Source organism: Anolis sagrei, chromosome 3 (genome assembly GCF_037176765.1).
Source record: "Anolis sagrei isolate rAnoSag1 chromosome 3, rAnoSag1.mat, whole genome shotgun sequence".
NCBI classification, from domain to species: Eukaryota; Metazoa; Chordata; class Lepidosauria; order Squamata; family Dactyloidae; genus Anolis; species Anolis sagrei.
Genome location: NC_090023.1, coordinates 215065303 through 215137391, shown reverse-complemented (window position 1 = coordinate 215137391; position 72089 = coordinate 215065303). Strand labels below are relative to the sequence as shown.

The window sequence follows — 72089 nt, the reverse complement described above, 5'->3', positions numbered from 1 at the left end:
ATAGTTAGCATAAGGGTTGTACAGAGGAAATGGGCTCATCTGAGGAAAGTGCCAAAAGGGATAAGAGTAAAAGTTGGGATTTGCACCATAGATGTGATGGTACTCTATTTGGTGTGCTGAGTTGTCACTGTAAGTGTTGTTATGGTCCATTATTACAGTGAAAGGCCTAGTGTAGAAGTTGGTCATCTGGACAGGAGGGAATACGCTGGCCTGAGGTGTTTCAGACACATGGCTTACTCCTAGGGGCAGATACAGAGGAGGAAAGGTCTGCATTGTGCCTGGGTAGTATTGAGCCATAGCGGTTGACAGGCACACATGCAGTTTCTTCTCAAGCTAGTGTCACTTTCTCTTGTAGCATGTCATTTTGGCGTCTTCTGAGCTGTGGAGACAAAACAAGAGCTCTGAACAACACCAAAGATAAACACGCAAATGTTTATTTATACAGCAGAAACATTCACATCACTAGTCTTAAAAGTCAAGGGCTATATCTCACATATACTGTAAACAGAAGGAACTGGTCTTAGATTTATCCACAAGATATCTATTTCTATATGTGAGCTTAATCTCTGAAAGACTGGGAAGTGCTCACACAGGGTGATATATATTTTCTACAGCAAATTATCCTTGACTTCAGATTCTGTTCATGCCATTCCACCTTGGCTGTTAGGAATTTTCAGCCATGAGTAGACACATAAGGCAATAATGAAAGGTACAGAATATACTGTATTGTTTATATATCATTCTCACAGGGACCAGGTCACGATCATACTAGCCCCCAAGACTTCCAGGCCAAAACCTGAAACCTCAGCAATGGTTCTTTTTGATGTGCTGGGACAGATCCTGCTGGTGTTGGCTGTAATTCTGTATAAGCTATTTAGTTAAGTATACATAATTATACTGGTGGCTAAGGAGGTTAAACTGCTGAGCTGCTGAATTTGCTGACTAAAAGGTTGGCGGTTCGAATCCAGGAAGTGATGTGAGCTCCTGCTGTTAGACCCAGCTTCTGCCAACCTAGCAGTTTGAAAACATGCAAATGTGAGTAGATCAATAGGTACTGCTTTTGCAGGAAGGTAACAGCACTCCATGCAGTCATGCTGGCCATGTGATCTTGGAGGCATCTATGGACAATGCTGGCTCTTCGGCTTAGAAATGGAGATGAGCACCACTCCCCAGAGTCGGACACAACTAGACTTAATGTCAGGGGAAACCTTTACCTTTTAATTATGAACAATTGTCTCTGTTTTCAATTATTCAACTATTCACAGCTTGAAACCCTCCACCCTGATAAAAATTCAAAAAGCAAACTTTGATTTTGCAATTTTATCCCAGCAACACTACATTGTTATTATGCTACTGGATATAATGGGACTTGAACATCGACTCGTTTTTGGTATCTTGGGATGAATGGGTGGGTAAGAAGTGTTCCTGGAGCCAAACTATGGCAGATACCAAGGGCCCTCTCTAACATCTCCTGGTTTGACCCAATGGAAACATTCAACTCTGCTCCAGTTGCCAAAGGAATAGACCTTCCTTTCGTTATGCAGCTGAAGCTCAGTACAGTAATAGCAGGGAAGGGCTATGATAGTGCCAATAATGTTACAATCATGACTTAGGCGGAATCCATAGGAGGGCTGTATCCCAGCTCCAGTGAGCATTGGTTTGAACCTGCTAACAACACACTTATCTGCTGAAAACCAAACTCAAAGTGGTCTTGAAAGCCACACAGCCCCCCCCCCCCTTTAAGCCACCTCAACAGAAAAGGCGTTTAAGGCACTGTATTGGATTACTGTAGATCAAATGATCGTATTAGAGTAATTTTTTTCATCCTGTTTTGCATATCAACCAATAGCATTTCCAGTTTTCCTGTCAATCTTACCACCCATCTGCACTCCTGCTGGGTGATTCTCCTGTCTGATCCCCTTCCTCTTCCACCTGTGTGAGCAAACATGGGAACCTTAAATGTTGTGCCCTAAACTGAATGAAGACCTTTTAATTCTCCTGAGAGACATAGACCCATGGGATCAAGGGTGGGTGGTACATGGATTGACAGTGAAAGGGCAATGGGAAGAGACTTCACAGGCCATTCCCTGTCTTCTCTCTCCATCCCCTCCCTCCATTGGCCCTGGAGAATCACACACCACCCTCCTCCCCCTTCATCCAATCCCCTTTGCATCTGGGGGCGGGGGTGTTAATTTAATTTTGATGATGTTGCTTGTTGTTTATATTTTAGTCTTATTTTGCTGTAATGTGTTGTCCAGGCTTGGCCCCATGTAAGCCGTTCTGAGTCCCCATTGGGGAGATGGTAGCGGGGTATAAATAAAGATGATGATGATGATGATGATGATGATGATGATCCACCACAATGAGTCAGTGAGCAAGCTAGTGGCTGATTTATTTATTTATTTACCTTATTTCTATCCCGCCTTTCTCTACCCTGAGGGGGACTCAAGCCAGCTTACAGATCGCACCTCCACAGTGCCTTAAAATATACAATGACAACTAAAAACAACCAAAAGTAGAATAATGTATAATAAACATAATTAAAATACATTCCAATGTTATTACGCCATCCAGAGTAGGGAAGCACAATTGCCCATTCGATCCCTTTTACCCTGCCTGCTTATCCCAGTGAGTGAGTGATTGAGTAAGTGGGACAGTGAAATTTCTGCTTCTGATATCCTTTCCTTCACCCATCTACCTCAAAGTCAGTGATTACTTGGGAGAGTATTATTCCCTTTTCCACACTTGCCTGCCCCAGTGAGTAAATGATGAGTCAGGGAAGCATGATCTCTCAATCTGATCCCCTTTCTTCCTGCTTGCCCACCCACCAGAGTGAGTAAGTGACTGAATGATTGTAGGAGCATGCACATGTTCTCCTTCTTCCCAACCCCATCATCTAATCCTTATTACCCCTTCTACACATCCACCCTATTGAATGAGCTGGGCACCCCTCACCCTCACAGATACGGAGAAATGTCTGGATATAATAAAATGTAAAAATTAATATGCAATCAAATGTAAAACACACACAATTCTCCTTGCAATCAGAATAGAACTGAATGGCACTTGAATCCCTGTCTGTTTCCCAGGGGTGATTCATGAGAAATAAGAATTGCTCTGAGTTCTGGCAACCCTTCAGTACGCAATCAGTATGCAATGGAGAAGGCCACTCCTCCTTGGCTCAAAAAATGCAGGAAATTTTCTGCATTTCTGCCTGGAAATGCAGTGTGTGGTCTAGCATAAGGGCAAATCTGGAATTTATCACAGTTGGTCAAAGACAAATGCATGTCACAAATCTGTATTATTTATTTGCAGTATTTATATTCCATCCCTCTCACCCCACAGGGGACTCGCATATACATGGCAAACATTCAATGCCATTAGACATACAACATATATAGATAGATACAGAGGCAATTTGACATTCAAGCTTTCTGGCTTCATGAGGCTATGCTCAATTCTGGCCACAGGGGGAGCTGCCACTTCAACATCCACTTTGTGACACCGAGTTCTTGATGGAGTACTTTCTCATTCTTACGTATGCTGCTGGATGGTTTTATGGTATTGTAAATTAGTTAAATTAGCCTCCCTGCATAAAGTGGTACTTCCTCATGCTTACACACGCTGTCGTAAATTAGTTAAATTAGCCTCCCTGCATAAAGTGGTACTTCCTCATTCTTAGGCACACTGCTGGAAGGTTTTATGGTGTCATAAAATAGTTAAATTAGCCTCCCTGCATAAAGCCGTAACTAAATTTCCTACTTGACAGATGCAACTGTCTTTCAGGCTGCATAGGTCAACAGCAAGCTAGATTATTAATGGTTGGGAGCTCACTCTGACACGGGCTGGCTTCGAACTCATGACCTCTCGGTCAGCAGTGATTTAATGCAGCTGGCTACTAACTAGCTGCTCCACAGCTCGTATTAGCACAAAGTGCTGAATTAGTCACAGTTGTATGATGTGAACCTTGGGTTTTAAAAAAAATTATTAGTAAAATCATACTGACTATATGACCTTAGAGGTGTCTATGGACAACGCCGGCTCTTCAGCTTAGAAATGTAGATGAGCACCATCCCCCAAAATCGGACATGACTAGATTTAATGTTAGGGGAAACGTTTACCTTTTTTACTATGAATAAAATAAATAAAATAATCATCATCAACATCTTTATCTCTATCCCACTCTCTCCCCGTAGGGACTCAAGCTAGCAGATAATCATATAATGCAACCTACTAGAAATATAAAATAAGACCAATACATTTTTTTTAAAAAAATTCAATATTTGTAAGTGGATATAAAGTTAATATATAGTCAAAGTATAATAAATAGATTTATAATTATATTTAACACTCACAACCCCGCCCCCCATCTCACCCACAACCTCCCCAGCAGTGTGCCCCTCATCCTCCTCTAAATGCCTGCTGACACAGAAAGGTCTTGACCTGCTTGTGGAAGGCAAAAGGAGATGGGGCCATCGTGGTCTCTCTGGAGTGGGTGAGGGGACAGAGGAAAGGCCCTCCCCAGATGACTGTAAATTTCTAACAGGTTTGTAGAGAGATATATGGTCCTTCAAATAATTTGGACCTAAGCCATGTAGGACATTATAAGGTCAAAACGAGATGTCTCTCTCTCTCACACACACCATCTTTTCCTGCTAATAAAGATGTCTTATAATAGCTAGTTAATCTATTTATGTGGTGCTCACAATGTATCTCATAAGTAAAGGTAAAGGTTTCCCCTTGACATTAAGTCTAGTAGTTTCCGACTCTGGAGGGCGGTGCTCATCTCCATTTCTAAGCTGAAGAGCCAGCATTGTCCATAGACGTCTCCAAGGTGATGTGGTCAGCATGACTGCATGGAGCGTCGTTACCTTCCTGCTGGAGCGGTACCTATTGATCTACTCACATTTGTATGTTTTCAAACTGCTAGGTTGGCAGAAGCTGGGCCTAATAGCCGGAGCTCACCCCGCTTCCTGGATTCGAACCATCAACCTTTTGGTCAGCAAATTCAGCAGCTCAGTGGTTTAACCTACTTGAAATAATTCCACAGTATGGAATGTTGCAAAATCAACAATTGAAAAAGGTCAATGCACACATTTAGTGTTATAATAAAATTGCGCAGTCCATTAGCCAATTTATAGCTTCCTAGTCCATGTAGACCACACTGCTAGTCAAACAGCAACATTTTGTTGTTCTTTTCTAAACAAACTTATCTCTTGCATGTTTAAGCAAATCCCACTGAATTCAATGGAACTTGTGAGTGCAATACTCATGCTGCAAATCAGGCTAAGCATTTCCTTGTTCTAGTCTCAAAAGTTAGCAAGTCAAACTGAGAAAGGAAGGCTTGCTATTTTGCTAAAAGAACGTGATGAATACCAGAGTGTATCACATGCTTAACCACAAAAGACTATGGAAGACTTTCGACAAACAAAGCTTTCACAATGACATGTCCCAAACAATATATTACAGTATTCAAGTGACCGTGGAACCCGTTGGGGCCTGTCTTGCTCATTCATGTTGGCTTTGACTGATAAGCAGAAACCAGAAAGCATTCATAAAACATGTTTTATACATCAGTCTATTTACATTCACCTGCTTTGCCAGGATACAGGGATTGCAGCAAGACAATGCAGTGATAACTCATTTAAATGTCAGAATACACAGGCCCAGAGCCAAACTAAATACAGCTTTGATTATATGGTCTGACATAGTGTAGCTGTGTTGTCCTTAAGATCACAGTAGGGAGAGCTGGCTTGCAATCTTTTGCCCTTCCCAGCAATTTTCAGTGGCAGATATTCATTTGAAATAGTAAGTGCAAAGGAGTCTGATTCTGGCCAGGTTGCAGGATACAGACTAAAGCGTAAAGCCCTCTGCCTTCACTCTGGCCCCTTCTACACTACATTACATCCAGATTATCTGCTTTGAACTGGATTACATGGCAGTGTACACCCATATAATCCAGTTCAAAGCAGATAATGTGGACTACCTGCTTTGATAATCTGGATTATATGACAGTGTAGAAAGGGCATCTGTCTCCCTCCACTGGCAGCTTTTTACTAGTTAAAACCACCTGTGCCATGCCAAACTATCTTAACGAAAGTCATACCTATCTCAATTGAATAACATGCCTTTTGAAGACTTCTAAAGACTTCGGAAATTCAGCAAGCATGTGGTAAGTAGTTATGTAGGCTCATGCTTATTATTGCATCTGTACCATTTAAAACATTTACTGTATATACTTGAGTATATACACCCTTTTTTAGGCTGAAAAAGCCCCCCTTGGCTTAAACCAGAGTCATGGTTATTTATTATTTCACTCTATTATTATTATTATTATTATCATCATCATCATCATCATCATCATTACATTTATCTTTTCACACTTATTATTATTACTATTAATATTATTATTACATTTATCATTTTCCTCTATTAGTATTACATTTATTAGTATACTTTATTATTGTTGTTATTATTACATTTATTATTTTACTTTAATTATTATTATTATCACATCTATTATTTTACTCTGTTATTACTGTTATTATTACATTTTACTCTATTGTTATTATATTTATTATTTTAGTCTCATTATTGATTGCTGCATAACGTTACCATGTACTGAACTGCTTTTTCTGCTGATTTGTTGTAAAACATGATGTTTTGGTGCTTAATTTATAAAATTATAACATAATTTTACCGAATTCCTCCTTTTCCTTAATCCCTCCTTATTATCCAACATTTTTGCTTATCCGACGTTCTGTCAGCCCGTTTATGTTGGATAAGCAAGACTCTGCTGTATAACAAAAATTAAAACCTGAAAACTCTAAGCATCAAACATAACAGCATAAAACATTCGACATTGTACCGATCCTGAAGTTATCTTGACTGCTTCATCTCAATCCCCAAATGCTTGTTCAAAAGGTTCTAAGTAGTTTCCTGAACGTCAGGCGGGAGGGGGCTGGTCTGATCCCGCTGGGGAGGGATTTCCACTAGGATTGCATCCAAGGCTCTGGCTGACAAAAACCCTTCAAAACACCATCCCACAAGAGACCTTTGGGCAATACAGTTGGACCTTCATATCCAGAGATTCAACCATACATGACTGGAAAATATATTTTTTAATCCAAAAAAGCAAGCTTTCATTTTGTCATTTTATATAAGGACCATAATTTTATCATACCATTTTATATTTATATAATGGGATTTTAGTATTCACAGATTTGGCATCCACAGATTTCAATTAAACAACCAAACCCCAGCAGATATATTTTCTATTATGCTAGTCCATGATCCTGTCCATACTCTATATAGGACCCACATGCTGAATACTAACTTTACCCTTTCTTCTCATCTCAGTTTGTCTCCCTCCCTTTTGTCAAACATTCCATCCACTTTCCCCCACAAAATGATTAGTCTCTTGGTCACAAGGCTTCACAGTTCCAATTGTGTTATAATACTAAAGGTCTGTATCCTTAAGCTTTCTGGCAAAATGTAATGGTCACACGGGGCTGAATTCCAACACTGTGTTATAATACTAAATACTAAATATAATACTAAAGGTCTGTATCCTTAAGCTTTCTGGCAAAATGTAATGGTCACACGGGGCTGAATTCCAACACTGAAAAGTTAACCCGACATCATCCAAGTAGTGTTTGCAACTTTAATGGAGACTCACCATGAAGAAGGAGTGGTAAAGAAATGTGATTACAGGTATGTGTCTTTTTGGGTCCAAATGCAACTCAAACTCAAATGTTAAGTTTTGTTGTCAATAGAATGGGATACAAAAATGGTTAGAAATAAGGGAGAGGACTGTTCCAGCTAGGAGGATTTTGTAATACTTACATTGCCTTTTAAAGGTAGTAGCTTACCTCTTGTTGAAGGACTTCTAAAGAATGGTGCTTGAATGAGAGACTGGTTGTACTGGAGTAACTTACTTAGCTCCTCCCAACCAGGCCATGTTCCAACCAGGGTTTCTAGGCAAAGAGGAACACAAATCTGATAAGGCAGCAGTAGCAAGAATAGGTCTAGCTTCTCCTCACTCCATCCAGGAGCCCCGGTGGCGCAATGGGTTTAACCCTTGTGCCAGCAAGACTGAAGACAAAGACTGATAGGTCGGAGGTTCGAATCCGAGGAGAGCGCGGATGAGATCCCTCTGTCAGCTCCAGTTCCCCATGCGGGAATATGAGAGAAGCCTCCCACAAGGATGGTAAAACATCAAAAACATCCAGGCGTCCCCTGGGCATCGTCCTTGAAGTCGGCCAATTCTCTCACACTAGAAGTGACTTGCAGTTTCTCAAGTCACTCCTGACACACACACACACAAAACTCCATCCATGACTGCTGAAAATAAATATGCCCTTTCGCTAGACAAGTGCTTTCCTAGAAAGGTAAAGACAAACAGAATCTAGAGTATTCAATTGTTAATATTTTTCTCTATTTGCACTGGACTATTGGAGCTCCCGGTGGTGTAGTGGCTTAAACTGCTGAGCTGCTGAACTTGCTAACTGAAAGGTCGCAGCTTACAATCGGAAGCGGTATGAGCTCCCACTGTTAGGCCAGTTTGAAAACATGCAAATGTTAGTAGATCAATAGGTACTGCTCCGGTGGGATGGTAACGGTGCTCCATGCAGTCATGCCGGCCACATGACCTTGGAGGCATCTATGGACAACACCGGCTCTTCAGCTTAGAAATTGAGATGAGCACCACCCCTCCGAGTCAGACACAACTAGACTTAATGACAGGGGAAAACCTTTACTATTTTAAATAAGATGGGTCTTCTAATGTCTTCCTTTTGTGTCTTACTCTATGAATCACTGTCAGAGTCAGACATGACTGAACTTAATGTCAGGGGAAAACCTTTACTATTTTAAATAAGTTGGACCTTCTAATGTCTTCCTTTTGTGTTTTACTTTATGCCATCACTATCAAATTAAAACTATCAGAAGCTGGATGTATAAACATCGTTTGGAACTTTCCAAATATTATTTATTACTAACCCATATACAGTAATTTATATTTAACAAATTATTGATTACAAACATCTTGATGACCTTCTAAAAATGTATAACGTTACCGTGTATTTTAGAAGGAGAATGGTGTGGATAATAGCAACAGGTGCAAAATTAGAGTGCTAAATCTCTGGTAGCTTCTCACTGGAAGATACATTTTCCTCTTCTTTTATCAAGAGAGGTGGATAGTTAGCACACCATAGAAGGGTCAGTTAGGGAAAATGTACACTTCTTATTTATCATGATATAAGTACTCATTTCCATGTTATATATGTGTGCAGGTCATCTATTTATATTAAATGTTGTTTTACATTCATAAACCAGAGATCAAGGGGAGCTATCCTGCACTTTCAGCACTGCTGTAGAAGCACATTTTGGGCACAAGGTGGACCTCTTGAGAAGGTAAAGGTAATTACCGGCAGTCTCCAAATTACAAGCAAGATAGGTCCTGTAGGTTTGTTCTTAAGTTGAATCTATATATAAGTAGGAACAGGTACATTTTTTCAGTGTAACTCCAGCTATATATTAAAATGTTTTAGCTTTGGACAGCGTAGGGAAAAGGTGAATAATAATAATAATGACATCACGATCATATTAAAAAACCAAGTACGGATCATTAGTGTTGCAATCCCAGGCGACAGCAGGATTGAAGAAAAACAACTGGAAAAGCTGACACAATACGAGGATTTAAAGATTGAACTTCAAAGACTCTGGCACATGCCAGTAAAGGTGGTCCCAGTGGTGATCGGCACACTGGGTGCAGTGCCTAAAGACCTTGGCCTGCACTTAAACACAATCAGTGCTGACAAAATTACCATCTGTCTGCTGCAAAAGGCCACCCCACTGGGATCTGCACGCATTATTCGCCGATACACCACATAGTCCAAGACACTTGCTAAGTGTCCGACGTGTGATCCAATACAACAACCAGAAAAGTGATTTTGTTTGCTATGTACTAATCTTGTTGTGTTTCAAATCATCATCATCATCATCATCATCATCATCATTATTATTTTATTTCTAGACTGCCCTATCTCCACAGAGGGACTCAGGGCAGATTACATGTAAAAAAAGACCAACATTCAATGCCTCAAAATAGGTGGAAACACATCAAATAATACAAAATAATGAAGAGTAACAACAGAAAATTTACAACAAGGAATCAAGCATCAAAACAAAACAAAAACAAGCCATTAAGATATAAAAACTGAAACATAAATAAGCATTACAATGTACACCCTAGAAACAAATTTTGAGACATTACATCAAAAATGGCTGACAATGCTGTTACATTCAAGACGTTTCATTACAGCCATCGAATACACGTAGATTAGCCAGCAGTCCTGATCCTCCTCCTCTCCATATGCTAAAGTACATAGGTATGTTTTTAGAAGTTTCTTAAAGGAGAAGAAGGTGAGGGCTGTTTTTATTTCTTGAGGGAGGGGGGGAGTTCCAGAGATGGGAAGTGATCACAGAGAAGGCCTTCTCTCTCATTCTCACCAACTGAGCTTGTTGTGTTTGTTTTGCTGCCTGTGCCCTTGTTCAGAAGATTTCCTCTCCCTTTCTGTCCCTGTGATAATTGGATTTTGAAAAAATTGGATTGTTGAGGGAACCAGAATTGGTGATAAAGCTTCAGTGGAGACACCTTTTCCCCAGGATAACACTTTTAGGAGTGGATAGATTCTTCTCACTTCCTGTTGTCTCACCTCCGTTCTTAACTATGAGTCAGATGTTTGTAACTTGGGGACACGCATACAGTATAGAGTCTTCCTATAGTCTCAAGACACGTAACTGAAACTATAAAAGGTCTTAATATTTATTTATTTATTTATTTATTTATTTATTTAAGATATTTGTACCCCGCCTTTCTCACAAGCAGATCCAAGGCGACTTACAACATGTAAACACACAGTCCAAACGCTGAGAAGTGGCCGTCTGCAAGGATGTTGCCCAGGGGACGCCCGGGTATTTTACGATCTTGTGGGAGGCTTCTCTCATGTCCCTGCATGGGAAGCTAAAACTCACACCGCTCCCCGGATTTGAACCACCGACCTTTTGGTCAGCAGTCCTGCCAGCACAAGGGAATAGCCCATTGCATCACCCGTGGCTCCTAGATTTTGTTGTTGTTGTTCATTCATTCAGTCGTTTCCGACTCTTTGTGACCTCATGGACCAGCCCACGCCAGAGCTCCCTGTCGGCCGTCACCACCCCCAGCTCCTTCAAGGTCAAGCCAGTCACTTCAAGGATGCTATCCATCCATCTTGCCCTTGGTCGGCCCCTCTTCCTTTTTCCTCCCACTTCCCCCAGCATAATTGTCTTCTCTAAGCTTTCCTGTCTCCTCATGATGTGGCCAAAGTACTTAAACTTTGTCTCAAAGGTAGAAACATGGTATTTATTATTTATTATTTATTTGGGGTTCTTGTACCCCGCCCTTCTCACCCCGAAGGGGACCCAGGGCGGCTTACAGCTGCAAGGCGCACTTAGACGCCTGCTACACAAACAATCATCACAAAAATATAACAGTACAAATTCCCACAATTCAACATTATCCAATAAAATCAGTAAAATGATAAAATCAGTAAAACAATACAAACCTGGATCTTCCTCCCACCCATCAGTGTACATTAACTCAAAGATCTGTTTTTGGTTCCATTTCGACAATCCTGCCGATCTTACATATCTGATTGTCTTATTTGGTTGTCATTGTCTAATTGCCTGGTTGCCCAAAGGCCTGGTTCCACAGCCATGTCTTCACCCTCCTCCTGAAGGAGAGGAGGGTTGGTGCTGTTCTGATTTCCCCCGGGAGTGAATTCCACAGGTGGGGGGCCACCACTGAGAAGGCTCTGCTTCTCGTCCCCACCAGCCTCACTTGTGAGAGTGGTGGGGTCGAGAGCAGGGCCTCCCCAGATGATCTCAAACTCCGAGGTGGGACGTAGAGGGAGATACGTTCGGACAGATACACTGGACCAGAACCGTATAGGGTTTTGTAGGTTAAGACCAGCACCTTGAATTGTGCTCAGAATTGAACTGGCAGCCAGTGGAGCTGGCACAACAGCGGGGGTGGTATGCTCCCTGTATGTCGCTCCGGTGAGCAATCTGGCTGCCGCACGCTGGACTAGTTGGAGTTTCCGAACAGTCTTCAAGGGCAACCCCACGTAGAGCGTGTTGCAGTAGTCTATCCGGGATGTAACAAGAGCGTGGACCACCGTGGCCAGATCAGACTTCCCACCGTGGCCAGATCAGACTTCACCGTGGCCAGATCAGACTTTTATATGGTAAAAGCATATATTCAATAAAATCAATTACCGCCTCCTCCGAACGAGCTCCCCCCTATATACAGACCTTGAACCTTAAAACTAAAATAATAACCAAGACAATACAAGAAACCGTTACTTATCCCAGACCTGATGGCATATAAAAGAAACAGAACATCACTGACACCTGGATGAGCCAAGGATGTGGTTCCACAGTTGAATGATTTCCAGAAACAAGCTTAACAATGAAAAATTGTCAAGGGAATAACTGAATGAACACATTACAGTGAAAGCAGTATTAAAAAAACATAGTCTGTTGAACAAAAAAAAATGCAATTCAGCATAAACAAGAAAAACTAGGAGGCTTGGTTTTGGCTAACTACCTACACATTCCTCTGTCCCACAAGTAAAATCACGGGGAAGAGGCACCCTTCTCATCTCAGCAACTCATATTTCTGCCCCACAGGATCTCAGTTCTTTCCCATCAACTTCTTCCTATTTTCTTTCCTCCAAAGATCTATTCTGCCGTTTCTAACTTTCTCTGCTACAGCAACTCCTTCACCCCAGTACACCACTAATTTATCCCTTTTGCTCATATTCCAGTCATTGGCAGCAAGACTGAAAAGGCACAGTGTAGGACAATGAAAGATCTCTCTCACAGCAGTCATGAAAGAGTGTATTGTTTGGACAGTGATTTCAAAGCATTTTAAAAGAAAAAAGATGAGTGCTGATTTTTCTAATGAGAACCAGTTAAAAACACAGGAGAGGTAACAGGGGACATGTTTAAATTGTCTTGTATTTGCAAAAGGGTAGCCTTGGCATTAACCTACTACATCAAAGAGGAGGAGGAACAAGAAGCCTCTGGCATCTTCACAACTTAACATTATTATGGCATAATGACATTTCCATGAACTAGAGTCTACTTTGTCAGATGAAATTTGACAACTGTATCTAATTTATCAAGACGGGAAGACGGGAGGAAAATTAAGAAAATGATGAATGTATTATTCAAGTTCATTTTGACTCAGAAAACTCTTAAATGTTTTACTTTGACACATATTATCTGATTACAACTGTGGCTAGCTAATCTGAGTAGCAAACACCTTGTGCCAAATAATCCATTTTAATCTATAAACCCAGTGAAAGTAGTGTGAGATATATATATTTTTATCATGTCAGAAGCAACTTGAGAACGCACTATTTGCTTCTGGTGTGAGAGAATCGGCCGTCTACAAAGACATTTACAATCGGCCATCTACAAAGACATTCAGGGGACACCTGAATGTGTTACCATCCTGTGGGAGGTTTTTCTCATGTCCCCACATAGGAAGCTGGGGCTGACTGACCAGAGCTCACTCCATCCCGCGGATTCGAATTGCTGACCTTCAGATCAGCAGTTCAGCTGGCACAAGGGTTTAACCCATTGCACCACCGCAACTCCTAGCATGAGATCAGATTCTGTCTTGCCACATCAGAGAGTATTTTCTCCCCAATTGTTCTTTCTCATCTTTTTAACATTTCAAGGCTTCACACACAAGTAGGAGTTGAAGCGCCAGTGAATTCTATTAAGATCATAATGTTTATCCCAAATACTTTGGGAATTTGCTATAGTCCCTGGTAGTGACAAGTTGGGTAAGTATGTTTTGAAGAAGAGAAGACTAAGGCTGTGTCTACACTACCATATAATCCAGATTATAAATGCAGATACTACACATTATCTGCTTTGAACTGGATCATATGAGTTTACCCTGTCATATAATGGATTTTATATTGCAATGTAGAAGGGACCTTATTTAAAAGGCAAACTGATACTCTCGGAAACTTGAAGCTTTTCCACATCCAGGGAAAGCGTGGGTGAGCTCCCTCCGTCATCTCCAGCTTCCCATGTGGGGACATGAGAGAAGCCTCCAACAAGGATGGTAAAAGCATCAAACATCCGGGCATCCCCTGGGCAACGTCCTTGCAGACGGCCAATTCTCTCACACCAGAAGCAACTTCAGTTTCTCAAGTCGCTCTTGACACACATAAAAATATGACTTTGTATCCTGGGTCTATTTTTTAATGTCATAACAACACACAGCTTTTATGCTGCTGTAATTTTACAATACAGCTAGTGTTTGTCACAGCCTTTGTAATCCAGTCAAGAGAGAGAATGATGTCTTGAGAAACACAAAGCTGAAATGTGTTCAAATACACAATTTATTAACACCAACCATCAAAGACATAGGCTACTAAATTACAAAGTAGCAGACCTCTTATGACTTCTGATGTGTTGTTTTGAGTTATGTGATATAGCCTCTCCATGACTATATTTAAACAACTGTCACAAAACAGACGTTTGACACTCCAGCTTAGGGAAATGGAATAAGTGAGTCACTAATAACAGCTGATAATAAAAACATACCAAAACAATATTCACGGGCCTACGCGAAACTTCCTCTGACTCATGCATGATGCCAAGTTCTCAGGAAAAGCTAATAAACATTCAAAAGGGTTGTTATTTCCTTTACCATTGTCTCCCATCCTTTTTAGGCTGTTTCCAAACAATTCCTTTGATTTTATTTCCACATACACCAATGTGATTCAGTAATATTTCTGACTCTGTTGCACTGTTTACTCATAGATGGGTAACACTGGCAACAATTTCAGTAATGGACAAATAAACTTTCATCTTTTGTTTTGTTTTTAAAAGTTCTCATTGACGGTGGGTGAAAAAATTATAAAATAATGTCCATCAATCAGTCAAGACATATATACAGCAGTGTTTGGGTTAGACAATTTGTTAAGTTATTTATTAGAAATACTAATTGTTTGCTATTCAATTTTATGAATAGTCCCCATTAGAAAATGAATATCCATATAATGGTATCTTTTATAAAAGTGTACACCTGATGAGCTGCAACTCTCATTAGCCCAAGACCTGATCAAGCTGCAATTCCCATCAGCCCCTGATCTAAGTGGCTGCAACTCCCATCAGCCCCACAACTAAGTGGCTGCAACTCCCATCAGCCCCAGATCTAAGTGGCTGCAACTCCCATCAGCCCCACAACTAAGTGGCTGCAACTCCCATCAGCCCCTGATCTAAGTGGCTGCAACTCCCATTAGCCCCAGATCTAAGGGGCTGCAACTCCCATCAGCCCCAGATCTAAGTGGCTGCAACTCCCATCAGCCCCACAACTAATTGGCTGCAATTCCCATCAGCCCCAGATCTAAGTGGCTGCAACTCCCATTAGCCCCAGATCTAGCCAGGCTGCAAGTGGTGGCTATCCTAACTGGTCAGGCAGCTCAGCCTTATTGTTGAGATGTCAACTGTCTTCATTCCCAGTCTGCCTATTAATGGGCTAAGGAAGTTTGGAGATGCAGCCTGGCAAGTAGGGTGAGCAAGTAGGGTTAGGGTTAGAACCATGTCCTCAGTCATGTGTGGGAACCATGCAGCTCTCTGAATGTAACTGGACTCCAATTCCCATCATCCTCTATACCCCCCCCCCCCCCCAAAGAAAAATCCTCACCAGTATTTTAAGTAGGGTTTGTTGGAAATGCCATCAAAAAGGAATTTTTTTACCATATGTCATGGACATGGCCTAAAGCCCAAAAATTCTGGATTATAATTCATAACAACATTGAGGGGAGGCCAGGGGACAGCACCATCTTGTCTCCTGCATTTGCCATCCGTTGGGGACCCCTCCCCCCAGCACCAACTGCCGCTCTGGGCCAGAGTGAAGAAAGAGGGGCCAGGGGACAGTTCCACCTTGTCTCCTGTGCTATTCTAATAATATGTTATAATATAATATATTGTATATACATATAATATTTATAATATTGTAATGTAATGCAATATAATACTAGTAATTGTTTTTAAATGCATAATGATTTTGTATTCTGTATATCTAAACTGTTGTAAACCGCTCTGAGTCGCCTAAGGGCTGAGAAGAGCGGTATACAAATAAAGTAAGTAAGTAAGTAAATAAATAAATAAAATAAGTTTAAAAAAATAAGATACTTCTAGGGCCAGATGCATTTTTATTGGGATTTATAAATGCAGTTTTGCAAGGATTGTATATGCCATTTTTTTGAAACAATAATGATTGGAACGCTGACTGGCACAACCTGGGGATCGCAACTGGATACAGTGATGACATCTGCCCTTGTGCTTTGCCACTCTTCTGCTGAATACACATGCCCAGTGTGGAATACATCTCACCACGTTAAAACAGTGGATGTGGCTCTTAATGAGACATGCCACATTATCACAGGATGTCGACGCCCTACACCACTGGAGAAATTATACTGTTTAGCCGGTACTGCACCACCTGACATCCATCAGGAAGTAGCAGGCAGTAATGAAAGAACCAAGGCATTGACATCTCCAGCCCATCCTCTGTTTGGATATCAGCCAGCATGCCAATGCCTTAAATCAAGAAACAGCTTTCTAAGATCTATAGGGATACTTGCAGGAACACTTCATCAAGCAAGAGTCCAAAAGTGGCAGGTTAAAACCCGGAACCTCAATCAGTGGCTGATACCAGATGAGAAACTCCCTCCTGGGCAAACCACAGACCATTTACTACAATGCACTGTGAGCCCTGCCACATCCACAATAGAGGACCTTCTCACAACATCAGAGGCACTCCAAGTGGCCAGCATCTGGTCTAAGGACATTGAGTATAATGCCAAGTTTTTAACTTAGTTTGTGTGGTTTTTTTTAAATACATTATATTCTGACGTGATAAATATATATTGGAAACAAGAAGAAATCCCCACTCAAGATTTGTGGATAACAAAAATGATGGATCTGGCAGAGATGGAGAAACTGACAATGCTTATACAAACACCAGACCCTTCAAAGTTTAAAGAAGATTGGTAGCCTTTTGCTGCCTTTTTAAAAAAGGAGAAGCAAATAAAAATGGGTCTTTTTTACATTAGTAAGAGAACTTTATAAAATCCCACATTAAGAAAATCCTTCTGTGCCTTGTTCTAGAAAAAGATATCTGAATTGCTGAAAAATCTAACTATCCATGCAATATAATACAGGGGTGATGCAAGCATCTACAAGAAGCCCAAAGTGGGCGTCCTGAGTTGTTTTCCAGAATACAAATGTTTTGCCTGGAAATGGTACAAGAAGGTGGTTCCTGTGGAATGTTTGTGGCTTGTTTCATTGCAGCTCTGTAATCTTGCAATGTAAACTTCTGGATTTGGAGAACATGACTATTTGGAAAACAGACATTTGGGGCCTTTTAGGGGCATACAGATGGCTGTAATGGATGCAAGAAGGGAGTTGGGTTGTAGGTTTTTTCGGCCTATATGGCCATGGTCTAGAGGCATTCTTTCCTGACGTTTCGCCTGCATCTATGGCAAGAGGTAGTGAGGGAGTTCTTTGGGTCTCTTTTTAGAGGGATAAAGTGGGGTTTTGTCATCATCATCATTTGGGGGGGGGGGAGGTTGTGGCATCACTTCCATTTATTATCCTCCATCATCATCATCATCATCATCAATAATAATAATAATAATAATAATAATATCTAATTTTCAGATTGAGATGCAAATTGGCTATCAAGGCCTCTTCCATACAGCTGTATAAACTCCACATTGAACTGGATTATATGGCAGTATGGACTCAGGGCCCTTCCAGACAGGCTCTATATCCCAGGATCTGATTCTGCTTTAAACTTGAGTCTGCACTGCTAGATAAACAAAAATCTGGGATCAGATCCTGGGACATAGGGCCTGTCTGGAAGGGCCCTCAGATAAGATTGTTTATATTGTTTAATGTGCCATGTCTTGATGTAAACTGTTTGTATGGTTCTCTTTTGGTACTGAATGGTTGCCATATTGTTGGAAAGAAACCTGAGTCTATAAATTTATTTATAGGGCAGCCTATAAATAAAGATGATGATTATTGTATACACAACAAGATGAGTCCACAGCAGACACTCTGCTGGCTGTTGCATTGGATCACATGTCGGACACTTCCCAAGTGTCTAGGACTGTGTGATGTATCGGCAAATAATGAATGCATGCAGATCCCAGTAAGGTGGCCTTTTGCAGCTGGCAGATGGTAATCTTGTCAGCACCGATTGTGTTTAAGTGCAGGCCAAGGTCTTTAGGCACTGCACCCAGTGTGCCGATCACCACTGGGACTACCTTGACTGGCTTTGCAGTTCAATCTTTAAATCCTCATATCGTGTCAGCTTTTGCAGTTGTTTCTCTTCAATCCTGCTGTCACCTGGGACTGCAACATCAACAATCTATACTTTGTTTTTTAACACGATCGTGAGATCAGGAGTATTGTGCTCCAAAACTCTGTCTGAATCTGGAAGTCCCAGAGTAGCTTGATGTGTTCATTCTCTGTAACTTTTTCTGGCATGTGATCCCACCAGTTCTTTGTCGCAGGCAGATGGTATTTGTGGCACAGATTCCAACGAATCATCTGAGCAACAGTGTTATGCCTCTGCTTGTAGTCTGTCTGCGCAATCTTCTTGCAGCACCCGAGGATGTGATGTATTGTTTCATCTGCTTCCTTGCAGAGTCTACTTGGGATCTGTTGTTGACTTTTCAATTCTGGCTTTGATGGCATTGGTTCGAATGGCTTGTCCTTGGGCTGCCAGAATCAGGCCCTCCGTCTCCTTTTATTGAGCTGTTAGGAATTGTGGGAGTTGGGAATCCAAACACTCGGGAGGCCCAAGTTTGCCCATGCCTGCTACAGAATGATGGGAGTTGGGAGTTTCACTAAGAGTTAAGTGCCAAAGAGTGCTGGTACTTCCACAAACTACAGCTCCCAAGATTCCATAGTATTCAGCCAGGTATACTTTAAAGTGGTGTTAAAGTGTGTTGATTCCACAGTGTGGATGCACCTGTGATTCTCAAGATCTCTCTCTCTCTCTCTCTATATATATATATATGTATGTATGTATGTATGTTTCTCTCTCTCTCTCTCTATATATATATATATATATTTGTAGAAGTTGTGCTCCTATATTCCTGGGACTGAATGTTCCCAAAGTGCAAGGGCGCTTCCTCCAGTCAGAAGTCTCCGTTTCAGCCATGATGGACTGATTCGAAACCAGGAGGCCAGGCAAGCATGGCTGCTGCGTGGGCGTCTCCACAATCTGTGGAAGAGGAAGGCTAGCCTGCCCTCGTGAGACGAATGCGCATGCGCAAAGCTGAAAGCCAAGGGAATGAATTCGGAGGCGCAGGTAAGTCTCCGCGGAGAGAGAGAGAGAAAGAGAAGGAAGGCAGGGGGGGCTATAGACGTAGAAACAGAAAGAGCGCTCCCTTTTGTCCCCGAGTTTGGTTGCTCGTCTTCCCTTTCCCCTTGAGTCCGCTTGCTTTTGTGTCACGCTGCTTCCCCATTCATCGACCATCTTTTAAAAGGGCTTTCCCCCATCAACCTCCTTTGGGTTAGGCGCAGTGTTGCCCGAACTCAAGTCCTCCAGGCGGTTTGGACTTCAACTCCCAGAATTCCTGCGCGTTGAGCGAAAGCGCTGAGGCTTCTGGGAGTTGAAGTCCAAAACCCCTGGAAGAACAGTGTTTAGGTTCTAGGAAGGGAAGACATGCTATTCTGCATTGGTTAAACCACACCTGGAATATTTTGTTCAATTCTGGGCACCACAATTGAAGAGAGATTGACTCTAAGCTGGAATGTGTCCAGAGGAGGGCGACTCAAATGATCAAGGGTCTGGAGAACAAGCTCAATGAGGAGCGGCTTAAAGAGCTGGGCATGTTTAGCCTGAAGAAGAGAAGGTTGAGAGGAGACATGAAGATGGCCATGTATAAATATGTGAGAGGAAGTCATAGGGAGGAGGGAGCAAGCCTGGTTTCTGCTGCCTGGAGACTAGGACGCAGAACAATGGCTTCAAACGACAAGAAAGGAGATTCCACCAGAACATTAGGAAGAACTTCCTAACTGTGAGAGCTGTTCAGCAGTGGAACTCTTTGCTGCGGAGTGCTGGTGGAGGATCCTTCATTGGAAGCTTTTAAACAGAGGCTGGATGGCCATCTGTCAGGGGTGCTTTGAATGTAATTTTCCTGCTTCTTGGAAGGGGGTTGGACTGGATGGCCCACGAGGTCTCTTCCAACTCTATGATTTTAAGGGAGTTTTGGGTTTGGCGAGGCCTTTGATAGTGAAGGCTCAAGACCTTGTAAAGCTACGACCCCCATGATCCCATAGCATGGCACTTAAAGTGGTATCAAAGCAAATTAATTCTGCAGTGTAGATGTGCCCCACACATGTTTCATCATTCCAGAGACTCCTCATCCATTCCAACTTCTTGAGTTTGGATAAGAGTAAGCAGTGGAGGGAAAATGTATTGTCGAAGGCTTTTATGGCCGGAATCACTGGGTTGCTGTGAGTTTTCCGGACTGTATGGCCATGTTCCAGAAGCATTCTCTCCTTACGTTTCACCTGCATCTGTGGCAGGCATCCTCAGAGGTTGTCAGTGGAGGAAAAGTCTTCTTCACTTGCATCGCAGAATTAATGCAGTTTTATACCACTTTAACTGCCAATGATATGGCATCAGGGGACTTGTAGTTTCTCAAGGTCTTTACCCTTCCCTTCCATGTTTTGCTGGTGACTTTACCAAACTACAACTCCCATAATTCCATAGCAATGTGCCTTGGCTGTTAAAATTCTATCTCACTGAATTCTGCATTGTAGAGGAGGCATGGGTCAACTTGGACCCTCCAGGTGTTTTGGACTCCAACTCCCAAAATTCCTAACAGCCTCAGGCTCCTTCTTTTTCCCCCTCAGCCACTTAAGAATGTTAGAATGTTGTGGCTGGCCAATCAGAAACCATATGCAAATTAGTAGGTTGAGATAACTCGAGCATGGGCCAAGTTGGTCCCTCTGGGTGTTTTGGATTTCAACTCCCACCATTCCTAACAGCCTCAGGCCCCTTCCTTTTCCCCCTCAGCCGATTAAGCGGTTGAGGGGCAAAAGGAAGGGGCCTGAGGCTGTTAGGAATGGTGGGAGTTGAAGTCCAAAACACCCAGAGGGACCAACTTGGCCCATGCCTGTTGTAGATGCACCCTATAACAACATATTACATAACTAATAAAGTAAGAGGCTAACTTTGTTGTTGTTGTTATGTGCCTTCAAGTTGTCTCTGACCTATGGCAATGCTAAGATGAACCTATCCCATGGTGTAGCAATATCTGTTTGCCTTTGCCTCCCTCTGAGGCTGAGAGAGTGTGGCTTGCCTAAGATTGCCTGGTGGGTTTCCATGGCAGGCTGGGAGTTGGAATCCTTGTCTCTGTAATTGTGATCCAGCACTCAAACAACCACGTCACATGAGTTCAGCTTCTTGTGTGTAGAAATAACTTTTGAAAGAGTTGGGTGACACGTTGAGAAGTTAAGGAAACCTTTTATTTGTTTGAGTTCATCCTTCTCGGATTGTTTTGTAATCTGCTGACCTCATTTTTTACACCAGCTGTAAAAAACTAGCTGGAATTTTTTGAGTACATAGGAAAAGAGATTCCACCTAAACATTAGGAAGAACATCCTGATGGTAAGAGGTGGTTGACAATGGAAAATGCTGCCTGAGAGTGTGATTGAGTCTCCTCTGGAGGTTTTTAAGCAGAGGCTGGATGGCCACCTGTCAGGAGGGCTTTGATTGTGTCATTCTCTATGGCAGAATGGACTACGTAGCCCTTGGGGGTGTCTTCCAACTCTGTTATACATTTTTTCCATTATTTGCAAGTTAATGTAGTTTTACTTTGACTATACAAGTAGTAGAGTCTCACTTATCCAACATAAGCAGGCCGCAGAACGTTGGATAAGCGAAAATGTTGGATAATAAGGAGGAATTAAGGAAAAGCCTATTAAATGTCAAATAATGTTATGAATTTACAAATTAAGCACCAAAATTTCATGTTTTTCAACAAATCGACATAAAAAGCTGATCAGTACATAGTAACGTTATGTAGTAATTACTGTATTTATGAATTTAGCACCAAAACATTGCAATGTATTGAAACAGCTGTGAATCTGGGTGGGAGGCAGACTGTGTTGGATAATACAGAACGTTGGATGAGCGGAGGTTGGATAAGCGAGATAAGCCCCCGGTGGGATTCTGGGAATTGAAGTCCAATAATAATAATAATAATAATAATAATAATTTATTTATTTGCACCCCGCTACTATCTTCCCTGGGCCCCCTGGTGGTGCAGTGGGTTAAATCGCTGAATTGCTGAACTTGCTGACTGAAAGGTCAGTGATTTGAATCTGGGAAAGGGGTGAGCTCCTACCATTAGCCCCAGCTTCTGCCAACCTAGCAGTTCGAAAACATGCAAATGTAAGTAGATCAATAGGTACCGCTTCTGCAGGAAGGTAACGATGCTCCATGCAGTCATGCTGGCCACATGACCTTGGAGGTGTCTATGGACAATTCCGGCTCTTCTGCTTAGAAATGGAGATGAACACCACCACCCCTCCCCTGAGTCGGGCACGACTAGACTTAATGTCAAGGGGAAAACTTTACTAATATAGAATCAGGGACTATGTTATAAAAATGCTCATGGATTTTTAAAAATCTTCAAATAATAATGGATAAAACTGTGTGAATATTTACAGTGACTATTGCCAGGACACTGTGCTTTCTTCTTAAGTTCCAGGATGCCACACAATGCAAGATTATGTGCTTCCGATGTGACCAATCTAGTGCCTTCGGTTTAAGACAGTGACTGCTCTGATGTGCATCGATTCTTCACGGTGTCTTCTCTGCAAGGTCTCGTATCTCGTTTATGTCATTTAATGTTTTCTTACGCAAACTGTACCCTTCTGAAGCAAGGCCTAAATATAACTGCTCACTGGTGGGAATTGAGATGCCCTGTGAAGCTGTGCATGGGATTGTTTCTCTTTCCCTTCCCCGAGAGAAAAGAGGAAGCTTTGCAGAAGAAGCAACCTCTTACCTGGAAACTATAGGCTTGGCTCTGTGCTGAGAGTCGGGAGAAGGAAGTGGGTGAGATAATGAGCCCTATGTGCTCTCTTTAGAATGAAACCTGCTTCGCAGACTGGGGAAGATGCACTCCAGTGGAATGCTTTTTCTTTCTGTCTTTCTGCCTTGGACAAACAGATTGCAAAAGAAAGCCAGTCCAGCCACTTCCAGTGTGTTCCCTAAGTAATTGAATCAGATCTGGCTGTTTAACCTTTCTAAGGCTGGATCTACACTGCCATATAATGCAGTCATATGGACAGTGTAGCTAGACTCATATAATGCAGTAGGAACTTAATTGAATTCCATTATATGGGTCTACACCAGTGTTTCTCAACCTGAGGGGTTCCGAGGGAGGTCACCAAAGGCCATCTGTTGGTCATGGGGGTTCTGTGTGGGAGGCTTGGCCCAATTCTATCGTTGGTGGGGTTCAGAATGCTCTTTGATTGTAGGTTAACTATAAATCCCAGCAACTACAACTCCCAAATGTCAAGATTTATTTTCCCCAAACTCCACCAGTGTTCACATTTGGACATATTGAGTATTCATGCCAAGTTTGGTCCAGATCCATCATTGTTTAAGTCCACCGTGCTCTTTGAGTGTAAGTGAACTACAATTCCAAAACTCAAGATTAATGCCCACCAAATCCGGACTTCCGGTGGAGGCGCAATGGCGGCAGCAGCAGGCTTCCAAAGCTCCGCGTGCTAGTGGAAGGCCTGAGCATCCCCCAACTGGGTTAGGGGCATCAGAGACCCCACAAACCGGCGGACAGAGGTCGGTTTGCCTGCCAAACCCAGTGGGCTGCGAGGGCGAGTGGCACTACCCTCCCTCAAGGGGGGTGGTCGAACCTGCCTGGCAGCTCCCAGGGTCGGCACCCAGGGGGACAGCACGGCTCGAAAGAACCGAAAACGCAGCCTGCCTCCACAAAGCAACTAGTCACAAAACACGGAAAGAGAAGCAAAAAGAAAGAGAAAATAGAGAAGCGGATTACCGGACCCACCATTATCCTCTCAACAGAGACTGAGGTCTACAAACATAAAGAACGAATAAGCAACGGCAAAAACAAGACCGCAAGGGATATAAAACAAAGAGGTCCTACTGAGGGGCTGAGACTCGCTTCCACCGCTTATCCCCCCCCCCTTCCATCTGTTTTTTGTGCTATGCAACCGGAGAATGGATAAGGGGAGAGCTGAAGGAACGAAAGGAAGAAATTGTGAGTAACCACCTACTCGCGCACAGCCCCATTTCACACTTTATAGACTTATAGACCTATAGACTTATAGACTTATAGACTTTTACTTCAACTTTGAACCAAATAGTCCCCCTCCCGGTCTTCCCACCCCTCTCAACAGATACCCTTCCTGCATTTTCTCCGTTCATGTCTTATTACAAAGTAAAGCAAAGTAAAGCTAACTAAACAAGCAAAGTAAGTAAAGTAATACCATTCACGGCGCCCTCTTCCTCCCTTCACCTCACGAGAAGGACCCTTGCAGTTTTGGACGGAAGGCCTGGGACGCCCAAGACGCCCAGGACGCCCAAGACGCGCGGCGCGCGCCCCCGCCCCACGGCTGAGCGCGCATGCGCAAGCCCCCACCAGCTCCCATCGAAATCGCGGAAGCTACCGCGAGAAAAGAAGGGAAGGGGCAAGGAAGGGAGAAGGGGAGGAAGGGAGGAAGGAGCAGCTTGCCCCATCAAGAAGACACAAGAGACGCGGCTACTGCAGGAAGAAAGGAAGGGGCAATAGAAAAGAAGAGAAGGAAAGGGGGAAACGCCCGGCCTGCCTCAGAAAGGAGCAGACGAATAGCGGAGAAGAGAAGGTAAGAAGCCTAAACTATTGAAAAACTTTCAAGAACTGCGAAGGCGAGGTGGGAAACGAATGGAGGGATGAGGGGATGAGGGGGATGATAAGGGGAAAATAGGCCGAAAAGTGAAAGAAACCAGAAGCCACAAGAAGTGAAGAGAAAATCGGGGGAGACGTAAGGCGAAAGGGCGAGGACAGGCACGGCCAGACACCAAAGAAGAAAGAAGAAAGAGAAGACCAGAAGAAAAGAGAGGCCCCAATAGCAAAAAAAAAAAAAAAAAAAAAAAAAAAAAAAAGGAATTCAAGGGAATAAACACACGGATAAAAGACAAAAATAAAAAGAGAAAGGGACAAAATGACTGAAAAACTTCCATCAGTAACCAAACAAAGTAATAAGATAAACCCTATCAACTCTACAACCACCCCACCAGTCACAACCACAGCCATTACCACAATGCAGACACCGGCCCAGGTCCCCACCCCCGCTAGAAGACTCTCTACACAATACGAAGTGATCCCGAAAGAAACCACATTTAAAGATCTACTGCAGGAAATGTTAAAGATGCAAGAAAAGATCGAAAAAAAGATAGAAGAAAGCCAAGAAAAAACACAACAGAATATGGAAATGCTATTCCAAAAAGAGATGGGGAAGTTAAGACAAGAAATGAAGGAAGATGTAGCGCAAATACAAAAAGAGGTCTCCAGCGTGCAGGACGAATTAAAAACCCTGAGGAGAGAAAATTCAAGCCTAAAGAAAGGACAGGATAAGACGGAAGCCAAATTAAAAAAACTAGAAGAAGCAAAGGACAAATTAGAAAAACAACAAGAGCTTTGGGCAAGTAAAGAGACCGATTATCAACTCAGATTTAGAAACATTGAAGAGAAAGAAGGAGAAAACCTAAGAGAAATAATTATGGAAATCACGGCCCGCATGACTAACACCACTCCTGAGGAAATAAATAAGGAAATAGATACGGCTCAGAGAATTAATTCCAGCTATGCCAAAAGGAACAAAGTCCCTAGAGATATTGTCGTTAATTTCTGCAGAAAAAGTGCTCGCGATGAGATAATAAAGATGAAAGCAAAAGACCAGCCCATATATAAGGGAAAGAAAGTGATAATACTTAAAGAATTCACGACCGCTTCTATGAACAAGAGGAAGAACTACTATTTCCTGACAGACGTACTAAAGAAACACAAGATCAAATTCAGATGGGAGCGTCTAGAAGGAATCCAAGTGACATACAGAGAGAGCAAATTCTGGCTTACATCAGAGGAGAAAGCAAAGGACTTCTACAGACGACTCCAAAAAGATCTGGACTTAACCTCAGACACCACAGACGTAACGGAACTGGGAAAAATGAGCCATGACTATACAAGGACCAACTACAAAGAGGAGGAGTGGAAGAAGAGAGATAAGAAGAGACCAAGACCGGAATCGCTAGACGAAGAGGAGGGAAAGAAGGACATGGGACCTTCAACCACCGAAAAGCAAACACACAATGACAAGTAAAATAAGAATATACTCTAACAATGTCAACGGAATGAACACCCCGAACAAAAGAAGGCTAATATTCAATCAATTAAAAAAAGAAAACTACGACTTAATTGCTCTACAGGAAACGCACATCACGGCAAAACATTGCACATATCTGACACAACCTCACTTGGGAAAGGAATTTCATTCACTAGCATCACAAAAAAAAAGAGGAGTAGTAATCTATGCCAAAAGCTCTCTAAATGCTTCATTGGCGTTTAAGGATGAGGACGGCAGGATGGTGGGGATTAAATTCAGGAGTAACGAACAAGAGATCTTGTTCTGTAACATCTACGCCCCCACGGGCCCTAAAGCAAAATTTGTAAAAGAACTCCGGAAAAAACTCTCAGAACACATGCAAGCAGACCTTATGATAGTGGGAGATTTCAACGGCGTAATAGACTGTGCACTGGATAGAACAAGGAAGAATAGGAAAGACATCAATGGAGGGAAATTACCAACTAGCTTCCTTGATCTACGAAAAGATCTATTCCTGGAAGATGCATGGAGGGCCAGAAATCCGGAGGGAAGGGATTATACCTTCTACTCGGATAGGCACTCATCATGGTCCAGAATAGACGCCTGCTGGGTCTCAAAAACTCTAATGACCAAACTGAGTAAAATCCGGATCATGCCCAGAACGCTATCCGACCACTGCCCGATCTTAGTGGACATTCAAGGACCTAGAAGACAACGGAAGTGGAAACTAAATGAATTCCTCTTAAGAAAAGAAGAAGATATAGAATCATTCAGAAAAAACATCCAAGAATTTTTCGAACTCAACAAAAGTGATGAAATCAAACCGGAGGTGATCTGGGACACCAGTAAAGCAGTGCTAAGAGGACTCTTCATTCAGAAAGGTGCAATAAGGAACAGGAAAAGACAAGAAGAACTGCTGACACTAACAGGGAAAATAAAGAGTAAAGAAACGGAATTGAAAAAAAAACCAAGAAACAAAAAAATCAAGTTGGAACTGGATCTCCTCAAGAAACAGCTGAACTCCCTCCAACTGGAAAAACTTGCAAAAAATTTAAAATATATGAGAGTCAACCACTTTGCCAACGCCAACAAACCGGGCAAATGGCTAGCCAGGAAACTGATGAAGAAAAAACAACAGCAACATGTTACCAAAATTCTAAGAAACGGGAAATCATACCACACGGAAGAAGAAATCCTAAATCAATTCAAAGAATTTTACGAGGAACTCTACCAGAAAGATAAGATCAGACCGGAAGATATAGCGGATTACCTGGCTAAGCGCAAATTAGAAAAACTAAATGACGAACAAAGAGAAATCCTCAACACACCAATAACAGAATCGGAAATCAGGAAAACAATCAATGACCTACCAAACAATAAAGCACCGGGTCCTGATGGATTCACCGCTAAATATTACAAGATTTTCCAGGACGATCTGATCCCACATCTAAAAGTAATATTTAACAACATATTAGTGGAGGCCAAAATGCCGGATTCTTGGCAGGAAGCAACCATCACACTCATCCAAAAAGATACAACAGAGCCGGAAAACATAAAAAACTACCGGCCGATATCACTGTTGAATACAGATTACAAGATTTTCACCAGTGTAATTGCAAGTAGAATGAAAAAATACCTAAGTAACACCATCAGTGAAGACCAAACGGGGTTTCTCCCATCAAGACATATGTGTGAAAACTTAAGGACAATTTTGGATATAATTGAGTACTATGCAAGCAACCCCCAAAAAGAGCTAGGCTTGTTGTTCCTCGATGCCGAGAAAGCCTTCGATCGGGTTAGCTGGGATTTCATGCTACAACTAATCAGAGAAAAAGACATGGGTTTTCATTTCACAAATGCAATAAAAACAATATACGCAAGACAGAGAGCAAAAATCAGGATCAACGGACAGGAAACAGCAAGCATTAAAATTGAAAGGGGTACAAGGCAGGGCTGCCCGTTATCCCCCCTGCTGTTTGTTTTCACATTGGAAATCTTGTTGGAGGAAATAAGAGGAGATAACAACCTGACGGGTACAAAAATCAGAAAGGACGAATTTAAAGTAAAGGCATACGCAGATGATGTTGTCTGTATCATAGAAAACCCCACCCATACAATCTCAAAATGGATAGATAAAATAGACCACTACGGGAAGGTCTCGGGACTAAAGATTAACAAATCCAAAACCAAAATATTAACAAAAAATATGACTCTCGCAAAAAAGGAAGAGTTACAAAATATATCACAATTTGAAATTGTCAACAAGATAAGGTATTTAGGAATCCAAATCACAACAAATAATGCGCAGCTGGTGAAAAATAATTATGAAACTACGTGGAAAGACATCACTAAAAAGATCGAAAGCTGGAAACAACTTAACCTGAGTCTACTCGGTAGAATAGCTATCATAAAAATGAACTTACTCCCCAAAATGATCTTCCTATTCAGAATGATTCCGGTCTTAAGAACCAACCACTGCTTCACACAATGGAAGAAGGACATTCTAAAGTTTGTGTGGAATGGCAAAAAAGCCAGGATCAATTACAAATCACTAACAGATGCCAAAGAGAGAGGAGGGCTAAACCTGCCAAACCTACAACTGTATTACCAAGCCTGCGCCCTGACCTGGGTGAAGGAATGGGCCTCTTTATCCAAAATAAGAACACTCAACCTAGAAGGCTTTGATGCGAGAAGAGGCTGGCATGCCTATTTATGGCATGATAAAGCAAAAATTGAAAAAAGTTTTACCAACCACTTTGTCAGAGCAGCCCTCCTCAAAGTTTGGAACAAATACAAGAAAAATCTTTATAGCAAAACACCCCTTTGGCTTTCACCCATAGAAGCCAACCACAAGAGAGAGTTTCCAAGCAGTAGATGGCACACTTACAAAACGCTAATAGAAAAAAAGGACAGTCAGTGGAGACTAAAATCAATAGAATCGCTCAGGAGAATTGATGAGAATCTCTCATGGTTTCACTACCACCAAGTGGCAAACGCCTTTAAGGAAGACAAAAAAGCGGATTTCGCATCGCCAGACAACTTCTGGGACTCAGTTATGACAAAGGAGAAAAGACTCATCAAAATGATTTACAGCAAGCTCTTAGAATGGGACACGGAAAAGGACTTGGTCAAAGAAAATATGATCGCCTGGGCCAAAGATTTTGAGCACTCCATCTTGCTGCAAGAATGGGAAGGTATCTGGAGGAAAAAGATTAGATATGCCAGCTCGGCCGATATTACGGAAAACTGGTATAAAATGGCCTATAGGTGGCACCTTACCCCGCAAAAAATATCAAGATATTACAAAGGAATAAACAGCAATTGCTGGAAATGTGGCTCTCAACTAGGCACATACCTACACACCTGGTGGCGATGCAAGAAGGTAAAGAAATTCTGGGCAGAGATTCACAAACAGAGTCAACTAATAATCCAGACAAAATTTGATTTAAAGCCCGAATATTATTTACTTCACCTAATAGATTTTGACCTAGACCTCAATAAAGACAAAATTCTCTACCATTTAACTGCAGCAGCAAGAACAGTACTAGCGAGAAAGTGGAAACAAAAAGAGATTCCCTCGGTAGAAGACTGGCTGCTAAAAATCAGGGACATGATGGAGATGGACTCCCTTGCCAACTTAGTATACGACACAAACAAGAAAAGAAGGACGGATTGGGAACCAATGAGGCTATATCTAAAAGAAAAGAAGAACATCTTACAAGGCTACGAGCTCTTAGGGTAATGGGAAGAAAAACAACATAGGAAGAAGAAGAGAGACTACTAACTCTAGAATACCATCCGCCGACTATTTTGGAAGTCAAGCTTTTTTTAGTACCTTGCACTCCCTCTCCTACTGACCTACCTCCCTTGACCCCTCTCACCCCCCTCTCCCAGTGACCTACTTCCCCCCCTCCCTCCCGTTCTCTCCCTACCCTGACCCATTACCCCGGACCCCCTCCCTTGTGTTGTCTATTCTATATGTATTTATCTGAAAATGCCAATAAAGAATAAATTAAAAAAAATGCCCACCAAATCCTTCAGGTATTTTCTGTTGGTCATAGATTTTCTGTGTGTCAAGTTTGGTACAATTCCCTCATTGGAGGAGTTCAGAATGCTCTTTGATTGTAGGTGAACTATAAATCCCAGCAACTACAACTTCCAAATATCAAGGTCTATTTTCCTCAAACTCCACCAGTGTTCACATTTGGGCATATTGAGTATTCATGCCAAGTTTGGTCCAGATCCATCATTGATTGAGTCTACGGTGCTCTCTGGATGTACAACTCCAAAACTCAAGATCAATGCCCACCAAATCCTTCCAGTATTTTCTCTTGGTCATAGGTGTTCTGTGTGCCAAGTTTGGTACAATTCCATCATCGGAGGAGTTCAGAATGCTCTTTGATTGTAGGTGAACTACAAATCTCAGCAACTACAACTCCCAAATGACAAAATCAATCCCCCACAACCCCACGAGTATTCAAATTTGGGCATATTGGATATTTGTGCCAAATTTGGTCCAGTGAATGAAAATACATCCTGAATATCAGATATTTACATTATGATTCATCACAGTAGCAAAAAGTAGAGTCATGAAGTAACAACGAAAATAATTTTATGGTTGGGGGTCACCGCAACATGAAGAACTATATTAAGGGTTCACGGTATTAGCTATGTTTCTTTCCGCTGTATTGTTTTTATATTGCTTTCAATTGTGCTATTATTTGTTTTGTCTGATGTTTTAATTGGCTAAAGTGTTTTGCTTGTGTGTTTTAATTGTAATCTTTTGCTTGTCCCTTGTACGCCATCCCAAGTCCCCTAGGGGAGATGGTTGGTGGGTATAAAAATAAAGTTATTCTAATATATTATTATTTAAGGTTGAGAGCCACTGGTCTACACTGACCATATAAAGCAGTTCAAACTGCATTATTTGGCAATATAGATCCAGCCTAAGCTGGGCCTCCATTCTGATCTCATCAAACTTTGATGCACCGGAATGGTTAATCTATTTGGCAAGCTATGTTTAAAATGACCTCTCCCCCTGCATGTTCCTTCAACCTGTGATGTACTTCCCAACCTGAAACACAAGATGCTTGGACTTGCCTGGCATCCTTCAGCCTGACACAGTTTGATCAGTGGACAGGGATGATTTGGAACTGGTCCAGAACATTTGGAGGCCATCTGGGCATACTAATGTAAATCATGATTGCAAATCCTTTGTTTTTCCTAGTATTTTGGACTACAGTCCCTTCTCCATTGGTTTTTCTGGCCAATTCCAAAACTTTTGAAAGGGGAAAATGCAGGCATTAGTATGCTTGCTTCAATCATTAGTGATAACCCTCTTTGCTGAGCAGTTCATTGTAACTAAAGTATAGCTCCATTTTCTGCAAGCCATATCTCCATCCAGGTCTTTGAGTCATGCTTTGCCTTTTCACTTTAGGTATCTGTTTATCTTGGTTTCCCACAAACAGTGAAATGTTGGCAGCATATCAAAGCACTGAGGGCTTTGTCTCAGTGCATAGTACAACCATGGAAGTGTTGTAGTCTGCTGTGATTGTTGTTGCCATACGATACCTTGGCTTAGTAAAATGACTTTGTCACTGTAAGACAGCCTTAGCCTTTAAATCCTATTACAATCAATCCTTTTTGGTATCACACACCAAAACTGTCTGCTGTGGGATTTGATCTGATGCTTTGAAGGAAGTGCAAGAGTCAGATCTAGAAATTGAACCATCTATCTTTGTTCTTGTTGATTCTCTCTAACAGAGGTAACAATGATTTGGCCTCAACCACGAACTTGCTGGTGTTGGCATGAGAGACCCAGCTGGGACTGGAGGTGATGTGGGCAGCCAAAGGATTCTGAGCCAGCCGCCATGGGTTTCAGGCTCTTAGCCTGTCTCTTCAACCTGCCCGTTGCTGTCGTCTATGGCTCCTTGTCGCTTTTTATTTCTATTCTGCACAATGTATTTCTCCTTTACTATGTGGACACCTTTGTTTCTGTATACAAGATTGATAAACTTTCCTTTTGGATTGGAGAGGTAAGTTTTGGACCGTGGGAATAATTGTTGGATCTTGCATGCCAGCTTTCCCAGAACTATGAATTTACTTGTGGTGGAGGCTCCTTCTTTGGAGGCTTTTAAACAGAGGCTGGATGGCCATCTGTCGGGGATGCTTTGAATGCAATTTTCCTGCTCCTTGGCAGGGGGTTGGACTGGGTGGCCCACAAGGTCTCTTCCAACTGTATGAGTGTATGATTTCTGAGACAAATAAATGTCTAACTTGTATAGAAAAAAAGAATCTAGTATCAAAGGTGTGAACCAATTTACTGGAGCCCCAGTGTCACAATGGGTTAAACCTTTGTGCCGGCAGGACTGCTGTCCAAAAGGTTGGTGGTTCGAATCAAGGGAGTGGGATGAGCTCCTGTCTGTCAGCTCCAGCTTCTCATGCAGGGACATGACAGAAGCCTCCCACAGGATGGTAAAACATCAGGATGTGCCCTAGGCAATATCCTTGCAGATGGCCAATTCTCTTACACCAGAAGCGACTTGCAGTTTCTCAAGTTGCTCCTGTGACATGAAAAAAAATAAACATACAATTTACTTAGATCATATAAAGTGTATATATGTGTAGATAGCATACACATATAATACACACAAACAAATGCACACATATATTTGTTGTTGTGCACCTTATCATTTCTGATTTATGGGAATCCCAGGGCAAACTTGTTACAGGTTTTCTTGGGAAAACATATTCAGGGATGGTTTGCCATTGCTTTCCTCTAAGCCTGAATGAAATAATGTGACTTACTCAGTCAGTGGATTTTCACGACTGACTAGGAATTTGAACCCTAGTCTCCTAGGAGGCCGAGGGCCGTTCTACACAGCTATATAACCCAGAATATCAAGGCAGAAAATCCCACAATATCTGGTTTGAACTGGGTTATCTGAATTCACACTGCCATATAATTCAGTTCAAAGCAGATAATACCTATAATATTCAGCAGTGTGGAAGGGGCCAATATTGTAGGATGAATCCACTTTAATTGCTTTGATTCAGTGCTATGGAATCCTGGGGGCTGTAGCTTGACAAGGTTTTGAGCCTTCTCTGCCAAAGAGTGTTGGTTCCTCACCAAACTACACATCCCAGAATTGCACAGATGAGGTCCCTCAAAGAGGAGCTCCAGGTGCACCTCCTGAAGCAGCTTCCTCTTTTGCTTTGCCTCAGAACTAAGATTACCATATGACACAAATCTAATGCACATCCCAATTTTTGCAAGGTCATTTAGCCAGAAAAGGTGAGCATTACATTTGTGTAAATACGGTATATTGAAATATACACACACATATTGAAATGTGTAGAACAGTAAAGTGAAATAGCCATGATAAACAAAAAGTACAGTCTGTGATCATTCTATGTAAAGTTTAAAATGAACAGTGTTGTTTCAATATAGCAAAAACTGCGGTGGAAAAAAAATAGACAATAGGCATAGAAAAGTTGTTTGTGTAGATGGGCATTTCAGTTATTGCTTACATACAGTTGACTGGTAATAATTTCCAGAGAGTTAACTATCACGCTGTTATAAAAGAAAGCAATGAGTCATTTTTGTACCTTAGCAGACAGTTTTATTACAGTATATATTTAGGAAATGGAATTTGAAATATTTAACCTCAGTTTAAGTCTCACTGGGTGTCTTATTTTCCCCCCTCTAGACAGTATTCTTGATCTGGAATAGCCTCAATGACCCTCTGTTTGGCTGGCTGAGCGACCGAGCTTTCCTTAGCACACAACAGTAAGCAGAATTTTGTTGATGTTCCACACTGACAGTTAACTTGGTGTAATACAGGGTTAGTCAAAATGCATAGGCCAATAAGCCATTGAATTGAATGGCTTATTGGCCTATGCATTTTGACTAACCCTGTATTTATAAAAGGAGGGGCAATCCCATTTTATGAACGTGTGCAAAAGAAGGACATTTCTCTGGATATGAAATTCACTTTGTCACTTGTCACTTTGTAACTTTTTTAACTTGTCATTTCATTTTTTTCCCTATTGGATATCATTTTTTGTTAGATGTTCTGCCTTGTTGTTAAAAGGGTAGTATAAACAAATTAAAAATATACATGAAATAAATTGATAATTTATTGAATGCTGGCAAGCCATTTGCACTATTTATTTATTTATTTATTTATTTATTTGCTATACTTGTATACCGCCGTTTCTCAGCCTAGCCGGCGACTCAACGCGGTTTACAACAACTTATAACAAACAACAGTATACAGTTTAAAAAGCATAAAAACATAATCCACAATACATATATCAATAAATAATCCAATACATCTCTTGACTAAAAACGTGATCCAGTTTCGTCGTCTAAATTGCCAGTCCTTCAATCATTACACTTATTGCACTGGGTTAACCGAACGCCTGCTCGAACATCCAGGTTTTTAGTCTTTTCCGGAATACCATCAATGAGGGGGCTGATCTTACCTCCATGGGAAGGGCGTTCCAAAGCTGCGGGGCCACCACAGAAAAGGCCCTGTCTCTCGTCCCCGCCAGCCGCACCTGTGAAGCAGGTGGGATAGAGAGCAGGGCCCCCCCAGAAGATCTTAGGGTCCTGGTGGGCTGATAGGCCAAGATACGTTCGGATAGGTAAGTTGGGCCAGAACCGTTTAGGGCTTTAAAGGCCAACGCCAGCACTTTGAATTGAGCCCGGTAGCAGATCGGCAGCCAGTGGAGCTGGTGCAGCAGAGGAGTTGTATGCTCCCTGCGCTCCGCTCCTGTTAGTATCATGGCTGCCGAGCGTTGGACTAATTGGAGCTTCCGGGCCGTCTTCAAAGGCAACCTCACGTAGAGAGCGTTGCAGTAGTCTAAACGGGATGTAACCAGAGCGTGGACTACCGTGGCCAAGTCAGACTTCCCAAGGTACGGGCGCAGTTGGCGCACGGGTTTTAACTCTGCGAATGCTCCCCTGGTCACTGCCGAAACCTGGGGTTCCAGGCTCAGCGATGAGTCCAGAATCACACCCAAACTGCGAACCTGCGTCTTCAGGGGGAGTGCAACCCCATCCAACACAGGCTGTAACCCTATACCCTTTTCGGCCTTGCGACTGACCAGGAGTACCTCTGTCTTGTCTGGATTCAATTTCAATTTGTTCGCCCCCATCCAGACCGTCACAGCGGCCAAGCACCGGTTCAGGACCTCAACAGCCTCCTTAGTAGCAGGTGGAAAGGAGTGACAGAGTTGGACATCATCCGCGTACAGATGGCATCGCACTCCGAAACTCCGGATGATCTCACCCAGCGGCTTCATGTAGATGTTAAACAACTATGACAACTATGATATATTTTTAAAAAACACCTTAAATTCAATTCATTTCTAACTGCTTTTAATGATATATGTTTAATGTGTACTAATGTCCTAGTTTATTGTCTAACTGGTTTACTGCTACCTAGTTCCCATTTCATTAAAACTTGTGTGCCAGCTGCACCTGTACCTTGGGAAGCCTGATCTGGACACGGTGGTCCACGCTCTGGTTACATCCCGGATAGATTACTGCAACGCGCTCTACATGGGGTTGCCGTTGAAGACTGTTGAGAAACTTCAACTAGCCAAACGGGCAGCAGCCAGGTTACTAATTGGAGCGACATACAGAGAGCACACCACCCCCCTGTTGTGCCAGCTCCACTGGCTGCCAATCCACTTCTGAGCACAATTCAAAGTGCTGGTCTTGGCCTATAAAGCCCTATACGGTTCTGGCCCAGCCTACCTGTCCAAATGTATTTCCTTCTATGTCCCGCCTCGTAGCTTAAGATCATCCGGGGAGGCTCTGAAACTCATGACAAGATAGAAAAAGATATAACTAAATATGGAAACTGTGATACGATTAAAACAAGATTAAACAATTATATGGTTACAACAGGACTGAATTGTCAACAGTGAAACAGCACATCATTGTAAAGCGCAGCACTCTCGGGTGCAAGATCTGGCCATGGTAGTCCACGCCTTAGTCACATCCAATTTGGATTACTGCAGTGTGCTCTATGTGGGGCTGTTTTTGAAGATAGTTTGGAAGCATGAACTGGTAAAGAGATCAGCAGCTAGATTACTAACGGGCTCCACACAGGGAGAGAACCCATGTTCCGGTAGCTCCACTGGCTGCAAGTTAGCTTCCGGGCTAAATAGAAACTGCTGTTTATTACCTTTGTTTTCATGTCAGGAGCAACTTGAGGAACATCAACCAAGAACCAATGAGTTCTATGATAACAATCAGTTTCTGGGTATGGGTGGGAGGACTGGTGCAAGGACAACCTTCTGATCCCAATTCAAGGTGCAGGTGCTTACCTACAAAGCCCTAAACGGTTTGGGACCTGCCTACCTGCGTGACCGCATCTCCGTCTATGAACCAACGCGCTCCCTTCATTCATCCGGAGAGGCCCTGCTCGCGATCCCGCCTGCGTCACGGGCTGTTTGGTGGGGATGAGGGACAGGGCCTTTTGTGTGGTTGCCCCCGACTTTGGAACTCCCTCCCCAAAGACATTAGATTAGCACCCATGTTAGCAGTCTTTAGGAAGAGCTTGAAGACCTGGCTATTCCAATGTGCCCTTCCGGAATAGGAAAACCCCAGCACTATGTCCCAGAAGCACTTTATTAGAGTTTAAGATTCTCTGCTCATTGCACTTGCCCAGAAATCCAACATACCACCTGTCACACCCAGCACTTTTTAATCTGTACCCATCACTTGGCCCGGCCCTGGTTTTTACTGTGTTATGGTGTAATGTTTTGTTGTTATTGCTTTATGTTTTTGATTTGCTTTGAATTGTATTGTTGTTATTATGCTGTTGTTGTGTTGAGGCCTTGGCCTGTGTAAACCGCATCGAGTCCTTCGGGAGATGCTAGCGGGGTACAAATAAAGTTTAATAATAATAATAATAATAATTGTGAGGATAGGGCCGATGGATTAAGGGCATAGATCACATGACAGCAGTGAAAATAGAGGGCAGTATGAGAATAGAGCATTATGAATTTAATAGCAGAACAATAATAAAGTGCAAGGACAAGCCCCTTACCTTAACATGCAGCTGGTTGGATAAAATGGCTGATGGAGTGGGAGCAATGAGGAGGTGACTAGGCGAGCCTACATTGGAAGGGAATCTCATAGTCTGAGGAGCAGACCCTTTTAAAGCTGACCTTACACATTACGATGAGATTGTTCAAAAAAGGAAAACGCAATGATGGATAACACACAATTAGCAAGGAGGAAGTTCACCAAATCGAAGGCTTTTGGTTTTCTGTTTTAATGGACAACGTGTTGTTTTTTGCTTGTAGATCTGGAGTAGAGATCTCCAATCCAGAAGTGATCTTGAAGAGACTGAAAGCACTGAGCCAGAATGGACCCCTCTTTGCTATATCATTCCTGGCATTCTGGATCGCATGGGCCCACCCAGGCTTGCAATTCCTCATCTGCCTCTGCCTGTACGACAGTTTCCTTACTATGGTGGATCTCAATCAGAATGCCTTACTTGCGGACCTTGCTGTATCCGCGACGGACAGGACTGGTCTCAACTTCTATTCTTCACTCTTCAGTGCCATTGGTTCCCTTTCCGTATTCATGTCCTATGCTGTGTGGAACAAAGAGGATTTCTTCTCCTTCCGGATATTTTGTGTGGTGCTGGCTTTTTGCTCAGCCATTGGATTTACAGTAGCTACATGGCTCCTTAGACAAAGATTTCAGACGGAGGGACGAGTGAAGTGGGATGAAAATGCAGCCTTAAAAGAGTGAGTGGTCTGGTGATGTGTAATTCCTGTCCTAGTTTTTAAATTCATTTCCTAATGAGCACAATGCACCCATTGATGGTTATACCAGCCATGTGACCCTGAATGTTTCCAGTCTGTTCTGATTTTGCAAACTAAACTATGCAGCTAATTAGTATTTGAAGGGAAAACCAGCAGAGAATACCTGGGATCTCTAGGCAATGCTAGGATGAATTCTGTTTAAATTCCTGGAGAGCTGAGGATGTGGATAACTGCCAATCTGAGTTGGCAAAATTGGACTAGCTGGATCAATGGTCTTACAATTAAAGGCAGCCTCCTGCATTCTTGAGGTGTCAAATACAGGTGGATGCCATCTGCTTTCTCAGCCATTTCTGGATTTTGACTGGATTTCTATTACTTGTCTTTTGAAATAGCTGGCACAAATTATTGTCACCTGGCATACATTAATCTGAGTATGGGCAAGCACCTCAAGACTTTTAATTATGTGCCTTGAGTTTGACTCTGACTTACGATTTATTTATTTATTTATTTACTCACTCACTTACTTACTTCACTTATATACTGCTTTTCTCCCCCCATCGGGGAACTCAAAGTGGTTTTCAACATAATTATGGCAAAATTTAATGCCTCACCTACAGAAACCTAACATAATTATAATAACTATTTATTTATTTATTTACAACATTTATATGCTGCCCTTCTCACCCCAAAGGGGATTTAGAGCGGCTTACAAGATATATATACATACAATATATGATATTATTATCATAGTACAATATCAGTATTATATCTTACTCTATTGTACTATACCATTATATTGTAATATTATTAGTAATGTTACATGTAATATAAATATATAATTATAATATCATATTATTATTATTAGTGTTCTATTGTATTACATTATAATAAATATTATATGTATATACAATATACATTATTATATTATATTATATTATATTATATTATATTATTAGCATAGCACAGGAGACAAGATGGAACTCTTCATTCTGGCCCAGCATGATATTATTTAACATTAAAACATGAAATTAAAAACGTATCGATATAAACATTAAAATCACACAATCCAACAATCGTAGTCCAAGCCGTTCCAAATATCATATCTATTGCACATAATCCCTGATCATTCCTTGTACTGCTTACTGCCCAAAGGCTTGGTCCCATAGCCAAGTTTTTACTTTTCTTCTGAAGTCCGGGAGGGAGGACGTTGATTTAATTTCATTGGGGAGGGAGTTCCATAGCCAAGGAGCCACCACTGAGAAAGCCCTGTCTCTCGTCCCCACCAATTGCACTTCAGAGGGAGGTGGAACTGAGAGCAGCCCCCCCCCCCCAAATGATCTTAATCTCCAAGATGGTTCATAGATGACCCTTTAGCAAGATTTGTTCAAAGTCCGCTTGCCATTACCTTCCATGGAGGCTGAGAAAGCCATCTTTTCAAGTTCACCTGGGGTTTTCCATGCCTGAGTGAGGATTTGAACCTTGGTGTTCTGGCTTAAAGTGCTACACCACTGTGACTCATCTAAGAGCTACTCCTCCATTTTTGAACAAATCTAACTGTAACTTTTGTTGTTTTCAATTTTGTAAAGTGGCTAAAAGTACACCTTCTTATGAAAAAGGAAGAGATTTCCATGATGAACTTCTGCTATTCACTCCTTTCCGCCTTTTCCAACATGTGGTTTTCTCTTCATTATACATTCATTATACATATAGAGGGCATTATATGGTGAGAGTCACATGCCAACAACATTTTGTGAACTTTGCAGATTAGAAGTTTGGAATTCGGTTCTTTTTCTACTACACTGTACAAGGTGATTTAAATGTGGCCATTACTTCCTCCAGATTGTATGTTGACCATCCCTCTGGACATCAAGAGAAGAGGATCACTCTAGCCGAGTACCTCAAGCAACTATCCAAGCACCACAACTTTCTCTGGTTTGTCTCCATGAACCTTATACAGGTAGGCAGGTAGACTGTGGCCTTTCTGTAGTAGTCCTACAAAGTTCCACAAAAGTCAACAACCAGAACCCTCACCCAGCAGAATCTTGGTGACATTCCACATGACTCAGTTTGTTTACTTTGACTAGGAGGCTAATAGCTTGCCCACTGTAGCCAATAAGCATTTGGCAAGGTCTATATTGTAGAATGTATTGATAAGTGAAATATAGCATGAAACCTTAACAATTAGTATCTTCTGCAGAATTTTTTTGACACAATTTCTTGAATGGCTAAGGGATATGCTGACTGTAGAATTCTAGGAGTTATATTCCAAAAATAATTTTTCAATTCTGTACCACTCCATCTAGGCTAAAAATGCTTAAGAATTGTGTGAAGTGCCTGACTTTCTCTCATCTATAAAAAAGCAAGGCCTTCTTTTTTGGTTCAATGTTTTCTTTGAGAAGCCATCCTTTCAGAGGCAGCACCACACTCCTTTTACCCTTTGTCAGTGTAGCTTTGATCCAGGAGGAAAAAAACCATGTGGCTATTGGTATTTTCAAACATGAGTATATACTATCAGCTTTGTTGTTGATATCCCTCAGATTTTGTCACAGTGACATTATTTGTTGACTGTATGGACTTATTTATTTGTTTGTTTATTTATTTCGTATCAAAAGCATTGCATAAATTAGTACATATAAAATTGGTAAAAATAGAAGGAGCACAATCGGCTAAACATCTTTTGACCAAAAATGGACAACAACGACCGCATTGTCTGTAGCCTCAAACAATTCTTCCTCTGTACATGAGGCAGGACATTGTCGACAAGCATACAGTTGTCTGTTCTGCTCCACAGTCACACAAGATGGAGGATTCTTCTGGGTAGTGTCATTTTGCCAGGTTGTCTTTTGATCTGTCCACGCCACTTCTGAGTCTGTTCAGGGACTTCCAAGTTGCCCATTCTTGGTTTGTCCCTGGAGGAAGACCCTCGTGGAGGGCCATCCATTTGGGATTTCCTGGTTTAGCTGCCCAGAGGGATATTCTTGCTGTTGCTGAGGGAATGTTAAGAGGAGTGGTGGTTCTCATGAAACTTTTCCTTGTTTTGCGTATACTGGGAGGAGGCTGATAGCCATGCAGAGCATGGCTTTCACAGTGTTCAACATTATTTCTCTCACAGTTGTCAGCAACTTCCCATCACACACCAGGGGCGCAATGCCAGCTACCTTGTAGAGTTTATCAATAGGTGTAGGTTTGAGACATCCTGTGATTATTCTGCATGTTTTGTTCAATGCTCTGTTCACCTGCTTAGTGTGGGCAGACTTGTGCCAAACAAGGCAGGCGTACTCAGCAGTTGAGAAAGACAAGGCCAGGGCTCGTGTTCTTATTAATTTTGGGTCTGCACCCCATGCACTGCCAGTAAGTATCCGCAGGATGTTATTGGGTGCAGCTACATTGTGCTTGGTGTCCATAGAGTGTTTCCTAAATGTTACTGTTTGATCTGACACCAAGATATTTAGGATGGGTGTTCAATCTCTTGGCCTTCCCAGGTAACTTTCCATTTCCTGTTGGCTTCATGGTTTCTAGGTGGAAAGCACACACTTGTGTCTTGGCAAGGTTAGACTTATCTTTGTAGTAACTAGAGAGCTCTTTCAAGGCATTAGTAAGTTGGATTTCAACTGTTTCAAAGTCTTTTGCTTGTGTTGTTAGGCCAAGGTCATCAGCATATATAAAGCTCTTTGTGAGTGGTGGCTGAGGCCGATTGTTAGTAAAGATGTTAAACAAGGTCAGTGCAAGAACGCTGCCATTCTTTTGCCTCCTCAATCTACTTTCCTTGCCTTGAAACTCAAATGTAGAAGCTGCGGTTTTCTAGGAAGATCTGGACAGTTTTTGTAAAGTCATCATCCTGGGTAGGAGAGAGATTGGTCAGTGGTTCCTGGCATTGGAGGCGTCTTTACCAGTTTGCACGTTCTAATGAGGAAATTGGAGGCGTCTTTACCAGTTTTTTTGTGCCATCGTAATCTATATGGTGGAGAAAGAAACCCACATACTATGGAGTGAGATGTAGCTGCATCTTAATAAGTATTTAATCATTTTAGAATGGAGAGAGTGTGATGTCAAATCAGTGCCCTGGAAGAGAGCAATCACATCCTTTTACCCTTCCACACAGTGATTGTTTTCTTCCAAGCCTCTGCTCAGGATTCATTGTGCATTTCAGCATCTTGAGATGATTCCTTGTTTTAAAACACCCCTCATTAGTTATTCTTGTAGCAAATGGAGTTGACAAAAGTATGCTTTAATAATAGCAAGGGCTTGATAGATTGGTGTAAAACATTTTTAAAAAACTGCTTTTCTGACTCACAAATTCCATAAAGCAACTTATGTGTGTGTGAATACTTTCATGCTTCCTATTCCTATGATACATAATTTGTAATTCTGCTCACTACAATTTTTAGCAGCCTCCGCAATTCCTTCTTTTCACAGGTGTTTCACTGCCACTTTAACAGCAACTTCTTCCCGCTCTTCCTAGAGCATCTGCTGTCCGATCGCATCTCACTCTCAATGGGATCATTCCTACTAGGTGAGTCCAAGATGGCAACGAGAAGATGCATTACTCAGTTCAGAATTCTTGCTTTCTACATCTTAATTAGAGAAAGGTTGAGACTGGTGGAAATATATGACCCTCCTCTCAACTGGAACATGGCTCTGGCTCATGCTACCATTTTGTGGAAGGAATCTTTCTTGTTTCTTATAGAGGGATGGAAAGTTATGTTGGGATTCAACCCCACACTGCCCAAGTCTCAAGTACTCAATGAGGAACAGTTTGGCTAGCTTAGAATAGGCTAAGGGTTTTTAATGGCACTAGTGCTTTGCTTCTAAAGTGTTTCTAAAGTTCTGGTGGTGAAAATTTCAGAACCCTAACAAAACTTTCAAAATTTCATTATTATGTCATTATTGGCGATTTTTATGACAGGCCCAATTAGGAACAGCCATTTATAATGCAATTTTGAAAGTTTTGTTAGAGTTCTGAAATTTTAACTGCCAAAACTTTAGAAACACTTTAGAAGCAAAGCACCAGAACCCCCTAGTTTTTTAAATACGTGAGAACCATTTAGAACCATGGATTGCCCATGCCTAATATGTATGTTAACAGAGGTTGAGAAGTTCAGACTTTCAGGTCTTACTTTGTCTTCTTTACTAGAACCCAAGCAGAATATGACACAAAAGGCATACAGTTAGAAATCTGAGCCTTCCTAGTTGTTTTGAGTAGTATTGAGCATGATGAGTAGTTCTAGTTAGAACAAAATGAATTCACTAAACCAGTGGATTCAAATTACAGGAAAATAGATTCCAAGTCAATATTTGGGAAAATCTCAGTGACACTAAGAGTTGCTTGACAGTGCCTTGAAGGGTGGTAGGCTATCCTTTGCAAGTCTTTAAACAGAGGTTGGACGGACATTTTTTGGAAGTAATTTGTTGTGCCAGGGATTGAAGGAGGGTCCTTCAACAGGTAAAATATGTGCTCTCTCACTGAGTAATGTTGTCTTACTATTGTACCTTATTACTACAGCAATGCACTGCTACCCTTTTTGATATTCCTGCAATTAATTTGCCTTTTTTCTTAGGTGTTTCCTATGTTGCTCCTCATCTCAACAACCTCTACTTCCTCTCACTTTGCCGGAGGTGGGGAGTTTATGCCGTGGTGCGAGGACTCTTCTTCCTGAAGTTGTTGCTTAGTGTGATTATGCTCCTTGCTGGACCAGACTCTGTTTACCTGCTCTGTTTCTTCATAGCTAGGTATGCCTCTTTGCTGGTGTCGCACTGGGAATTGAGATGGGAATGGGCATAGAACCATTAGGTCGGCTTCATCCCCCCTTTCTTTTAGGAAAAAACTGAAATCATGGTTCTAGGACCAGGCCTTTGGACAACAGGCATGAAAGCACTTTGGAGGTTGAACTGGACTGGAAATGGTTATATGGTTGATAATAATGTTTTAAATTGTTTTTAACTTACTGTTTTATTTACTGTTTGAAATTGTTGTTATATCTGTTATAATTGTTTTGTACATTGTGGCATCAAATTGTTGCCTGTGTAAGTTGCTCTGAGTCCCCCCTCGGGGGTTGAGAAGGACTGGGTAGAAATGTTGGAAATAATAATAATAAATAATTTCGTATAGCACTGTAATTATTGATGCCATATAGCAGAAGCTAAATTCCAGAGTCCCAATTCTTAGCCTTGTATTGGACTATCTGTTGAGAGCCTTGTTTTCTCTTGGGAACATCCAGAAAGATTCGTCAGAGGCAATTTATTAATCCTTTTTATCAACAAAGGAGTGGCTAGATCAGGCACAGGCAAATTTCGGTCCTCCAGGTGTTTTGGACTTCAACTCCCACAATTCTGACTTGAAAGTAATACAAACTACTTGAAAGCACCCAACAACAACAACAATCCTATCTCAAAAGCAGGTCCATACTTCCCATTGAAATACTAATAAGTTTATATCTGTTAAAATTGTTCTTCATTTTAATTGTTTTGTATTAAAGTGGTTTTTTTGCACTTCAAGTAAGATATGTGCAGTGTGCATGGAATTCATTCATGGTTTTTTTTTTTCAAATTATAATCTGGCCCTCCAAGAGTTTGAGGGACTGTGACCTGGCCCTCTGTCTACAATATTGTGTTTCACTGTTATGTTATTGTCTGAATCTGGCATTGAATTATTGCCATAGTTTGTAAGCCTCCTCCATGTGTGAGGAGGGTGGGGTAGAAACTCAGTAAATAAACAAATAAATAAACAAACAAACAAACACAAATAAATAAATGCTATACTTCCCATTATCCTCAGTTAACATAGCCTGTGGAAGCTGCCATGTTCCATTTTGTCTAGTTCTGTGTAGAGCACTGAGTTAGCCACTGTTTGTCTCAAACCTTCACATCTATGTCTCAGCTTTGGTATCCTCACCTCCTGTTAACACTCCCCTATCCTTATTTCCTCAGCAACCGTGTTTTCACGGAAGGGACATGCAAACTGCTGAACTTGGTGGTCACTGACCTGGTAGATGAAGACTTGGTACTGAATCGCAGGCAGCAGGCTGCCTCTGCTCTTTTATTTGGCATGGTTGCGTTGGTAACAAAACCTGGCCAGACCTTTGCCCCCTTGATTGGCACCTGGCTGCTGTGTTCTTATACTGGTAGGTACTGGGCAAGGCAGCAGAATGGGATTGGGCTTGAGAATTACTGCTTGTTTTCTCACCTGAGAGAATTGGCAGGCAATTGTTAGTAATTTAAGTGATGATACATATTAATTTATTTTAATTATGAGTCCATTTGCAACTACCCTTTCCATTTCTATTGTCATCTGTAACCTTATTTAATAAGGAAGTGCTTAGGACTGTTATGGTTTCATCTTATTATTTCTGTAATTTTTGCATTTTGTGTGTTTGCACTTTTGAGTGTTTTGCAAGCCGCTCCGAGTCCCTCTGGGAGATGATGGTGGGGTATAAATGAAGTTTATTATTTATTATTATTCTCCCTTTGGCTTTTGCTACCGGAGTGTTGACTAAGGCACCGCCCACACTGCCATATCATTCAGTTTCTGAATGCAGATTAACTGCATTGAACTGGATTATACTGCAGTGTAGGCTCACATAATCCAAGTAATTAATCCACATTTTAAAACTAGAATATGGTATATGTAGATCCAGCCTAAGAATGCATAAATAAGCATTAAGGAACACTGACTGTCCCACTTGCTGTGGTCTGTGCTTTGTTTTAGATTAGATCATTTCAGGTGCTTGTAAACAAGTGTTTATTTCAGTGGTTCTCAACCTGTGGGTCCCCAGATGTTTTGGCCTTCAACTCCCAGAAATCCTAACAGCTGGTAAACTGGCGGGGATTTCTGGGAGTTGTAGGCCAAAACACCTGGGGACACATAGGTTGAGAACCACTGGTTTATTTATAAGGATATGGAAGTAGCAGTAGGTGCCCTAGACAGAACTGTGGATATTCCTATCACTAAGTGGACTCCAAAAGCTGCTGTTTAAAGAATGAAACCCAGTCTCCAAACAATCCCCCACAAGCAGCTTTTGGTATTATTTATTCCTTGTTTGGAAAAAAGGTATTCGCTTCAACTTTGCAAGTGAAATCTGCAAGGATGTTTCCCAAAGGAAATGTTCTCACTAGTGGCTAATATAATGGACAGAAGCCTATTGTGGTTGTCTAGGTTCTTAGATAAAACAAAATCTGCAAAATGAGATGTTTTCAAGGACTTTAAAAAGCTTAAGCCAGCCTGTTTTCAGTTTCCCTAACCACTTCCATTGTTGTCCTAGGTTATGACATCTTTCAACGGCATCCCTTGAGCAACACAGTGAGCGCTCAACCAAAGCTGGCTGCCAATGCTGTCTGGGAGCCAACGCTACGCCAGGGGTGCTTCTACCTCCTTGTTTTTGTCCCTATCACATGTGCTTTACTCCAGCTCCTCAGCTGGTCACAGTTCACTTTGCATGGTAGGCACCTCCAGACAGTCAAATCTCAGCGTCAAACCTTCACAGAAAGACATTCCCAAGAGATTAAAACCATCTAGTTATGAATGAGCAGTGAGCAGCATGTTGACTCCCAAAAAGAATGGTAAGAGCAAGGAGAAAAAGGATAATAGATGCATTCTTAAAAGGTCGGTGCTGATTTGAGAAAAATAAAAATTCAAGCTGTCTCAAACTCCCTGAAATGCAGGTATGTCTGGGGTGAGCCTTGCAGAGATCCTTGGTGGTTCAGACAGTTATATCTCCTTGCCTTAAAAACCCACGTCAGCAGGTACTTGCTAATCATGCCAGTATTTATTCATTTTCAGAGACAGCTGGCCTGCAAGAAAAGTGACCAAATGGCAGAGTATGCATATAGTGTGGATGGGGATGGGTCAGTAATATTTTAACCCTTCGACCATATTGTTTCTGGAACTGTTTGCAGACAGGAATCGCTTGAGATGGGGATAGCACTCATGTGCCCTCTTCTTACCACACTTACTGTGTGGTGTACTCACTTTCCCTCAACTTCTTTGGTATTTACTGTGAACACAACTAGACTACCTTCAGTGTGCTAGACAACAAGAGTATTATGTACTTGCAAATAGGGTCACTGTATGAGGCAAAGATACTTGCTGTGCTATAATTTTCATGAGAGTATCAACACTATCAAATTCTTCCAGCACAAATACAATAATGGGATTTGTGTTGGAAGGGTAGACTTTGGAGCATGTTTAGTACCACAGGACTGGGAGGAATCCTTCACATTGGAATCTGAGGCCAACAACTGCATAAATTAGTTTTCAATAACTGTTGGATTGATTTACTTTCTATAACAAAAGTCTGGACTTCTTTCTTTGGGGCTGTCATCTTGGGATTCCTGCTGCATCAGTTTTTAAAATAGCACAAGAAGATCTAACTGTACATGCAAGGGATCAGTTGTATTTATACATGTGGTCTAGTTTTACTCCTTTTCCATGGGAGTACAGTAGAGTGTTAAGAGAAACCTCTGGGCCTGGAGGAAGAATTCATTGCCTGAAAACTTAGACTAAAGTACAGTATCGGGCACAAATAGTTTATCATTTCCTCTCTCATAATTATGACCAATTGAGATGTTAGAAGCCGGCTGTGTAATTCTTGCTGGCTGCTCAGTTTACTTGTTTTGGTCTATTTCTGCAACTCCTTTAAGGTAAGCCAAAAATCTTCTCCTTGTTCTCTTGCCTTCTCATTTGATGAGAGGATTTATAGAGTTCCAGGTTTCCTAGATGTGATTATGGTATGACTCTAGGGAACAGAAAATCATATACTACCATCAGCAAGCAGAGAGCAAGGAAGACATCTTAGTCTAAATCCTTTATTGAAATAAAAGGGGAAAAGATATGTGACCAACTCACATTCTGTGTTCCTAATCTAATATCCTCTTCAATATTATTATAGAAAAACAAGGGAAAAAAAGAAATAAACCAGGGCACCTTGGGACCAAATTAACACCATCTCTTTGTATGTTGAAGCACATGTCACTTATGGAGTTTTCCATTTTGTTAGGCAGTTACTTGGGCAACAGCTGAGAAATTATTGAGATAATGATGGTAAATTGTTTACAATCTAAACCTTTGTGTCTGTTGAAGACTAAACTGTAATTTATTCATATCATTTCATTAAAATTTAATTCTTTTTTTTAAAAAACTATTTGTGGTATTAAATTATGAAGGCTTTTCTAAGAGTATCCTAAATACCTAGATCACAACATCTCAAAGCTTACCTATTTTACCTATTCCTATCCATGTTGGCTGGGAGATTCTGGGATCTGTGGTCCAGAAGACTATTATTTCAAAGGTCTAGTTTTACTTACCCTTCAAGCCAGTTACACATAGAGGTCTCCTATCTTAAACCATATCAGTGAGCTCTGCTGGAATCTGTCCAGTGTTATGAAGAGTTTCTCCAGCCAACACCCAAGTAATCCTGGAACTGACCAATATAGCTGTAGGAATCTTCCTGTTGGAGAGATCATCTACTAATTGCTGTTTTCACAAATGTAGTCTGTGTATGTAGTGTCAGCCTTGTTGCCTACTGAGTCAGGACCACTCATGATGTTTTCTACTTCCCCATCCTCATCTGTTCAATGACAACTTGATCTCCCTGAAATCTTGTCATGGCAGATGAAAGCTCAAGTGAATCAACTGAGAGACTTCTTATAAGAAAGTGAAGATGAGCTCTACTTGTGTAGCACATTAGTGAAGCAGGAACTCTGGCTTACCAGGTTGCATCCATTCTGAGTGCTTTAGTAAAGCTGCTAATCAGTTATTAATACAAAACGGAAATGGTTAGAATCCAGGATTATGTTTGGCTATTGAAAAATTAGTTTATGTTTCGCCATCCTTGTTTTCTCACTGGGGTCAAGTTAGCAGAATAATTCTACGTTCTGCTTTGACACTACCTGTAAATTTTGGGAAGAAATTGGTTTTTTTCTTTCTTCCTAAATTCTACCATTTCTGTAGGTAAGGGTTCTATTTATATTCCTGCTCACAATTTGGGGTTGTTAAATACACCTACTATATCCCCCTCTCCTGCAAGTTTGAGCTACCATATCTTTTTACCACGCTTGGCTGAAACTGGAGAAATAGTAGTTCAGAGTAACAGAAACGGTGTGCCCTGCAGGCAGTAGTTTCCTATTTCAATTGAGGCAAGAAGGGTGACTCATGATGGAGTAATCATATTCGTGTTCCTGCTGTAACAAAGGTAGCTACACCCACAAGAACAAAGAGGAGCATTTTTTGTTCATTAATGCTTAAAACTTGACTGATTTTCAAAACCTATTTGGCTGGTTTGGGTTTGTCTGTGTTTACTGTTAAAACTGGAACTTTCAAATAAGCAGTTGCATTTATTCTTATATCCCTGCTACTATTTCTTCTACATCAGAAGCTGCAATTTTAAATTTAATTTTTTAGCCTACCAGAGGTCTAATATGTAGGAGATACAACTGATTTAAATCCCACGCAGGGTGCTAAATTCATTGAGGCTAATATCAGTACTTCTGTAAAAACATCACATATGTGGACTGCACCCATTGTTATAACCATCGGTTTACTCAAAATCAAAGGCAAACATCTTGGTTTCCCTCATAGGAAACTTATGATTCCATCAAAGAGAGAGCACACTATATATTAACAACTTTTATTTTAGTACATTGGGCAGCACCCAGCATTGCTGTGCACATATGTGCAAAGTATACCATCAGTCTCCTAGAACCAACACTGGGTTACAGAAAGCACCTGTCAAGATTGTTCAAAACTGCTTTTGATAACTCATGTCAAGCAAGAAAAAAAATCAACACAGAATTTTAAAAGAAGCTCAGGAGCCAACTTGGAGATATTTATATATTACATCTCTGTCCTCGAACATAATCACTGCCCTTAACACAGACTACACACAGCTAGGAGTTACCTACTGTCCCCTCTATCAGTACAAGCTGCTAACACACTGGTCCCCTCATTGCAGAATTTGAAAATATTTTTGGTTATCTCTCAGAATCTTCTGGCGGCTGGGTTTTTCTGAGAGGTGGTAGTCCACAAATAAATTTTCCAAACACTGTTCTGTTTCCCCATGATTGCAACTGAGAATTGCATTAAAACTATGAGTTGTTCCACCCTCCTTGCAGCAATTATGAGGCAGTATATCAACATTACTTTAGGTAGAAATTGAGCAAGAATCAAGGCCTCTGCAGTAACAGCCTGCCCTGGGCATGCATTTCAAACAGTAGACAGTTCAAAACAAAATACAACATTCCTGTAACATAAGGCAAGAAATATGGGTTAACATTCTTTCCCTGCGGTAACAAGTCAGTTGTGTGAGCCTCCCTAAACCAGTCAAGACTACCCTATATATCCTTACCAGGGAAGAAGCTAGTAATGAAAGCTACCCCACTGGTAACTGATCAGTCTGTAAATATCTCTACAAGAGAACTCACTTATGTGGCTCATAATCATACTATGTAAAACACTTTTAGCCTCAGGCTGCTGCTAAATGACTAAGCAAAGAATCACCCTGCACGCAAGTTCAGATCTATTGCTCAAGCCTTGATCTCCATGGTATCAAAAGCTGCTTGAGCTTGGGCCAAAAATCCAAACAGAAAAGACTAATAGGAAGCAGACCATCTTATCAAGATCTCAACTCGGCATTGCAACAAACTTTTAAATCCAGCACCAGCAAAGTCTGGAGTCCACTCACTACAGTAAGCTGCTGGGTTCATTCAGTGGAAATGTCATCTCACTTGAAGTGAAAAACCAAAATGATTTGATAGAACTTCTGGGTTAGAAGACAAATATCTAAATTATCAGCAGAAGATGTGCTTTCCTTGTAGTGCCAGCTGACATAGTTGCACATCTGAGACAAGCACATCTGAGACAAGCAAATCCACGGCAGCTAATGAAAGCAAGTAATTACAGCAAGATTCTGGGAAAGAAAACCCGGAGGGAATGTTCATTCCTACATGTTAGCTTACACTAATACAAAATGGTCTCTTATTCACTCTCAGTGCTTCCACAATTCATTTTCTGTGGCAAATTTGGGACACAGACATATGCTACCTTTTAGTGGTCAAGTCCTAAGACAATAATTGTGAATAATGCCTTGGCATTTCCTGCCAGAATCTTCCAAACTTCTGTTTGGGAAAGCTTTGCAAGGTACCCATGAGTCATGTTCTTTAAAACCAAAAATAAGGCTATATTGTTCAGATTCTGATCAATGTTGGTCAAGAGAACATTACTACTCTGTCAGAAGACATCTTTATAGACAAAGCTGGAAATCTCCCTTGAAATAGCAACTGTCTTTCTAAATTCCAAACAGAGCTACTCTATATAGCCAGAGGAGTGTTTAACTACTTTTGACAAGGTGTAGACCTCATCACACTGGAGAAAAAATCCACTTAAAATCCAGTTGCTGCCTCCTGCAGAAATCTGGGGTCTGTAGTTTAGAGAGGAGCCTTTAACAGCCTCATTAAACTACAAATCCAAGAATTGTGCAGGAGGCAGGAACAGGATTTTAAGTAATTTTGTATCGCTACTGTGAATTGGAAGTCAGTATTTTTCATCCCACATAAGTCACCAGAGGTGCATCTGTTCGTACACTAGGGACATGGGAAAGTTTACACAAACAAAGCTGCTATCTCATAATGTTCATTTGCATGAATCACACACTGGTTGCTGTCCTCTTTAATACTTTGGGGATATTGCATAATGCACAAGACTGCAATGTATTTTAACAACCTTTCAGTTGTTTTGCTGTGGGTTTTCCAGGCCGAATGGCCATGTTCCAGAAGCATTCTCTCCTGATGTTTCTTCCACATCTATGGCAGGCATCCTCACAAACTTGCGAGGTCTGTCAGAAACTAGGCAAGTGATGTTTATATATTTGTGGAATGTTCAGGGTGGGAGAAAGAACTCTTGTCTGCTGGAGGCAGGTGTGAATGTTGCAAGTGGCCATCTTGTTTAGCATTTTTTTCTCCCACCCTGGACCTTCCATAGATATAGAAACTTCCCTTGTTTAGTTTACAATATATCTCACAACCTCTGAGGATGCCTGCCATACATGTGAGCAAAACATCAGGAGAGAATGCTTCTGGAACATGGCCATACAGCCTGGAAAACTCACCGCAACCCAGTAATCCCGGCCATGAAAGCCTTCAACAGCCACCTTTTAGGTGAGACACAAATCTTTCAGCAAAAAACACTGAACAGATGCAATATTCTACTACATATCCAACTTGCATACTCTAGTCCCAAAAATGTTCTTCAAGAATACTGATCTTTGAGCCAAACAAAAGACTTGGATTGAAAACACAACTGGCCCACGTTCAGAATACATCAGCAGCAGTGAAGAGGACAAGACTTTGCCCCCACAATCCAATCCCTCAGCTCTCACTTCCTATTGCAGTTTCTTCTTTTGTTGTTTAGCTACTGGCAGAGGTAAGGCGCATTTCCTGTTGCCAGGTCTTCAAATACTCAAGCGGCCAAGGATGTGAAATATTTGGTCTTTAGCAGCAGCATTAACAAAACAAAATATTTAACAAAAACCCTGAAAAATAAGCACCAAAATGCTTTAAAAAAGAAAAAAAAACACAATCTTATATCAAAGTAAACTGTTTTTCCTTTCTGTAATAGTACAGAAGCAGTTGAAAAGGCATTAACGCTATGTCAGAATTACAGCTTCTTTCTGGAGGTCACTACTCAACTCTTGACATGCTCTAATGGAGTTTATTGTTTGTTTGCATGGTGCCTTCATAAAAACAACCACTTCAAGGAGTGGGGATGGTTTCAGGGCTGACCCTACTGTACAATGTTAAGTGCGTGGTTAAAACGTCAGTGCTAGTGATAAATATTGGAAAATGTAGTGAAGCAGGACAAAAAAACAGGGTAACTAACCCTGAGCCCCAGTTAGTAGTTCGGTTACCACCAAAAAGTATCAATAAATAAAGTTAATACTAAAAACAATTAAGCAGCTTCCCAGCAAGCATAGCTGAGCAACCCCTACAGCAGTGCTTATGATGTGGGCATAAAGCCTTCAGCTTTCAGAGAAAGTCCACATGTAAACCTTTAGACGATGGAGGGAGTGGGGAGACAGCAATAGGCAGATGGAGAATAGAATGGGCCTCAATACTCTTTAGAGTTGCCCTGGGCACTTGACTGTATGACAGCTGGCTGCCTCACTACTGCCAAGTGCCAAGGCGAGGACCGTCTAGAATAGAATAAAGGAAGTAGGTGTTACTGCTCTACACCATGCATTATAAACTAATCCCTAAAATTAACTGCTCTAACTCTCTTGCTATGGTCCAGATTCTCACACACCAGCCTAAGGATTTTTACACATGCATTCACACATACATGCACTCACACACACTCACACTGGGCTTATAACAGCTGAAAATGTGCTTATTTTCTTTGTATGTTGGGCTTAAAAAAAGTAGGGGAGTGATACTGTGAAGTGGTCATCTTAAAAATAAAACATTTGCTAGGCAAATGACCAGAAATTAGGTAATAGCTGATTTCTGTGCCCTGAATTTTAATGGCAGCCTTCTGAACTTCAGCCTGGCCCATTTTCTTTACTCAGACCTTCTCTTTCAAGCCCAAACGTGGACTATTTTACCACATGCTCATTTCCACTCCACTAAGTGGCTTGATTTCCTAGTCATACTATTTTCCCTCGACACAAAGGTAACGTCAAAAGTTCAGTGACCAACTAAAATAAGGAACAGATCTCCCCAACTGGTTCATTGCCATTTGTCACCTGCCTCTCACAAAACCAATCACCAATCAAGTCAAACTTATAGCCTTCCCATTGGCTCTGGGAAAACCTTGAACACGCTGCACCCACCTCCTACCCATACACAGACACACACAAGGGAGCTTCCCAGACACCCTGAAAAGCGAGTTGAGGAAAAGAAAGAATCCAAGGAGACCTCAGGATGCTCCCGGACTAGAAGGTTTTTCGATGGATGGCCCGGGCGCTGTCTTCCTCATATTCTTTCTTGGAAACCCACATTTTCTTAAATGTGTCCAATGAAGCCAAGATGGAGCCACTGCGGAGGAAGCATGCCAGAGTTAGATTTGAAGTCAGAAGGCAACTCATTCCCTTCCCTATTAGGTAAAACAGTAAAGGTTTCCCCTTCACATTAAGTCTAGTCTGTCCAACTCTGGGGGGTGGTGCTCATCTCCATTTCTAAGCCGAAGAGCCGGAGTTCTCCACAGACACCTACAAGGTCATGTGGATGGCATGACTGCATGGAGCGGTGTTATCTTCCCGCAGAAGCAGTACCTATTGATCTACTCACATTTGCATGTTTTTGAACTGCTAGGTTGGCAGAAGTTGGGCTTAAGCTCACCCCGCTCCCCGAATTTGAACTGGTCAGCAAGTTCTGCAGCTCAGTGTTTTAACCGGCTGCTCTACCAGGCGTTCCTCCCTATTAGGTAGGTAAAGGTAAAGGTTTTCCCCTGATATTAAGTCCAGTCGTGTCCAACTCTGGGGTGTGGTGCTCATCTCAATTTCTAAGCCAAAGAACCGGCGTTGTCCATAAACACCTCCAAGGTCATGTGACCGGCATTACTGCATGGAGTGCCGTTACCTTCCCGCTGGAGCAGTACCTACTGATCTACTCACATTTGCATGTTTTCAACCTGCTAGGTTGGCAGAAGCTGGGGCTGATAGCGGGAACTCATGCCGCTCCCTGGATTCGAACCTGTAACCTTTCAGTCAACAAGCTCAGTAGAATATTATGTGCAGATCAAAACTACCAAAATGTATCAAATCACTTTAGTACAGGGCTTGTAGGACCCCTTGGTGGCACAGCAGGTTAAACCGCTGAGCTGCTGAACTTGCTGACCAAAAGGTTGGCAGTTCAAATCCGGGTAGCGGGGTGAGCTCCCATTGTTAGCCTCAGCTTCTGTCAACCTAGCAATTCGAAAACATGCAAATGTGAGTAGACTAATAGGTACCGCTTCCGCGGGAAGGTAACAGCACTCCATGCAGTCATGCTAGCCACATGACCTTGGAGGCATCTATGGACAATGCCAGTTCTTCGGCTTAGAAATGAGCACCCCCCCCCCCCCCCCAGAGTTGGTCTCAACTGGACTTAATGTCACAGGGCTTGGAAAATGGCATTGTGTAGCAAAGAATGCACATTTTTCCAATTCCTGTAAAATTTGTTCAGATAGATTTGGTATTTTTTTTGGAAACAAGCTCCACAAATTGTGATCCACATTAGCTGTGCAAAATCCCCCAACAATTCTACACCATACAAACACACTCCAAGAAACAAGGCAACAGATATAGGATTCTCTAAAGGCTCATAGAGTGAAAAAGAGCAGGAGTTGCTTATTCCTCCACCATCACGAAAAAAGGCATAGACTATGCTGGGCTTCCAATTTCTTTCCTCGGTATGGTGCCAAAAAGTACTCTCCAATGAACAAAGACATAAATTGTACTATGTGTCAGATCCAGTGAGAGTTCCAATTCTCTTCCTGTACCATATTTGAGCCCTTCCTTTTCTCTGAATTAGTGGAAGCAACAATGAAAAAGGCAACCAAGACTAAAAATTCTGGGATAAAAGGAATTATATTGTACACACCCAATCCATGTAGAATACAGTCTCTCTTGTGGAGCAGATATCTAGAGAGGAGAAAGAGAAAGATGGATGGAGAGAGAAGCAATATTAATTCTTCATGCATCAAGCTCACAAAGTTTTTTCCTGTTGATGAAGGCTTTAAAATGGCCAGAATCACTGTGTTGCTGTGAGATTTCCAAGCTGTATGGCCAATGTTCCAGAAGCATTCTGTCCTGATGTTTCACCCACATCTATGGCAGGCATCCTCAGAGGTTGAAGTGCCAACCTGAGGATGCTTCAACCCTCAACTTCTGAGGATGCCTGCCATACATGGGGCAAAACGTCAGGAGAGAATGCTTCTGGAACACTGGCCATACAGCCCGGAAAACTCACAGCAACCCAGTTTTTCTCTGTTATTTTACATTCCATCCAACTGGTCTGGAGTCCAAAAAGATAAGTAGTATGCGGATTTTATCTAGAACGCTGTCACTTCAGAGGAAATGAGTCACTTTGCATCCAAAAACTGAGCTCTGGCCCACAAAAGCTTGTGACATAAAAGTTGTAGCCATCTTTCAAACCTTTTTGTTGGTTTTGTTGCAGAGGACTAACAGGGCTATCCCTCTGGAACATGTTATTCTGAGTAGGTTAGAGTAAAAAGTGGAGTGGGAAATGACAAGGCTCTCTACACATCACTGTAAACATTTGTGGCAGAGGAATGCACTCAGAGAAACAAAAAGAAGCATATACTATAAATGGCCAGACAACTGTTTTTATGGATTGTCAAAGGCTTTCACAGCCAGAATCACTGGGGTGATGTGTGGTTTCTGGACTGTATGGCCACGTTCTACAGCATTTTCTCCTGCATCTGTGGTTGGCATCTTCAGAGAATTTTCTGAAGATGCCAGTCACAGATGCAGGCGAAATGTCAGGAGATAATGCTGCTTGAATACAACCATACAGGATTGTTGTATGTTTTTTGAGCTATATGGCCATGTTCTAGAAGCAGATGTTTTACTTGCATCTATGGCAGGCACCTCAGATGATGCCTGCCATAGATGCAGGTGAAACATCTGCTTCTAGAACATGGCCACATAGCCTGAAAAACCTACAAATACCCAGTGATTCTGGCCATGATAGCCTTCGACAATACAATGACCATACAGCCCAGTAACTACAAAACACCCCAATTGTTTTTACATTTTTATTGCCAGGTGTTAATTGATTATTTTTGAGCTGCCTTGGGTTCTACTCTGGGAGAAAGGCAGCATAAGAATGAGTGCAACAAAACGAAATGAAATGAAAGTTTCTTTCAGAGAGTCAGAAGGCAAAGAAAATTCAACTTACTCTGATTTTGACATCTTTGGGGGCCAGTTTCTTCACTTCAGTAAGAAGCCTATCACCAAAACCTAAATTGAAGACAAAGACCAACATCCTTTTTAAAAGATCACAGATAAAATTCAGACTTATTTTTCAACTTGCAAAAGGTACTAGATTTCCAACCCCATGGTTTTCAGGGGTGTGAGGAATCCCAATCTTTTTATTTCTTTTCCCATCCACCAGAGGTTTTTATTATTTTGGTTAGTGCTATAATTCATTTGTTCAACACATGCCTTTCAAATCTAAACACATTACAATGCTTTTAAAAATAAGCTACAGAAAAGAGCTTGAAATTATTTCAGATAACAAAGCATCTCCCAATAAGCAAAGAAGCAAGAAAACTGATGGAACCTTTGAAGAGTGTTGAGCCTCCAGAGAGGACTATGTTAGAGAAGAGCGTTCGCCTCAAGTCCATATCAGACTTCTGAATTGCAAAAACCAATACTTCATGCAGCCCCTCACACTCTTCCCCAATCAGATCTGGACGGAACAGCAACTCTGGGGCCCGGAACCGAGCTGGGCCAACCTGCAAAAATGACAAAGAAGTCCATCTTTTTATTTCTGCAGAAGCGAAAACAATGGTTTCACTCCCCTGCGCTTTGTATTCAATTAAAATAGTGGAAGGTTCTGATGTGGCAGCAACGTTAGTGGACATTTCTATTGGGTTGGAGCAGTGGTTCCTAACTTTTTTTTGACCAGGGGTCATCTCCAACATTAGTACCAAAGGGTTATGAATCAGTTTTTGGTCAACTATGGATTTGATTTGGTTATCTGGGGTGCTGATTCAGAAAAGTGCATTGGATAGACCACATCAGCTCTAGTTGCTGATACAGAACATATGCCATCCAGTAGTCACCATTTGCTCGCCCACAGAAAACCAAATGTAATAAGCCTCAGCACTATAAGAGTTTTGCAAGACCAGTCGCGATCATTGCAACAGTGTAGTAATGGTGAGGCCACGGACCATATTTTAGTTCTTGTGAACGATTGGTGGCCACAGACCACAGGTTGGGAACCACTGGGAGACCTAATTCCATGCTCCACAGATGTGAAATTGTGCACCCCTCACCTAAAGCCTTTGGACAGTATCAATAGCCCACCAATTTGTCAATCTGCAGGATAACAACTAAGGATTTATTTAATAATAGTTTGCTTCCAACCAGGTCACATCTTCACACACCTCAATGGTACTTCCATCTGGAAGGTAGTACTGAGCTTTTTCTGTTTCTAATGTCTCATCCTTCTGTGGGTTTATTGATAGGTAACAAGCCCGCTGTGAAGGAAAGACAAGTAGAGATAAGACAATCATGACATCTCAGGGAATACTGCTGTAAAACACAAAATATATTACTCACTTCTGGTGCATTAGGAGCACCACCATCTCCATGCTAAAGCCTCGTAATCCTCAACCAAACATGAGAATGACAAACAAGGGAGGAAATTTATAAAAGAAGTCAATTAGCCCTGGCAGAGAATACTGATCTAGTATAAGTATTTGTTTGAAGGACCATTAAGCTGGTAAGTTATCTGATTTCTTTTGAAATTTATGAAGTCTTTTATTTTGTGGAATAGTTGAGCTACAACTAGGATGAAATTTTCAATCCAGGTGATAGATAAAATTTGGGAGTGATAAAGGTTTAAGAGACTCCAGTCTATCAAAACAAGCATCAACAGTACTATAATAAATCACCCTATTTGACCTTTACAGGTGACTTTGTACTAGGTGACAGCTGGGTGTTATAGGCTATTAGGTGAACTCAATGAGTTAATGGTGATAAGATGAGAATATGCAGTTCATTAGCTAGGCCAACCTTTGCCAAACTGGCACCTCCAGATCTGAGCATCACCAGCTAACACAATCTTTGGCTATTGAAAATCAAGATCCTCTTTGATGTTTGGTAGAACAAACCCTGGACACACAACAGAATGCATGGAACTGGTGTTGGAGGCATTTTTTGTGTGGAAAAATACATAAGACATGTTCTTCTCAGGAACATCTGTTCTGAGAGTGTGGAGACTCATGTGGTGATTTTTTTCTGGGACTCTACCAGCTGAGAAGGTGGCATTTATGAAGAAATATGTCTGAGGATGTCCCATTTCATTATTTTTAAAAAGCTCTCCTTGTCTATGGAAGGCTAGTGGTTCCATTTGTTTTTGTTTTTTTTTCAGAAGGTTAAATTTCTGGTGGTACAGTGGGTTGAACTGCTGAGCTGCTGAACTCGCTGACTGAAAGGTTGGGGGTTAGAAAATGGGGAGCAGAGTGAGCTCCTGCTGTTAGAACTAGCTTCTGCCAACCTAGCAGTTCGAAAACATGCAAATGTGAGTGAATCAATATCTACTGCTGCTGCTGGCCACATGACCTTGGAGGTGTCTACAGCGGCTTTTATGGCTTAGAAATGGAGATGAGCACCACCCTCCAGTCGGACACAACTAGACTTAATGTCAGGGGAAACCTTTTCCTTTACTTTACTAATTTTCTTAATGCCAATTAGTTCTGACAAGGCACAGTGGTTCCCCCAGCCAGTTTGCCAACTTTTTAGGAACTGTGGGAGCTGAAGTCCAAAACATCTGGAGGACCAAAGGTTGAAAACCACTGAGTCAAAGTCTTTCCAATCCGAAATCTTGCATTTACTTTCAGAAGTAATAGCACAGTTCAAGAAGAATCTGAGCAAGGATGAATTGTGGAATTTTCCTGAATATATTGTTTGAGATCTTCCCTTTCGTTCCTTAAAGGGATTCCAGTGCTATGGGACAGGAATAACTTTTTTTCATCAAATCCGAGAGATGAAAATATATGGTTATACATTAGAGATAAAAGTACATCTTGAGCAGGTATCTGCAATATAAACTATCCTCCCTCCCTTCTCAGTCTGTCCTGTAGTCTGGACTGTATATATATCACTGATAATGCCCATATGGGATGTGTAATTCACAAAAGGCACTTTCCTATGCTCTGCAGATACCTCAAGTGTAGCAACCCAGGCTACATTCAATTCCCTCACAACTGAAGACACCCCGAATTAAAGACAAAGAGACATCCAGGCACCTCTTTGATAGTTTTGACGATCTCAAACTCAGAAGATGTATGGAAGTCATAGCCTTCCTTCCGGAGATAGAGCCGAAGGAAACGGGAGACATCGCGGCCAGCTATGTCAATCCGCATAATGGAGTGGGGCATGGCAAACCCTTCATAAATAGGAACTGCGTGTGTGACCCCATCTCCAGAGTCCAACACCACTCCTGTTGTTCGCCCAGTTGCATACCTAAAGAAAGGGTGATATCTTTCAGAACAATTCACACAAAATCAAACTTGGAGAAAATCAGAATGACTTGATGGGCAAGCAGCAACACCTCCCAAGGGTAATCTAATTTGAGGACAAGAAAGTTTATCCAGGTACAATTTAATAATAATAATAATCATCATCATCATCATCATCATCTTTATTTGAACCCTGCCATCATCTCTCCAAGGGACTCGGGGCAGCTCACAAAGCACTCAAGGGGCCACACATAAAATAGAATTGCATATCATCAAAACAATACACTATTTGACTGAACACTAACAATGGACAACATCAATTAAATTAAAAAAAAATAAAAAATCAATTAAATTTTTTAAAAAAATTCTAAAACACAGTCATACCTGTGGGTCACTGGGTTTCTTCAAACATGAACTAAAGTGCCGAATAACAATGGTTGATGTCGTAACATAATCATAGTACATTATTCCAAGTCAAAGGCCCATGTAAATAGTCAGGTTTTTAGGCTCGAATGGAAGGTTTGGAGATTTGGGGCTAATCTAATCTCTTGAGGGAGGGCATTCCAGAGCCGGGGAGCCACCACCAAGAAGGCCCTCTCTCTTGTCCCCACCAACCGCACTTGAGACGGTGGTGGGACCGAGAGAAGCTCCCCCCCCCCCCCCCCAGCAGATCTCAAGGCCTGCACTGGTTCATAGATGCAGATGCAGTCTCGAAGATAGGTTGGACCCGAAGTGTATAGGGCGTTATAGGTAATAACCTGCACTTTGACTTGGACCTGGAAACTTGTCAGGAGCCAGTGCAGCTGCTTCAATAGGGGAATGGTATGCTCCCCATAGCTAGCCCCAGTTAGTAATATGGCAGCCAACTTTTGTACTAATTGCAGTTTCCAAGTCGTCTTCAAAGGAAGCCCCACATAGAGTGCTTCACAATAGTCCATTCTGGATGTAACTAAAGCATGGACCACCGTGGCCAAGTCAGGCTTCTCAAGGTACAGTCACAGCTGGCACATAAGTTTTAACTGTGCAAATGCCCTCCCAGCCATTGCTGACACCCGAGTTTCAAGTGTCAGTGATGAATCCAGGAGAACCCCCAGACTGTGGACCAGTGTCCTCAGGGGGAGTGTAACTCTGTTGAGCACAGGTTGTCACCCTATACCCTGATCGGCCTCATGACTGACCAGGAGGACCTCTGTCTTGTCTGGATTAAGCCTCAGCTTGTTGGCCAGGCACTGGTCCATAATCCAAAGGGCTTCCTTGGAGTGAGGTGGAAAAGAGTAGTAGAGTTGTGTGGCACCCAACTCCAAAACTCCGGATGACCTCTCCCAGCAGTTTCATGTAAATGTTGAAAAGCATAGGAGAGAGACTAGAACCTTGTGGGACCGCACAGGACAACAGCCAGGGACCAGAGCAAGTGTCCTCCAGCATCACCATCTAGGTTCGATCCTCCAGGAAGGAGCGGAGCCACTGCAATGCAGTGGCCCAAGACCCATTCTGGACAGCCGACCCAGAAGGATACCAGGTCGAAAGACACTGAGATGTCCAAGAGAACCAGCAGGGATATTCTCCCCTTATCTAGTTCTCTGCGGAGGTTATCCACCAAGGCGACCAAATCTGTCTCCGTTCTGTGACCAGGCTTAAAACCAGACTGCAAGAGATCAAGATAATCGGTGTCATCCAAGAATCCCTAGAGCTGAGAAGCCACCATCCACTCCAGAACCAGACTTCAAATACTCCAGACTCCCCAAGGGATGGTAACTGTTCCTTCACGTATGAACCTAGGCATTTCGTTAACATCTAATACATTCTTGGAGAAGACACTTTACATGACTAATATTCTAATCCTCAATATGCTTACTTGAGAGTAAAACTCCATTATATAAAGTAGGAATTGCTATTAAAGAAGCATGTGGGTTTGTTTTCTTTAAATTACACATCTATTTGTTAAGTACAAGCAGATCCCAAACAAAATGGTGTTTTGCACTAAAGGATGCTCCTCCAAGGTGAGGTCCTAAAACATTGGGAGTCATATCTGTCTATAGAAATTACTCACAGGCTAAGCACAGCTTGCATGGAGATGAACAAGGCAGGCACATTGAAGGTCTCAAAAAACACTTCAGCGGCTCGCTCACGGTTTTTACGTGGATTCAGCGGTGCTTCTGTCAGGAGAACAGGATGCTGGTGGGCAAGAAGGCAAAAGATTCAACTATCTAGAACAAGGGTAGGCAAAGTTCAGTTTTAGGTTCACATGTAGCTGTTTCTGTGGACCTTAACCTCTAACCAATTTGTTTTGGTCAATTCACCTTTTGAACAGACTGGATCCTCACTCGCCCTTAAGCATTTTAAAAATGTACATTCTTTCAACTGTTTCTGATTAATTTATTTTTTGGTCTTTTTAACAGCCCATGTAGCCCACAGAAGTTTCCAGCACAGGAAAGTGGACCCAAAATGGTTGCCCACCCCACTGTAGAACTGCACCAGAGACAGCCCATGAGGACTTGGCTAGTGAAGAAGTGACTAATTCCTGAGTGGTCACAATATATTTGCAGGTCTCTGTAAAGGTAGGAAAAGAATTAGCCACCTCAGACAACAGGTCCTCCTTCTTAATCACTGTTCAAATTGATAAGTAAGGGAAGTGAAGGAAAGCAAACTTATTGTACTAAATAGCTGCACAGGAAACATCTGGACAAAATTATTTGGCCAGGAAACTGCCTTGAAAGGATTTGATAAACTCAGTCCTTGGGAGAAACACCACATGAGAATCATGCAAACCACTCAAAAGAAGAAACAACACAGACACATGCCCGAGCATCCCATAGTTGAGTTTTTCTGCACTGTGATACATTAAAAAGAAGATTTAAGACAAATGAAATTAAAAGCAATCTCTTCAGAGTTGACAGAACTGCCATTTCTGGAAGGGGTGGATTTTCACAGCAGCACCAATACTTCATTATGTGTATCGGTCCACAACACTGAATGGCAAAAATGGGTACAGAGAAAAAATACCTTCTATTCAAGTACATTTTCAAACTTTCAAAGGTGCAACTCTTTTATTTAGTGAGTAGAAGCAGCTGTAGTAAAAATAGCCATGGAACGCAATGAAAAGGCTATCCAGATGTTTATAATGGAGCATAACAGGGCTGAAAAGCAGCTGTCCCAAACACCAATGCAAAAGCCTGCTTGGCATTTGAAGAAGTCAGCTCACCTCTTCCGAGAAAGTCTGGAGTTGGTCTTTAGAGTACACATACTGCCAAATGCGTTCCATGTCATTCCAGTCCTTCACAATGCCATGTTCCATAGGATAGCGTATGGAAAGAAGACCTCTGTGCTCCTAGCCAAAGTAAGGAAACAAGGCAGCAAAGCAGTCAGAAGAAGGGCCAGATAAATCACCCATTATTATAATCTGGATCTAGGAAGGGGTTTTGAGAAGCAGTTGCAAAATTGCAGTTGCCAGCTCCACACAAGTACAGAGTATTAATCACCCTATGGATTCACCCATACAACTACACATAATAAACCTGAACAAATCAAGAATGACAACATCAAGAGAGGTGTTTGGTTGAATTGCTGAAAGTATCTTCTCTAAATCTGCATGCTGCATCACTACAAACCAATCCCACAAAATCTGATAAGATCATCGCATCTGGACTTAATTCAAATTTGGTGTCAGAACTGGAGTGGAGACAAATGCCTCTATTCTCAACATGCCTAGCAAATTAAGTACAGCACGCTATGTACATATTAAGTAAATAAATAAATATTACTTAGTTTTTCAGGTAATATACTGCTCAATCTTAATATAAGTTGATCATTTGACTGACGTCCAGTTCCTAAACCTAAGGTGGTGACTAAGTGGTTTCCTCAATATTGCTGGACTGCAGCTTTCATCATCCCTAAACAGACAAATGGGATGATTGATTTGGCCCCTGTCCATGTCTGTCCAGCCCAAATTAACAATTAGTGTGAACTCAGCACTTTACTGTAACCCTTGCCCTATAATTTGCTATTTGCACAAACCCACGCCCAACCCTCCCTAATTACTGATCTTGCCCATCTTATTCTTGGTTCTGGTTAGTGAGGTTTGTTTTGATTCATTTTAATGTTGTTTTTATACTTTGATGTTTTAAATTGTTTAATTAGATTGTTATATGTTTATTTTGTTTTTAAATGTGTTTTTAGTGATAAACTCTGTTGTGTTGGGCTTGGTCCCATTTGTAAGCTCCCCAGAGTCCTTTCCAGGAGATGGTGGTGGGATGTAAAAAAACAATTATTAAAGATTGGGAGGAACTACAGTCCAACTACATCTGGAATGCTGCATGGTTCCCATCACTGCCTAATACACATCAGTCATTGGATGTACACTGGCAACTGCAACACAAATTATACAAAATATGACCACATTTAGCACACACAGACACACACGCTGTGCAAATTTGTATATGCATGAGGATGAGTCAAAAGTTACCCACACTCTGGTTGTGGAATTTATTTGAATCAACTTTCAGAAAATACATCATTTTTTACATAATCCCCCTGCTTTTCAATATACTTTGTTATCCATCAATATTCCCTTCTTAAAAATGCTTTAGGCTGAGCTGCGAGCCGCAAATGCACGGCCATCTTCAGCTTTTCATCAGACATACATCTTGGTCCTCACAGGGCTTCTTTCAGATGATCCAATGGGGCAAGATCAGGACAATAGGGAGGAGCTTTCACATTTCAAAAAGAAGTTTTTGGGGAGTGTAGACAGTATGGGCAGCAGCATGCGGGCATGCATTGTTATACAATAACACAATGCCCTTGGATAGCAGTCCTTGTGACAAAACACTTTCTCCATACTGTGAACAAAGTCTTTGATAAATATCAGCACCAGATACACCATCTGAATTTAAAAGCCCCGAATCTCTTCGTTCTTGCACATCGAAAGGAGGGCAGTCACTTTTTCTTTCATTGCAGTCGCAGATAAACTGATGTAACACTTTCAAAACTGTACAGCACTGACTGGGGAGGTAGCTACCTCTTACAGAATGCAGTGATAAGACAGTACAGCCAACATAAATTTTAATATAACCAGAGTGTGGATAATTTTTGACTCAACCTCATATAGGTATAACGAACAATCAGAAATGGATCCCAGGAATCAAATACATCTCGCATAACCCTTTTTTTTTGGATGAAGTTGCCCTGTCTTGTTAACAGAAGGACCATACAAATGGCATGTGAAGATACAAGCAAAGGCTAGAACTAGGTTGATAATGTAGACAGATGGGGTTTATGCAATATGGTTGACATACCTCTGCTTTTGGTCCTATAAAAATGTCACCTTCCAAAGCTCCAGCCATAACCCGAACATGCTTTGGTCTGCCCACACTGAAAAAGATTGTGCACAAAATGAATGCTGGCTCCGGCAAGACAAGGCATAGAGCAAATAATCAAAAGCTTCAATGGCGAGACATCACTCATGAAACAAGAAGGGAACAGTAAGGAAGCTGCTGAATTAAAAGATAAAGGTAAAGGATTCCCCTTGACATTAAGTCTAGTTGTGTCCAACTAGAGGTAGTGGTCATCTCCATTCTAAGCCGAAGAGCCGGCATTGTCCGTAGATGCCTCCAAAGTCATGTGGCCAGCATGACTGCATGGAGCACCATTACCTTCCCGCCAATGTGGTACCTATTGATCTACTCACATTTGCATGTTTTCGAACTGCTAGAAGCTGGGGCTAACAGCAGGACCTCACCCTGCTCCCCGGATTCGAACCACCGACCTTTCAGTCAGCAGCAGGTTCAGCAGTTTAACCCACTGTGCCACCAGGGGGCCAGCTGCTGAATTACTGTAAAGTAAATGAACAAAAGGGCTGCAGTTTGCTTGCAGTTTTGGGGAACACCTTGTGAAGATTAGCTCAGGGTCCAAAATATCTCGGCGTTGAGGGAATGTATTTTATAATATAGACAAATTATTAGATCATCAGAATTACTATGAAAAGCTTGTCATTAAACCAAGCACAGATTCAGGGACCCAATGGCTCCAAATACATAACGTAATACACACTTAATATGGAATGCATGTCACACTCGTAAAATCCCCAAGTACCACCAGAGTACTTACTAGTTTGGAAAACAGTACTTGGGTATTTGATCACCTGCAAAGCCAGCTTTAATCATGCCAGAACCCTGCCGAGAGAGAGAATAAAAAACAACAATAGTGTTAAAACCACTCTTTCACTGACCATGAGGTGTGTCCACTGACCATGAGACTGTGATCTGTATGAATTAAGCAGGTGTAATATAAAGCTTCACAGAAGGGACCTTATTAATCCCTCAAACATTGTACATCTACTCAATCGCACAAATTTTAGGCTCAAAAATGTTTGGTTGGAATGTCAGTGTCCTTCCAAGACCACTAGAGGGAAGAAATTCAGCTTTTCTCTCTTTCCCCAAGTGATAGACCACACAAGCAGAGTTCCTTTGAACAGCTTGTTAATTCTTTTTCATATCAAATAATTGAGAAACTTCTGCTGGCAACCTGACAAGGCACAAGAGAGATTTATAAAGAAGTTCCAGAGGAGATGCAAAGAACAAGCACAATCCACGGCTACACCATATTTCTCAGAAAAAGGGCTTACTACTCCCCACTTTACATTTTGCTTTTAGAAGCTTTTGGAAAAATATCATGTAAGGCATTACAGAAAGCACAGCACAACTTCCCAGACTGTGATCTGTTTTCATTTGCTCCACTCTTTCATCCCTGTTTGATCTCCACCACGATATCTCATTATTTACTGCTTATCACTGAACATTCCTCAGAGTGAAGATTTTGGCATGATAAAATGCTTCTTTCAACAGTATCTTTCAATAGCTGTCAGAAAAGTGAAATAAACCTCTTTGATCCTGCAGATGTTTTGGATTTTAATTTTGAGAAACTGCAGCCAGCACTGAAAGTGGTAAAGAAGTATGGTAGCAGTAGTCCAAAACATGAAATGGGGAACATTAGTTGCCCAGCAGTAACAGACTATGAAAATCACAGCTCTAAACATTTGGAGAACTAAAATTCGCTACCCCTAGTTTCAGTAAGAAATCAGGTTGAGCATTCCTTTTCCAGAATTTTGAAATCCAAAATCATGACTGAAATAGCAAAGGGTCAGAAATTCAAAAGACTTCTGGTCCCAAGCATTTTGGATATGGGATACTCAAAAAGGAGTGCGAGGAGAATCTGTTGTACAAAATATTTTCTCAAAGCAATCATGGAAGAAGTACAGTAGTTTATGATTATATATATTTATACTTTGTTTTTTCTCTGCCAAAGGAGACTCAAAGGGACTAATGCTGAAAACCACAACAACGTCTAAATACAGAACAATGCATACTGGGAAAGCACAGTTAACATGACACAATGTCTGAATTTAAAACAGCGTTAAATTAGTCTCCTCCAGCAGTTGACTTTTAGACTAGGCATTGATATACATGCAAACATATGCGTATTTTTAACGGATGCTTGCATTGAATTATATATTTATAACTGACTGTAGGTTATGTGTTTTTTTAATATGTTGTTGTTGCCTAACTGAATCCATGAGAAGAGACTAGCTAATTATTATTATTATTATTATTATTATTATTACACCCACGTAGTGATGTCAACAGACTCTACCTGCCCAGAAAATCAGGAGACAGAGGGCTTCTACAAGTGAAACAAACAGTAGAAGAAGAGAAACATGCACTGGCAAATTATGAGAAAGACAGTAAAAACCAGCATCAATAGTAGAAAACTGCTTAAATTGCAAAAGACAAAGAGTGGATACTGTAAAAATTCAGTGTAGAGCAGAAGAGACAACTGGCAAAAGAAGGTTCTCCATGGACAGTTCCTGGGAAAAATTGAGAGCAAAATTGACAAGGAAAAAATATGAATGCGGCTCACAAATGGAATTTTGAAAAAGGAGACTGGTGACCCGATTCTTGCAGCTAAAGAATAAGCAATTAGAATAAATGCCATCAAAGCCAGAATTTAAGAGTCAACAGCAGATTCCAAGTGTAGACTCTGCAAGGAAGCAAACAAAACAATGGATCACAGCCTCAGCTGCTGGAACATCCTGCAGACAGAAGACGGACTACAAGCTGAGACATAATACTGTTGCTCAGATGATCCACTGAAACTTGTGCCACACATACCATCTGCCTGTGGCAGAGAACTGGAAAGGTTACAGAAAATTAACACATAAAACTACTCTGGGACTTCCGAATTCAGACTGACAGAGTTTTGGAAAACAGTACTCCTGACTCATGATCATGAAAAAACAAAGTATGGATTGTCGATGTTGCAATCCCAGGCAACAGCAGAATTGACGAGAAACAACTGAAAAAGCTTACATACACAATATGAGGGTTTAAAGATCAAACTGCAAAGATTCTGGCACAAGCCAGTAAAGGTGGTCCCAGTAGTGATCAGCACATTGGGTGCAGACTTTGGCCAGCACTTAAAAACAATTGGCACTGACAAAATTACTATCTGTCAGCTGCAAAAGGCCATCCTGTTCAGATCTGCACATATTAGTCTCTTGGCGCTAAAAACACCACCATATGTCAGCTGCAAAAGGCCATCATGCTCAGATCTGCACATATTATTTGCTGATACATTACATAGTCATAGACACGCTGGAAGTATGCCAGATTTTTTTGTTGGGCATGGTATCCAATACAAAAGCCAGCATAGTGATCTTGTTTGCTGTGTACTAATCTTGTGTATATAATAATAATAATAATAATAATAGACATCACGATTGTGGAAAAGAAAAAAGTCTGGATTATTGATGTCACCATACCAGGTGACAGTCGCATTGAGGAAAAACAACAGGAAAAACTCAGCCACTATCAAGACCTCAAAATCAAACTGCAAAGGCTCTGGCATAAACCAGTACAGGTGGTCCCAGTGGTCATCGGCACACTGGGTGCCGCGCCAAAAGATCTCAGCCAGCATTTGGAAACAATAAACATCGACAAAATCACGATCTGTCAACTGCAAAAGGCCACCTTACTTGGATTTGCGTACATCATTCAAAAATACATCACACAGTCCTAGACGCTTGGGAAGTGTTTGACTTGTGATTTTGTGATACGAAATCCAGCATATAGATCTTGTTTGCTGTGACATACTGTGCTTTTGTGTCAATAATAATAATAATCATAATAATAATACAGCATAGTGATAGTTTGCTGTGTACTAATTTTGTGTATCTAATAATAATAATAATAATAGTAATAATAATACACACTGAGATAATGGACAACAGCTGCTTGGGTTGCATCTACACTGTAGAATTAATGCAGTTTGACCTTAACTATGGAATCATGAGATATATAGTTTGGGGAGGTACCAACACTCTTTGGCAGAAAGGGCCAAATACTTTGTTAAACTACAACTCCCAGGATTCCAAAGCAGTGAGCCCTGGCAGTTAAAGAAATGTCAAACGGCATGAATTCTAAGGTGCGCCTTTGGTTGTTGCTAGACTCAGAGAACTGAGCCACACCTTCTTTTGCCTTTCCACAGCCAACCAATCAGAGCGAGCGACGCAAAACTCAAAGGTCAAGAGTACCCATAAACACAACCAAAGAGCCAATAACTGCCTATGGACTCCGAAGAGGCGGGCCAGGAATCTCGAAAGGCGATTAGCTCACTGAAAAAAATGGCAACAGGAGTGGCCAATCAGGAGGCGGAGAAGCCCGAAAGGCGTACCTTAGACTCTGATTTTACGCCACTGCTCTTCAAAGAGAGCTGTTCGTTTCTGAGTGACAAGAGAATCGGCCAATGAGAGTGCGGGCTCTGTCATCGAGAGGGAGAAAAGAAAGACCAGCCTCGGCTAGCCGGTGAGAAGGGATGGAAGGCCGAAGGGAAGAGTCAGGGAGGCGGCCACTTCGACGGCAGGGCTTTAAAGCGGGAAGCACATCCCCCGCAGCGACTGGGGCAGCCCTCCCCTCTCCCACCGCCTCACAAGACGCCCCCCTTCTGGGGGATGGACTCACATTGTCAATCACCACCGGCTGGTTCGCGATCACATCATAAGACTCCATGGCGAGCGCCCGCGCGCCGCCGCCGATCCTGCCGCCTCAGTCGCTGCCTCAGACGAGCTCGGTAGCAGGGCGCATGCGCGGCAGGGACTGCAGCGCAAGGCATGCCGGGGAAGCGAGTCTCAGAGGGGGAAAACTAAGCCCCGCCCATTTCCCTTTGCCTGAAACAAAAACAGAGGCCACCATTTCATTCTATGTCATTTCAGAGTGACAGGAAGCAAAGTGTATAGCGAACCATCACAAAGCAAATAAACACAGAAAGTTAAGCTAATGATGGATACTATTAAAGTAAAAAAATACAAATAGCATTACTAATAATAATAATAATAATAATAATAATAATACACACTAAGATAATGGACAACAGCTGCTTGGGTTGCATCTACACTGTAGAATTAATGCAGTTTGACCTTAACTATAGAATAGTTACAACAGCAAAACAACAGGGGAAACAGTCAGGCACATCTAATCACCTCTCAGCAAAAGATTGCCCCAGGCACTGCTAGGCCATCAAATGCTAATCAAGGTGGTCAGTTGAAACATTCACACCTAGCTCCAGCAGACAAGAGTCCTTTGTCCCACCCTGGTCATTCCACAGATATATAAATCCTTTTTTCCTAGCTCCAACAGACCTCACTACCTCTGAGGATGCTTGCCATAGATGCAGGCGAAACATCAGGAGAAAATGCCTCTAAAACATGGCCATATAGCCCAAAAAAACCGCTACAAGAACCCAACATTAAGAATATTAAATGAGGTGGATCAACCTGTTGCACTGTTACTGATTTATTCATGTTCAGCTCTATTTTTGTCACCAACATGAATTGCATTTTTAAATACTGATTGTACTATTATTAACTGCTTGTCGCACAGTTCAGAAACAATCTAGGTTTCATACATGTCTCCTATTTATTTATTTATAATATTGCATTGCAAAGAAGTCATTATACAAACACATTCCAGACGATGCATGTTGGGCTTGCTACTATGCTAATAATGTAGTATGTTGTATGTACATATGACTTTGTAAGCCGCTCTGACTCCCCTTCGGGGTGAGAAGGGTGGCATATAAATATCATAAATAAATAAATAAATAAATACGTGTCACCTATTTATAGTATTGCATTGCAAAGAAGTTTGTTTCTTGGTTACATCCCGTCTAGACTACTGCAACGCTCTCTACGTGGGGTTGCCTTTGAAGACGGCTCGGAAGCTCCAACTAGTCCAACGCTCGGCAGCCATGATACTAACAGGAGCGGAGCGCAGGGAGCATACAACTCCTCTGTTGCACCAGCTCCACTGGCTGCCGATTTGCTACCGGGCTCAATTCAAAGTGCTGGCGTTGGCCTATAAAGCCCTAAACGGTTCGGGCCCAAGTTACCTATCCGAACGTATCTCTGCCTACAAACCCACCAGGACTCTAAGATCTTCTGGGGAGGCCCTGCTCTCGATCCCGCCTGCATCACAAGCACGGCTGGCGGGGACGAGGGACAGGGCCTTCTCTGTGGTGGCCCCTCGGCTGTGGAACGCTCTTCCCATGGACATTAGATCAG

General features: G+C 41.7%; 2 protein-coding genes across 2 annotated transcripts; one reads left to right on the top strand and one right to left on the bottom strand.

Annotated features, from left to right (window-relative positions):
* The first annotated feature begins 19363 nt into the window (after positions 1-19363).
* Positions 19364-48437, top strand: MFSD13A (major facilitator superfamily domain containing 13A). The gene is made up of 10 exons (XM_060768287.2): positions 19364-19459; positions 22869-22987; positions 32275-32546; positions 34221-34300; positions 37837-38286; positions 40144-40261; positions 42721-42817; positions 43863-44034; positions 45232-45425; positions 46563-48437. The coding sequence occupies exons 3-10, from the start codon at positions 32382-32384 to the stop codon at positions 46814-46816; spliced, it is 1530 nt and encodes a 509-aa protein (XP_060624270.2). The 5' UTR covers positions 19364-19459; positions 22869-22987; positions 32275-32381; the 3' UTR covers positions 46817-48437.
* Positions 48438-49909: 1472 nt separating this feature from the next.
* ACTR1A (actin related protein 1A) lies at positions 49910-70628 on the bottom strand. The gene is made up of 11 exons (XM_060768288.2): positions 70492-70628; positions 66584-66648; positions 65773-65848; positions 63684-63809; positions 62532-62656; positions 60269-60485; positions 58403-58495; positions 57574-57748; positions 57190-57251; positions 55870-55910; positions 49910-54324 (listed from the first exon to the last, which is right to left on the bottom strand). The coding sequence occupies exons 1-11, from the start codon at positions 70537-70539 to the stop codon at positions 54222-54224; spliced, it is 1131 nt and encodes a 376-aa protein (XP_060624271.1). The 5' UTR covers positions 70540-70628; the 3' UTR covers positions 49910-54221.
* Between the last annotated feature and the right edge of the window lie 1461 nt (positions 70629-72089).

Bases quoted from the DNA above. Each gene is read 5' to 3' on its own strand.
- MFSD13A (XM_060768287.2), top strand. From the start codon at position 32,382: ATGGGTTTCAGGCTCTTAGCCTGTCTCTTCAACCTGCCCGTTGCTGTC. The intron at 40,262-42,720 runs GTAGGCAGGTAG...TTCTTTTCACAG, and splicing joins TCTCCATGAACCTTATACAG to GTGTTTCACTGCCACTTTAA. The intron at 45,426-46,562 runs GTAGGTACTGGG...TTGTTGTCCTAG, and splicing joins GCTGCTGTGTTCTTATACTG to GTTATGACATCTTTCAACGG.
- ACTR1A (XM_060768288.2), bottom strand. From the start codon at position 70,539: ATGGAGTCTTATGATGTGATCGCGAACCAGCCGGTGGTGATTGACAAT. The intron at 65,849-66,583 runs GTAAGTACTCTG...AATCTTTTTCAG, and splicing joins AAGTACTGTTTTCCAAACTA to TGTGGGCAGACCAAAGCATG. The intron at 58,496-60,268 runs GTGCCTGGATGT...TTTCCTTCACAG, and splicing joins TCGTCAAAACTATCAAAGAG to CGGGCTTGTTACCTATCAAT.